At 38.3% G+C, this 72089-nt stretch overlaps 2 protein-coding genes across 5 annotated transcripts; one reads left to right on the top strand and one right to left on the bottom strand.

The window, feature by feature from the left end:
- Positions 1–22988: 22988 nt before the first annotated feature.
- On the top strand, positions 22989–41250 carry drd4b (dopamine receptor D4b). 2 transcript variants are annotated; one of them, XM_067448240.1, is made up of 4 exons: positions 22989–23546; positions 24624–24736; positions 27031–27590; positions 40133–41250. In XM_067448240.1, exons 1-4 carry the CDS (start codon positions 23304–23306, stop codon positions 40333–40335), a joined length of 1119 nt encoding a protein of 372 aa, XP_067304341.1. In that variant the 5' UTR covers positions 22989–23303; the 3' UTR covers positions 40336–41250. The 2 variants fall into 2 exon arrangements, with proteins under 2 accessions (XP_067304341.1, XP_067304332.1); XM_067448231.1 differs by having other exon boundaries at positions 26995–27590.
- Positions 41251–51691: 10441 nt separating this feature from the next.
- Positions 51692–66124, bottom strand: sirt3 (sirtuin 3). Of its 3 annotated transcripts, none has more exons than XM_067453189.1 (9): positions 65795–66124; positions 65414–65510; positions 65159–65332; positions 63718–63950; positions 63534–63634; positions 57865–58026; positions 55584–55796; positions 53972–54116; positions 51692–51823 (listed from the first exon to the last, which is right to left on the bottom strand). In XM_067453189.1, exons 1-8 carry the CDS (start codon positions 65886–65888, stop codon positions 54093–54095), a joined length of 1098 nt encoding a protein of 365 aa, XP_067309290.1. In that variant the 5' UTR covers positions 65889–66124; the 3' UTR covers positions 51692–51823; positions 53972–54092. The 3 variants fall into 3 exon arrangements, with proteins under 3 accessions (XP_067309290.1, XP_067309337.1, XP_067309398.1); XM_067453236.1 differs by having other exon boundaries at positions 65414–65530; positions 65795–66122; XM_067453297.1 differs by having other exon boundaries at positions 65902–65920.
- Between the last annotated feature and the right edge of the window lie 5965 nt (positions 66125–72089).

The raw sequence follows: 72089 nt of genomic DNA, 5'->3' as shown, positions 1-72089 counted from the left end.
AATGAAATTATGCTTGCTGATTTAATTGAGAAGCACACTCAAACATGTCATAATGGCAAAATTATAAACCAATAAATAATTTCAATAAATAAATCAAAAAATAAATTTCACCATGACGATAATATTCCCATTCCCAGTGCGTCTGTGTATGACGGCAAAGGTTTCTCATTGAAATGAATGGAGCACCCAGCGCGTCGAAAATTGACGATAAAGGTACGCCCAGCTCGTTGAAAAGTGACGACAAGGGGTCCTGGTCAAGCGTCCATATGTGACGAGTTGGGTGTGAGAATGTGTTGCAACGAGTGTCTGAGATGTAATTAATCATATTCTTTACTCTGAATAAAGTCATAAAATGCATGACTAATTACTAAAGTGTTACCTAGTCATTATGCTGGAGTTACTCTAGTGATCTGGACTATTATTTTAAAGAGGAAAATATGGTTTGTCACTTTAAAATAATGCTCCAGATCACCAGAAGTCCTTGAAGAGTGATTGGGTACTTGAGTTATTAGTTATGCATTTTATTACTTTATTCAGAGTAATAAAGGAGAATTTTTAAGAACTACTAGTGATCTAACAATGTTTTCCACTTTGAAATAATGCTCCAGATTGCCAGAAGTTCCTGCATCATGACTAGGTAACACTTTAGTAATCAGTGATGCATTTTATGACCACATTGAGAGGCAATTTCTCACATCTCAGACATGTTAATGTTGTGATTAGTAATTAATTAGTAATTCTTTATCATTTTTCTTGTTACCTATGAGTTATTAGTGATGCCAGTCTCATTCAGTAACTATTAATTACCTAATAAGGAACTATCTCCTAAATTCAATATTCCTTACTGATTAGTTCAGTTTGTTTCTATATTAGTTAATAGTAGTAGCTGAAGTGTTAATGTAGTGCTACGCATTAGTCCTGCATTCCTTCCTGCATAGTTATCTATTAATAACAGACCATTATTATAAAGTGTTACCGACTAAAGTTGCAATGAAAAGGAAGTAATTGCAGGTCGTTTCTTCCGTGTTGTGACGTACATCCGAGTTAATCGGTTCAATGTAATGACTGGATGATTGGATGTTGAGATGTGGGCGTTGCATTTAGAAGTGGAGGCATATGAATATGATCACTGTTATACGGTCTGGATAAGGAAGAAAACGAGGCAAAGCAAAATAGATATATTTTACAGCGTAACTTTATTAAGGCGAGACTCCACAGGCAAAAACAATAAAGTGTTTTTTCAGACTAGTTGAAAGAAAACACGCAAAATTTACTTTTAAGTTGATCTTCTATAGCAGTTTATCTATTTGCGTCTGTATTTTAATTACAGTACATATCTTTACAAGGCAGTTTTCTCAAAATTAGTTTTCAGAAATCTTCACATACGGTATCTGAAGGTTTTTGCCTGATTATATATAACATTTTATTCCTACACAAAATGTTGAAAATTGCACACGCACACGCACACGCACACGCACACACACACACACACACACATATACATGTAAAAGTTAAGAATTTTGAACCTGGCTTCATCCAGCGTTCAGATTTTTGGTCTAGAAATGTATGCAAATTAGTGAATATTTAATTAGAGAATGCCTCATTTGCATATATAAACACAACGTGTGTGAAAAAATATAAATATTCAACTAGGCTTTATCCAACATTCAGATATTGTTCTAGAAATGTATGCAAATTAGAGAACATTTAATTAGATAATGTCTCATTTGCATTTGAGATTTTTTGTTTTTACCCTATTCACCTGGGGTGTCTTGTCTTAAAACAAAAGATCCAACACAAGAAATAAACAAAACAATGTGCAGAATACACAACCAACACCAGACCATGAGCAAACTGAGCTGAAGGCAGTATATAGAGAACAACAAGGACCAGGTGCGTGAAATCAATGAAGCAATGAGAAAGCCACTGCTATAATGCCACTAGAGTAACCATGAGTATAATTGCCGATTCTGCTTTTTTTTGACATAGGAAAGGCCAGAAGTACATGCTCATATAATGTTGCATTCACGCCATGTTATAATTACTGTAAATACAAGATTTGAACCGGTAGAAAGAATGCACATTACAGCTTGTAAGATGGGAATTTTCTAAGATCTTCTAACATACCCATCATGGCAAGGTAGCCTATTTTTGAATTTGATTGAGAAAATAGTCAGATTCAAGAATTTACATGTACACTGCAAAAACTGCTCTACTTAATTTCTAGTTTCTAGTCAAAATATCTAAAAATTCTTACTTTTTTTTTTTTTACCATCTTTACCAGACAATTAAAAATGATTGTCTTGTTTTGGGAAAAATTACCCCATCTGCCAATAGGGTAAGCAAAATAATCTTGATTTCTGTTTGAATGAAGATTATTTTTCTTACCTCACTTGCAGATAATTTTATTTTAAGCAAAAACTCTCTTAATTTTGAGTATTTTCCCCTCAAAACAAGACAATTTCTTTTGCTTGTCTAGTAAATACTTCTTGTTTTAAGAATTGTTTGATGTTTGGACTAGAAACAAGACAAAAATACTAAGTAAGAAAAGCATTTTTGCAGTCTGTTTTTTCTGTAGATGGGGTTATTTCAGGTGTACACTACCCCTTTCAATACGATCAAAATTTCATTCAGATCAAGCTCAATGGACCATTTTCAAAGGCTGTGCTTAAGTGTTTCCAGCAGAAGTTTTTCAAGAGACATTCTCCCAGGAACTGATGGTGTGAAACATCTTTTTCAAGGGCATAGCAATTATTGTGATCTCAGCACCTCAGAAACGGTTTTAGAGTAACTTTTTCTTTGCGTTGAACCTGCAATCTTTGTGTTTGTTAGCAACCGAGAATTTAAAACATTAGGTTGCCAGTGGTAATTATTTAATGCAAGCACAACATAGATGCTGGACAGCCTGAATTTAAGGATTGTGGATTAATTAATTTCAGTCTGTTTTTCACACAATAGATGTAAATATAAAGCCCAATTTATTAAATGGTTCTTTTTGGAGCTTGACAGACGTAGTCACTATTTTGTAAGCGTGAAAAATCATTTCAGAATGACAGTATTTCTTTAATCCGCCTGTGTATTCTCCTAAACTGCACTGAGATGAAATGGAGGGCAAACAAAGAGCTTAGCTTAAGTTTCCAGCTTTGAGTCTAGAGTTTCATAAGAGATCACAAGTAAGAATTTTTATAGAGTCTATCTTACATATACATTTCAGGAAGTAGGAGATAAACTACATAAATCCATGCATAAATCTCCCCCATATCACAACAACATACAATAGGGGTGACTTCAGGGTGATCAAGACACTTTTGCCATTTAAATGACTGGGAAAAAATTTCCCGATCAACCTGAATTCACCCCTATTTGTTGCCATTAACCCAGTTAACCCAATCTCTAAGGATTGTCTTGGAAAAGCGCTTTGGAAAACTGCAGGGAGGTAAAAGCAACTCGCATGACGTCAAATAGTCATGCACTGTTTAGACAGCGAGCTCCACATTAGTGCCATACTCCCAGCTAAGCCTTTTTTAAACCTGCTTAATGTTCACTGGGGTTCGACCCACAATACACCCTGCAAAACCAGAGAGAGGTCAGAAAGGGTTTGAGATATTTCATGCACGCTAGACTTTAGAAACGCTGTGGTTCATGGTGGGTTTGTGGTGTTGCTCAGAGGCTGTTTATGAGGTACTGCCGTAGAAGTGTCTTATTTTAGGTCACCTGCCATTTTTAGAATGCATTTTTGACCTTAAATTTGCGTTAAGAGAATGTCTTGCCTCGCTGAACTGCTGGCATACTTTTTCGTCTTTCCTCATTTCAAATATAAAGAGAAGGACAAAGTGAGCCAAGACAAAAACTTCTTCAAGGAGTCTAAAGACACCTAAATAAAAACCATCCATGCATGTAAACAAATGTAGCATACAGTTGAGCTAAAGCACATTTAAAGCAGGTTAAAGTATATATCGTCGCTTTCGTATCTTTTTCATAAATCATTACTATTGGTGAACCTTTATGTCAGTCTGTTCAAGCCATTCTCACAGCAATGTGTACTTATTTAACGAGGTGGCTAATTTGTACGAATTTATACGACTTAAATTGGTAAGATGTTTTGCTAAATCGTACGTAACTGAGAAGTCCGTAATTGAGAAACCCCGCCCCTAAACCTACCCATCACTGCTGTATAGAAACATCGAGTGAGGTCGTACAAATTTGTACAAATTGGTCGTGAGACAGTGTTGGTCTGTTAGTTCTACCAGAGAGACTAGGGAGGCCAAATGAAGTATAATAAAGAAGTTTATTAACAGACTGCCAAGTATTATAATTAGAGATTCTTTGTCCGTAGCTCTCGTCTCGAAGGTAACAGACTCTGCATTTCCTGCCTGAAGATGAAGGCAGGGGCGCAGCCGATCCCCTGGGAGGTATTGGTGGGGACCATCCTGGTGGTGGGGAGGATGGAGGTAAATGCTGGTGTTACGAGTTTCAAAAATAGTGTAACTGCAGTAACAAATGATTTTGGTTGGGGTTCACTACTCTCAACTCCCTTAGTTGACTGCCTGGAAAACAGAATGGTATGATCAGAGAGTGAAAGAACGAACCGCCATCTTCATACACAAATCTCTGTATCTTTTATTACAAATGTATCAAATCATGGTATAAAACAATAACATTCCCTTAGTGTAAACATGTTTCAATGTCGGGGTCTATCCGTTAATTTCAATTTAAACTTGTCAATTTAGTTTTCTCTTTACTCTCCACATAACAATGTGACATATTTCACATTCACATTCACAAAGTAATCATGTCTTAGCAAAAATAAGCATCACTTTCTTTAAAGTGCAGTAATGTCACAAGGATAAATCATACTTTAAGCTATATAGATATATATTTATATATATATACTAGGGCTGGGCGATAAAACGATAACGATAATTATCACGATATAATTTTCCTCGATAAAACGATAACAACAGGTCGATAAATTCTCGATATAATGCTTACGCGCTATGCGTAATGCTGCGCATGCGTATTGCAGACCGGGCGTCTGCGTGCTGCACGCGGTAATGTTTACAGTCTGTGGCTGACCATATGGCTGACAGGCTTGGAGGATCGGAGATAAGTGGAGCGATAAAAATGAGCAATAGTGAAGAAAATTCAGCGCTCACGGCCAGCTCGGGGGACACAGATATCGTTGACAAGTTAGTTCGCTCAACTTGAGTGGTTTGGAGATATTTTAGCGATCCCATCCGACATATAGCAGAGCGACGTGCGTGGACTGCTTATCATAGGTTCACGTTCATCACATGAATTTAATTATTAAATGATCGTGTTTCTTCAAAGTCCTTCCATATAACATGCAGCCCAACACAGAATCTACATTAACTACATTCACACACCGGCTTATTACCTTGTTAGCTGTAGTGGGTGACTTATTTACAACAGGCTAACGTTACCAAACTATAATCACTAAAACATCGGACTTGTACATCGCTATCATAATTGTTTGTCTTTGGTGATGTATTAATGACTCCGCATCGCCTGTATCAAAAGAGAAATAATGTCATCTGGTGTTTAAAATTAATAAAATAGACTAGACAGCCCTTACTGGAGATCCACAAATACTGAACTTTTCTCTCTCCCGACCAGCCCACTGTCGGTGAGGTGTGTTTGTGTGTGTGTGTGTCGGTGAGATGCACGGTGGACCAATCCACTGTGAGGCAAGAGAAGGGGCCTCAAAATGTTTCTTAAAACGCTTTTTTTTTTTTTTGACCGTTTGCGTTTTTAGTGTTTACTTACACAATTAAATATATATGATGCAATATTGAGCGTTTTTGTTCTATTTAAGCTGCGAAAATCGTTCACAGCAGAACCGCAACGCGTCTCACAACAACCTGTGTAAATGAACGATTCATTGTTTGAATGAATCGTTTGAAAGGAACGACTCAATGACTCGTTTATTAAGACGGCCACCTGCTGCCACCTACTGGTGGTTTAATTTGATCTTTAAACATACTTTCCAACATGTCTTATTTGTCTATTCAAAACTACAAATCTCAAAACATTATTTAATGCTGTTGTAATTTTTCAGTGTAAATTATTTAATTTGAATGGTAACAGCCCTTATAGTGTTTTATTTTAATTAAATGTATTGATCAAAATTACAAATATAAAATGAAACATGAAGCTTAGCCTATATTTAATAAGATTAAGGGAAAATGCCCTTTATAAAAGGTGAAAATATCACATATTTCAAATGATGCAGATTTAAATATGTCAAAGCTGATTGAACACTGGTGAGAATATTGCTTCAGAATAAATTATATTTACAACAACACACAAACACACACACACACTTTTCCGGACAAGCTAATCTTTTACTTGGACAAGCTTGAACGATGTACTTGTTCGAAGGACAAGCACATGAACATGCTTAATGTCAAGCCCTGTATAATGATATATTATTGATATAAAGTGTTGAGTAAAAAAATGCTGACCACAGTTAAGATTTTAATAAATAAATCTACCTCAGTTTAAATAAATTGTTCATTTGTTTGGGAAGTGTTTATCATGTTTTGACAATAAAGGATAGTTTAAAACCACAGCTAACTGTTTGTTTTCTACATATTTCACTCAGGAGCAAAAATATGCCTTTAAACTTTAAAGAAATAAACATTTTACATTTATCGTGATATTTATCGATATCGACTGATATGCTAAATTATATCGTGATAATTTTTTTGGGCCATATCGCCCAGCCCTAATATATACACATGTCTATACACATCTGTTTACTTGTTAACTCACAAAATGCACTGTAATACTAATTTAGTAATGTAAATCATAAACCCTCTTTGGCATTAAATGAATATTTACATGACTTTAGAGTCACAACATGAATTACACACTTTGGGAAAACTGTTCAACTTATAACACTTTCATAATAAATTCCCCTTTATGTTTTAAACAACATACCCCTCTTCTCTTAACAGTTACTATAGTTTATAACCTGTCAGGATACCTTAAAAACACAAAATAACGTTAACAGGAAGTGAGACCACCAGTGTCACTCATTCAGCACAATACTCATGTTACACAGCCGCTCGCGGCATTGTTACCGAACCGTTTTCCCGCGATTATAAACGCGGCTCTTTAACTCGGCTTCATACATCGAAAATTTCATAACCAACTCATCACAGTTTCAATACACAACATACACTTCAGGGGGACACAGTTATTGTCATGTGTTAACAGAATACCAACCTGGAAAACAGAATGGTATGATCAGAGAGTGAAAGAACGAACCGCCATCTTCATACACAAATCTCTGTATGAGGGACTGGGGTGGCGTCCGTCACCTAGGTACCGCGATGCACCGATACCCGCACTTTGGTTCCGCTTTCTTTGGTTCCCCCCTAACATTAATATTGAACTACAAGATGCAAATTGCAATTATATTAAACACTACATTGCTCCACTTAAATGCATATCAAATAAACATTAAATTGTGGTATCACATAAGGGTGGTATCACACACTCCCCAACAAATAAAAGTGGCTCCTGACACAAGATATTCTGAACAACTTCCCTCAGAACACTCAAACTTTTTTTTTTCACATTCCAACTCTCCATTAGTGTACCCTATGACCTATATAGTGTGTGTGTGTCAGATCTCATCTGGTGAGTATAGAATGTATGCAAGTGTCTTTCATGGCATCTCATCCACAGTGGGCTGGGTACACAACAGGTAGGTAAGGACATTGAGCAAGGGACGGGGCTGGGAAGTGGTGGATGTATGGATTGGGGCACTGGTAAGTATACTGTAATGGCTGGATTCCAACTGCACTCACAGTGGGCCGTGGGTGATAAGCGGGTTGACCCAGGGATGGGTAATTAAACACATAACTAGGTCGTCTTTCTCTCGTGGACTGTCTCTGTGGGATCTGATCTTCATGTGGTGGTGTGGGTACATCATCCTCTTCATGGACAGCGTCCAGTTCCTCTTGAACGGTTGCAGGTTGCAGCTGCTCCATCCCCTGTTCATCCTCACTGGATAACCCCTGTTCCTCATCTCTAACACTCTCCCTGTCCTGTTCAGGTTCTGCATGGATTGTTTCTCCCGAGTTGGCCACATTCTGTTCAGATCTGCTTTGGAAGTCGGGAGTAACATGCGGCACAGGTAAGTAACTTCCAGCTTTTGGTTTCTCCATCGGTATTCGCAACCAGTAACGGGGCACACCCTCCTCTTCCTCAGAATCACTCATCTCTGGGTCCTGTGTCGTGTGTGTGGGTTTCTGGATCTCTGGAGCTCTCTTCTTTCTCTTTTGTGACTTTGCTGTGTCGGTATTCCGATTCTGAAGAGGCTCGACAGGTAGGTCATTGACTTGCAACAGGAGGTTCCGGTGTAAAGTGCGAACTGGTCGGCCTCCCGCCTCCGGGCTGACTTTGTAAACAGGATTATCTCCAACCTGTTCTCTCACAATGTAAATAAGCTGCTCCCAGTACGGTCTAAGCTTCCCGGGGCCCCCTCGTTCACTGAGATTGCGTACAAGGACCCTGTCCCCAGGCTGAAGAACTACACCTCTGCTCCGTTTGTCATAGTATTTCTTCCCTTTGGAGCTGGACTGTCGGCTGTTTGCGTCTGCTATTCGGTATGCCTCCATAATTTTTCCTGCCCATTTCTCAGCATATCCTTTTGGCCCATCAGTTTCAGCTCCCTCATCTGTTATGAGACCAAAGAGGATTTCCACTGGCAGACGAGGATGACGGCCATACAACAGATAGTATGGGGAGAAGCCGGTGGCCTCATGTCTTGTACAATTATATGCCTGGAGTACCTGGGGCAGGTGGTCTTTCCAACTCTCCTTCTCTTTCTCTCCCAAGGTGCGGAGCATCTGCAATAGCGTGCGGTTGAATCTTTCTGCAGGATTGCCCTGGGGGTGATACGGAGAGGTTCTTGAGTGGGCGACACCAGCTAATTGCCTGAGGGTTCGAAAGAGTTCATTCTCAAATTCTCGGCCCTGGTCGTGGTGTAGTTTGGCCGGGTATCTAAATCTGGGATGAAGTCATTGAAAAGCCTATCAGCTGCCGTCTTACCAGCCTTGTTCTTGGTGGGATAGGCTTGCGTGAACCTGGTAAAGTGATCAACCACTACCAGTATATACTCATATCCGCCTTTGCAGGCTTCCAGGTGAAGAAAATCAATGCACACCAACTCAAGGGGCGAATTTGATGTAATACTTCCCATTGGTGCTCTTTCATGTGTGGCTGGCTTCTTCTGTTTAATGCAAGAACACTTTCTGGTCACATACTCCTCTATCTCCCTTTTCATAAAAGGCCAGTAGAATCGCTCCCTTGCTAGGCTCAGAACTTTTTCAACACCAACATGACACATGTTGTTATGCAGCTGGGCAAGAACTGTTTGTTTGTAGGTGGCGGGCAGGACCAGTTGGTGTCGGCCTGCACTTTTCCTGTAGAGAAGGTCATTCTCTATGTGTAATCTGTTCCACTCTCTTAACAGCCTCCTTGCATGTGTGTCCATCCTCCCTTTGTCATCCTCTGTTAGTGTTGTGTCATTTTCCTTCAACGCCATCACCTTCCCAATAGCAGGGTCTCTTCTTTGTTCCCTCACAAGCTCATCGTGACTGACTTCTGGCAGAGGCTCAACATGAGGCTGGTGGTGGGATGTTAAGTTGAGGGCTGCCACCCAGGCCACATCTCCTTGTTGTGCTCTCCGGCTTCCTTCCCATACAGCACATACTGCCTCCTCCGATATCTCTTCCGAACACCCAGCCATAAAGGTGTCAATGTCCAAGGGGCAGCGTGATAAGGTGTCAGCATCGATGTTGGTTTTTCCTGGCCGGTATTTTGTCGAAATTGAAATTTCGGCCAGTTGCCCCACCCACCGGTGACCCACTGCGTTGAGTTTGGCAGTGCTCAGAATGTATGTGAGGGGATTATTGTCTGTGAAGACTGTGAAATGTGGGGCGTAGAATAAGTAGTCACGAAACTTTTCACATATCGCCCACTTCAACGCAAGAAACTCCAGCTTCCCGCTGTGTAGGTGATAATTTTGTTCTGCTGATGTTAGTGTGCGTGATCCATACCCAATCACCCTCATCTTCCCATCCTGGTTCTGATAAAGAACTGCACCTAGACCTTTTTGGGAGGCATCTGTGTGGAGGTTGAAGGGGCGGTCGAAATCGGGGTATGCCAGGACTGGGGGTTTGGTCAGACGGTCAACAAGCTGTTCAAGGATCTGTTGGTGTTGTATAGTCCATTCTACCGGAGTACGGGAGGACTGCTGATTGCCTTTTGTTTTTCCTTGTGGCGGTTTGGCCCGAGAGGTGCTGGGTTTTGACTGGAGCAGGTCGTACAAGGGCTTGGCTATACGTGAGAAATCTTGCACATATGTTCGATAATAGCTTAGGAACCCAAGCAACTGCCTGACATCCCCTACTGTCTGTGGCGTCTTGTCTTTCAGTGCCCGCACTGCTTCCAGGTCTTTGGGGTCCATTTTTACTCCTTCCGCCGACACCAAACGGCCGACATATCGAACTTCTTTGCGGAAGAGCTCACATTTCTCTGGCTTCAGCTTTACCCCGTGGTGTTGTAAGGCTTGTAGGACCTTGGGTAACACCTGCACATGCTCATCAAAGGACCTGGAGAAGCACAACACATCATCGAGGTAAGGGATGCAACATTCATCTCTCAGCGTGTCAAGCATACTTTCCATGCTCCTTTGAAAGGCCGCTGGGGCGTTCGATAGCCCAAAGGGTATTCGGACCCATTCGTAGAGCCCCCATGGGGTTATGAAAGCGGTTAGGTACCTTGACCCTTCTGCAATAAAACCTTGATGATAGGCTTTCCCCTGATCAAGGATCGAAAACCAGGCATAACCTCCCAGAGAGTCAGTGAGGTCCTGAATTCTGGGAAGTGGATGACGGTCCGGCACGGTTTTGTTGTTGAGGAGCCGGTAATCAACACATAGGCGCAAAGACCCATCTTTCTTTCTGACACAGATAACAGGAGCAGAATAGGGCGACTGGGACTTCACAATCCACCCTTTAACCAACAGCTCCTGGATATACTCCTTAACTTCCCTGTAGAGTGGTTTCGGGATCGATGTGTAGGCCCTCTGGACTGGGATGTCATCCTTAGTCCTGATCTCCATCTGTAGGGAGGGGATGCACCCTATGTCGACGCTGTCACGGGCGAATGCTCCACATTCCTTGTGGAGCACTTCCTTTACTGCCTGCTGTTGTTCAGGGTTGAGGTGACTGATATCAACAGGAGGAAGCCAGGACTCGGGTGGAGGGGTGCTGGGTGAAGTGACAGCCTTAACCTCGACTGATGTGATCTTTCTTGGTGTGGGATCAGCCTGAGATTGTTCTCGTGCATCAGTCTCAATGACCTTGATAACATGTTGGATGGTTCCCAGAGAGGTTCTCCTCGGCAGGGTGATATCATGCTTCGAGTGATTGGAGATGGGCACCTTAACATGGGGCCGTCGGGTGTTATTAATCTCCAAGAGGCCCTCACCTACACTCAACTGCCCTAAGGCAACACTCTCCTCTGTTGGTTCATATAAGACAATAGGGTTCGAGACATCAAAGTTTGGGGGCACCCTACACCATACATGGACTGTCCTGCCAGGGGGAATGATAGTATGGTCTTGGCCCACCCTTATAGTAACTGGATCACAGTAGGTCCTAGGAGGTACCTGGATGAAGTTCACAATGGCCTCCACATGTTCCTCTTCTATTCCAAAGGCACTGCAGAGAAGGCTGACCACCGTTGCAACTGCATCACCCGAGGATTCTTTCCTTCTGATGATCTCTTGGAGTACATTGGCTCCTAGAAGGGGCTGGGGCAGTGGCAGTGGGCTGACTAGGAAAGGAGCCTGTATGGTGAGATTTGGGTCTTCATTCCCTGCAAGATTAACAGTGAGCTCAACCCACCCACTGTAGGGGAAAGCATGACCTGTGACTCCAAAGACTCCAAGTTCTTCCTCTAAAGTTCTTCCTCTTCCTCTACGCCGGAGTATTTTCTGTCCGCTGCTCCATCAAAGAAGCCACCATGTGTGTCAGGGTCTCCACCTGAGAAGTGAGCAGTTTTATTGTCTGGAGATTTTCATCGCCTGATGGTATATCTCGTGACTTGTTATTGTTGTTACGATCTCCCGTCTCGACCTTGGCGCTGTGTGCTTGTGTTACCTTTTGTCGGGGAAGTTGGCCCAGTCTGCGCTGGTGCTCGTTCTCATCACTTATTATTTTCATGACCTGGCGAAGGATTTCCTCATCTGTGACTTGACTGTTTGAGATCAGAGGCCTCAGTCTCTGTCGGAGGTCAGCATGTTTTGTCCCCAAACCCTGATAGATAGTATGGAGGAACACCTCTTGGATGGTCTTGGGATCATAAGAAATGTCTCCACTGGCCTGTCGGGACTGGAAAAGGATTTTCTGCTTGAGCCCAATCATGCGGTAGAGAAACTGCTGTGGTGATTCTTGGTCTGATTGCCTGGCGCACATCAACTCCTGAAACATTTCAGTTGTTGCTTTCTCTCCGAGGTGGGACCTGAGGAAGCCTTTGAGCTCAGATACTGTTATTGAATCTTTGTTAACAAGCATATCTTTAAAAGCCCCTGGTTTAATGATCCTCAACACCCCTCTGACCACCTCTGCTTATGCAAAGCCCTCTTTCACTCCCTCGTCAATTTGTTTGCTGATATTGCTGTAATTTAAATCAGAGTTCTGGTCCCCAACTTTACCACCATGCACTTTGAAGTCTCTGCGCTGCAGGTAGGAGAGGTCCTTCAGCATTACTGGTCTCTCCGAGATCACCTGAGGCATACAGTGTAACTCTGACTCACCCTGGTGGTGGTAAATTGTGGGTGATGGGGCCTCTGTAAATGCATTTCGCCGCAGTTTCTCACCCAGCTCTTCATACGCCTGTCTCAGTTCTTCTAATGACTGTGCTGTTGTATCGGTATGAGTGTTAGAGTGAGGTTGTGTTTGCATAACTGTACTGTAAGGGTGAGAATGAGGTTGTGGTGCAGAATGTGTGATTGCAGTGGATGGACTGTGACTAGGTGTAATGTGTGTGCTACTATCACTCAATGTCCCCACAGGCAAATTAACAGGAGCACCAGCATCAATTATTTTACCTATCAAATCATTCAAAACCAACAACTGACCCATACCCTCATCCTCAAGTCCTAGTAAGGTGTCAGATTGCATGTAGGAGACTACATACTCCATGCAGCCTTCCTCATCATTCACATTCGGCTCTTCTTCATGTAGGTCATTGTTTGCAATGTCTTTTGCAACTTGATAAATGTCATTGCTTGAGAGTCTGAATAGTTGTTTCTTGATGCCCCATACTAGTTCTTTACGTGCTGTAGACATGGTGTTTAGTCCTGTTGTCACCTTGTGGTTTATGATTTCAATAAGTCAGTGGTGTAGTGATTTGGTAAGTGCTGTGCATGTGTATGTGTGTGTGTGCGTGTGACGACCTCACGATCCCAGATGAGATCCACTGATGCTGGTGTGCGTTGAACACAAGTTCAGTGTGTAGCCCTCTGGTAAGTAGCATGCGTTGGCCTCAGGATCAGCAGTGCGGCTCCTAGCGAGGTTGAGATCCCTTTTCTCTTTGGTCTTCCTCCTCGGACACCCACGGGTTGACTCCTGGCCGGTAGCAGCGTCTTGTCACCTTGGTCGCGTGGTCCAAGTATCTCTGGATCTACTCCCCCTAGTTATGATGAGGAGAGATCCCGGACGAGCCCCCACAGTTTGTTACGAGTTTCAAAAATAGTGTAACTGCAGTAACAAATGATTTTGGTTGGGGTTCACTACTCTCAACTCCCTTAGTTGACTGCCTGGAAAACAGAATGGTATGATCAGAGAGTGAAAGAACGAACCGCCATCTTCATACCCAAATCTCTGTATCTTTTATTACAAATGTATCAAATCATGGTATAAAACAATAACATTCCCTTAGTGTAAACATGTTTCAATGTCGGGGTCTATCCGTTAATTTCAATTTAAACTTGTCAATATAGTTTTCTCTTTACTCTCCACATAACAATGTGACACATTTCACATTCACATTCACAAAGTAATCATGTCTTAGCAAAAATAAGCATCACTTTCTTTAAAGTGCAGTAATGTCACAAGGATAAATCATACTTTAAGCTATGTAGATATATATTTATATATATATATATATATATATACACATGTCTATACACATCTGTTTACTTGTTAACTCACAAAATGCACTGTAATACTAATTTAGTAATGTAAATCATAAACCCTCTTTGGCATTAAATGAATATTTACATGACTTTAGAGTCACAACATGAATTACACACTTTGGGAAAACTGTTCAACTTATAACACTTTCATAATAAATTCCCCTTTATGTTTTAAACAACATACCCCTCTTCTCTTAACAGTTACTATAGTTTATAACCTGTCAGGATACCTTAAAAACACAAAATAACGTTAACAGGAAGTGAGACCACCAGTGTCACTCATTCAGCACAATACTCATGTTACACAGCCGCTCGCGGCATTGTTACCGAACCGTTTTCCCGCAATTATAAACGCGGCTCTTTAACTCGGCTTCATACATCGAAAATTTCATAACCAACTCATCACAGTTTCAATACACAACATACACTTCAGGGGGACACAGTTATTGTCATGTGTTAACAGAATACCAACCTGGAAAACAGAATGGTATGATCAGAGAGTGAAAGAACGAACCGCCATCTTCATACACAAATCTCTGTATGAGAGACTGGGGTGGCGTCCGTCACCTAGGTACCGCGATGCACCGATACCCGCACTTTGGTTCCGCTTTCTTTGGTTCCCCCCTAACATTAATATTGAACTACAAGATGCAAATTGCAATTATATTAAACACTACATTGCTCCACTTAAATGCATATCAAATAAACATTAAATTGTGGTATCACATAAGGGTGGTATCACACAGGCATCAGCATCCTCAAACTCAGACGTGTAAGTGACCATCTTTTATACTCTGGTTAGGTCTGAATGTGATGAGTGACATAACATTTAATCTTCCTGGCAGAACTTTATGCTATAGCTTTCATTTTTACAAATTTTTAATCAATGACAATTCCATTTAAAAAAAAGCTTGTGACAAATATTTTGCGCGCAAATAGTTTGTATCAAAGCCATTCACATCAGCCGCAACGTGAATTTGTGAAGTCTGTGCCAACATTCCAAAATGTTTCAGAGCTCCAACATTCCAAAACGTTTCAGAGCTTCAACATTCCAAAACGTTTCAGAGCTCCAACATTCCAAAATGTTTCAGAGCTCCAACATTCCAAAACGTTTCAGAGCTTCAACATTCCAAAACGTTTCAGAGCTCCAACATTTCAAAACGTTTCAGAGAGCTCCAACATTCCAAAACGTTTCAGAGCTCCAACATTTCAAAACGTTTTTAGAGCTCCAACATTTCAAAACGTTTCAGAGAGCTCCAACATTCCAAAACGTTTCAGAGCTCCAACATTCCAAAACGTTTCAGAGCTCCAACATTCCAAAACGTTTCAGAGCTCCAACATTCCAAAACGTTTCAGAGCTCCAACATTCCAAAACGTTTCAGAGCTCCAACATTCCAAAACGTTTCAGAGCTCCAACATTCCAAAACGTTTCAGAGCTCCAACATTCCAAAACGTTTCAGAGCTCCAACATTCCGAAACGTTTTAGAGCTCCAACATTCCAAAAAGTTTCAGAGCTCCAACATTCCAAAATGTTTCAGAGCTCCAACATTCCAAAACGTTTCAGAGCTCCAACATTCAAAACGTTTCAGAGCTCCAACATTTCAAAACGTTTCAGAGCTCCAACATTTCAAAACGTTTCAGAGCTCCAACATTTCAAAACGTTTCAGAGCTTCAACATTCTAAACCGTTTTAGAGCTCCAACATTCCAAAACGTTTCAGAGCTCCAACATTCCAAAACGTTTCAGAGCTCCAACATTCCAAAACGTTTCAGAGCTCCAACATTCCAAAACGTTTCAGAGCTCCAACATTCCAAAACATGTCAGAGAGCTCCAACATTCAAAAATGTTTTAGAGCTCCAACATTTCAAAACGTTTCAGAGAGCTCCAACATTTCAAAACGTTTCAGAGCTCCAACATTCAAAAACGTTTCAGAGCTCCAACATTCAAAAACGTTTCAGAGAGCTCCAACATTCAAAAACGTTTCAGAGCTCCACCATTTCAAAACGTTTCAGAGCTCCAACATTCAAAAACGTTTCAGAGCTCCAACATTCAAAAACGTTTCAGAGCTCCAACATTCCAAAACGTTTCAGAGCTCCAACATTCCAAAACGTTTCAGAGCTCCAACATTCCAAAATGTTTCAGAGCTCCAACATTCCAAAATGTTTCAGAGCTCCAACATTCCAAAACGTTTCAGAGCTCCAAAATTCCAAAACGTTTCAGAGCTCCAACATTCCAAAGCGTTTTAAAGAGCTCCAACATTCCAAAACGTTTCAGAGCTCCAACATTTCAAAACGTTTCAGAAAGCTCCAACATTCCAAAACATTTTTAGAGCTCCAACATTCCAAAACGTTTCTGAGCTCCAACATTTCAAAACGTTTCAGAGCTCCAACATTTCAAAACGTTTCAGAGCTCCAACATTCTAAACCGTTTTAGAGCTCCAACATTTCAAAACGTTTCAGAGAGCTCCAACATTCCAAAACGTTTCAGAGCTCCAACATTTCAAAACGTTTCAGAGCTTCAACATTCCAAAACGTTTTAGAGCTCCAACATTTCAAAATGTTTCAGAGCTCCAACATTCCAAAACGTTTAAGAGAGCTCCAACATTCCAAAAACGATTCAGAGCTCCAACATTCCCAAAAGTTTCAGAGCTCCAACATTCCTAAACGTTTCAGAGCTCCAACATTCATAAAAGTTTCAGAGCTCCAACATTCCTAAAAGTTTCAGAGTTCCTACATTCCAAAACGTTTCAGATCTCCAACATTCCTAAAAGGTTCAGAGCTCCTACATTCCTAAAAGGTTCAGAGCTCCAACGTTCCAAAACGTTTCAGATCTCCTACATTCCAAAACGTTTCAGAGCTCCAACATTCCTAAAAGGTTCAGAGCTCCAACATTCCTAAACGTTTCAGAGCTCCAACATTCCAAAATGTTTCAGAGCTCCAACATTCCTGAAAGTTTCAGTGCTCCAACATTCCAAAACGTTTCAGAGCTCCAACATTCTAAAACGTTTCAGATCATCCAGTGAAGACAAGCTTTTCATTTTCTTCAAAAGACCGAAAATACGTTTTTTGGTGCACCAAGTCTTAAAGAACAGAGAGTTTGAAGAGGAGTATGCTAAATTTGTACAGGAGCTAAAACTTTATTATTTCCGGTTCCGCACTTCTTTCAAATGTCCGTGGAACAATTTGAAGAGCTCCTCCAGAGACAGTAGCAGTGCATCTGACGAGACTAACACACACTTCAGGGAACCAATCGATCCAGAGCAGCTGTTTCCAGTTCAGTCACTATGCAAACATTTAAGTGCGACAGTCGTACTGATGGAAACACATTCACTTTCCATAGTCATGGACACAATTAGATTTAGAAAAAAAATCTATACGTTTTAAAAAAGGTTATGTTATCCCACAGGAGCCGCCGTCATCTAGGGAGAAATTAGATACCTGGCAAAGGTTAATGCTCATTGACAAATTTCTTCACCTTTGTTTCCTTGTATGTGATTGGCCTTTTCTGTCACCGTGAAAGTAAAAAAAAAAGTAAGTGAAAATCTATGGGGGTGTCCCTTGATGCTTATTGGAGGTACGGGACCCTCCAGCCCCCTGTCAATTCGAACAGTCTCAACTACAGTAGTGGTGTGTTTGTCTGATCCAGTTTCTATGGCCAGATAAATGAAATTTGTCCTGTTGTAAAACCCAGAAAAAGAAATCTCTAGAGTCAGCAGACGTGGATGGCTGTATATATATCTAACCTATTTAAAAATGATAACACTGCATTCATCTTAATACTATCTATAAATAAATACATATCTAGTGCTGTGTACAATTAAAGGGACCTTAACTTTGGGGATGTGCAATTCACTTTTTATCTGTAATTTTTAAGAAACTTAATATTTAAATCTGTGATCTTGTGAAATTGGTTCAAGCATGTTGTGACTATGATATTCTCAAAAGGCACAAAATCATCTTTAAGCCCTTGCAATAAAATCCAAGGTTGATCTTGTATATGTTTGCCATCTTGAGAAACCAGGTTTGTCTTTTAGCCTGGAAAAATTAACACAGTAATGATTTATTAAATTCTAAGCCAATAATATCATGAGAGGGACAGAAAACACAATGCAAGGTATGATATATAGAATAACACAATAACTTGCTGTTTTCAGAGACTCAAAAGTTACGCAATTGATTCATAGGGGACCGATGGATACAATTAAATAATGTATATCCAACACACTTTTTTTTCAGTGAATGAACCATCGAATTTTAACACACATATCTTCATCTGTGTCTGAAGATGAACGGAGGTCTGGTGTTCTTGATTTACCGCACAGAGCATGTTTTACCATGCCTAATATGATCTCGCTCACTGCAGTGTGAACAAGTGTCTCATTCACTCTAAAAAATGCTGGGTTAAAAACAACCCAAGTTGGGTTGAAAATGCACCGACCCAACAATTGGGTTGTTTTTACCCAATGGTTGAGTTGTTCTTACCCAGCAATTGAGTTGTCTTAAGCAACATTTAACCCAACCACTGGGTTAAAACAACTCAACCACTGGGTTAAAACAACTCAACCATTGGGTTAAAACAACTCAATTGTTGGGTTGGTGCATTTTCAACCCAACTTGGGTTGTTTTTAACCCAGCATTTTTTAGAGTGTAGTAGCGCTGAGCGAACACACAGAGTAGTATAATAACATCACTTTAACACACTCAAATGTGTGTAATATGATAAAACAATGTTGTGTTCCCACACATATGAAGAAGCAGAAGCGGCGACAGAATAAAAGCTCTGGAAAATCAAGTCCCCAAGATGCCTTTGTTTTGAATAATATAGCGGCGAAAAATTAAATGCTGTGGCTTTACTTCACCCCAAAAATTACAAAACTGTTATTATTTAGCCACCCTTATGTCATTTCAAACCTGTAAGATTTAGAGAAATGTAATTATGAGAGAAATTACATTTTTAAGGGTAAACTAGTCATTTAAAAATGTAGAGTTGTTAAAAAGGCCCTGTTTTCTCTCAGAGCCGAAACAGAGTATGGTGGCTAAACTAGTATGTACTTGTAGTTTGTAGTTTGACTTTTTTAAACCATCTGTTGAACTTTCTACACATTACAAAGTGGAAATTAGATTTATTAGAACCTCGAGGAAGACAGGGTTTCATCTTCAGGTTACCCACGAGTTAAATGAGACTTTATTTCCCTTTTGAATGAACTATGTGTGCCATAATTGTCCTCTACTTCATATCCCCCCACAATCTAACAGATTGCTATTCTCTCTTTTCACTTTAACCCTCTGTCGAGTGTATGGAGGTGAAAATATGAGAATAAGATTTATTCTTTACAGTCCCAGTATTCAGACAAAGAGTGGAGGCTATACGTGGTACAAAAGACTTATATTTCCCGCTAAAACCATCTTGTAGACCTTCATCTTTCACATGATTACAGTGGTCAACTCCTATTAATGTCTTATATATGCTCACGCAGGCAGTATGATCAGAGGAAACATATGCTACATACTGAAGTAACTTCAGGAGAACCTTAAATCTTCATGAATAATAGCACAGATATTGGTTTGAAAACCCTCTTAAAAGGGGTTAGCATGTTTTCAAGCCATAGGTTTACAAATGAACTCTTGAATTAAGTTCCTAATTCAGGTTTTACACTCTTCATACTTTACCCTGGGTTAGTAGATCTGTTTGGCACCAATATTTTGGCACTGTTTTGGAGCCGGACAGAGTTAAAAGTGGCCTGAACAAAGACATTAAACTAGAGATGCTACAGTAGTTCAGATTGTTGTTATCATTCACTCATCCTGATGCCTTTCTACCCTTCTTAGAAAAACTTCTTCTGTGAGACTTTAGTGTAAACGCCCACTGCTGTGATTGGCTGCTGTGAGACTTCAGTGCAGATTAACACTGTCTGAATCGTTCTCTTTTCCCTATATATAGTGCACTATGTGCCATTCGCCATGTAGAAAATAATGAAGTGAACAAGTGCCCGAATTCAGCCCCAGCTTCAGCGTCTATTCACAGTGTAGGGGGCGGGGCTTCAGATTCTAGAGAGCATTTGATTGGACAGAAAATCTGACGAGAAGCTGAAGTGAGTGATGTCATCTGTAAGATTTGAATGCTTATCTTATATATTTTAAATATGAATGTTGCTGTTGTTTTGGAGTACACTAGCTTAAGGCTCACGTATTCATAAAAAAAACTCACATTTTGATTTCATGGAGACTTTAAAGGATTAGTTCCATTGGTTGCCATTGAAGTGCATTATGTGGAGAAAAATCCTGGAGAAAATCCTGGAAAAAAAATATTTTCCCTAACAAAAAATAATTTATTTTTGACTAAAGAAAGAAATGAACAAAAAGTGTGTTGGATTTACATAATTTAATTGTGTACATCAGTCCTACAGTAATCAATTAAGTTAAACAAAAATGTGTTCATATCACATACACATCATGGAAAAAATACATTTTAAGGGACCCAATTAAGTAGTTTTAAAGTGAATTGTATATGGTTCCTTGACATGATTTAGGCATTCACAATCGTATATTCATTCATTCATTCACTTCAGCTTCATATATTTTAATGTTAAACAACTGAATTATAACCCTGCACTAACTAGTTGACAAACTTTTAGCTAACAATAACACACTTTAGCGTTTCAAATTCTAAGCCTAAGCAAATGCTCCACTCTTCTCCACAATGGTATCCCACAATAATTTAAATTGTTCTAATTCCAACCTAATTGTATATTAAATATTATTAAACACAATCAAGTCTCCCCCTTTCTCATCTTGCTCAAAAATACATAAAATAACACTTTTACATATAAAATAACAACATTTACTCTCTCTTGATTTAGCCATATGCAAAGAATGCTGGGAACTTACAAGCCCCGCCTAGTTTCAGTTAATGCAACACAAATCAACACAAATGGATTAAGTCTTTAAAAATTGACTTCAATTTGACTTATATTTAAGTGTACTGAACACAATCAAATTAAGTTAGAACAAAATGCATAGCAATTGTGTTGCTTTAGCTAGTTCTATCTAAGCAATTTTAACAAGCAATTAAAAAAAATGTTTTCAGTGTGGATGAGATGGGGTGAGTAAAGTATCAGGGCTGCATTTCCCGATAGTGTTGTCTCTTAGGGCACTACAAAGACTCTAAAGGTATAACTTAACTATGTGTGTTCCCCGAACTACTTAGGAGGTCGCTTAAGGTAAACCTTCTTAAGTGCGACGTTAGCAGGGGCTGTTCGTGGAGGCGGTGCTGAATCGGCTTATATCGATGGCTCAAGAATCGATTATTTACTCTATGCAGGGGCTGTTTCACTGTGTTATGCGAAAAAAATGATGTTCTTTATAAAAGAAGCACTTCAAAAATAGTTGAAATCCCATTTATCATACAAAGTTGCAACTAAATTTTACATAATTCTGAAATAAGTGCACAAACCAGCAATCTCATGATCAACTAGCCTGACAAGTCAGACCCACATCAAGATGTTTGGTCTGGAAACTCACCATAGACAGGGCTCAATCCGAGGGGCGGATAAACGGTTGTCTTTCAAACTCCCTCTGCACGCGATAGGATAGCGCTACACCAACCAGAGCAACGAAGGTGAAGGGGAGCTCGCTGACTGATTAAACATTCGCTGTATCCAGTCGGCTAAACTCCGAACACATCTTACCTTTTTAAGAATGACTTCAGTGCCGCTCTTTGTTCTTTTCCCAGAGGAAAGCAGACTTCCAAGTCTTCCGGAGGCGCGGGCAGAGCTGATTCGAAAGACTGGGACGTGGAAGGCAAAATTTATTTTGAATAGCAGCTTCTGACATGGTAGCCAGGGGACTAAAGTTTTCACGAAATAGTGCCCATACACTAAATGGCTCCGCGGACGGCGCCGTCTTTGATTTGGCACAACTATTCGCTGCCTCGCTGCCATAGTTTGACCAAACTCCCCATCACAATCATTCCCTTTAAATATGCTCCTCTCCTGTCTAATGGTTTGCCAGCTGATGTACCTTTGGATAATATAATTAAAAAGCTAACAACCATTAGTGTAATGACAATTTTTTAATGGCAATTTTAATCCTTGCATAAAAAATAAATATAAAAAAAATATATATATAAATCGAGTCCAGACTGAACTGCCCGAACTAAAAATGTTGTGGGCGGGGCTAAGTTTGGCTGGCATCCAGGCTAGGCCACTAGTGGAATGACCTGTCAATAGTGATAAGGTTATAGCTAAGAGTGGTCAAGACCAACCTTACGGAAGTATGACTTACAGAAGGTATTCTTAACTACAATCGTTTCGGGAAACACATATTAACGTTAAGATTAATATGTGATAAATATTACCTTAAGGTATAACTTTAGTTAATTTAAACCTTTATAACTAAGGTTTCGGGAAATCCAGCCCAGGACATTTTAATTTTGAAGTGAAATATATTTAATGTTCCCATTTGCTAAAATAGCAAAATAAAAACTCCACAATAATGTTTTCACAATGTTCAAAAAGATAAGAGATATAGAGAGAGATTAATAACGGCAGAAGAGAGAAAGACGTCAATTTTACAGACCGCATAACACAGCCGCTGTATTAAAAACAACGGCGTTATTTGTTTATTTTTAAATGCAAAGGTAATATAATACAAAGTATAGTTATAAATGTACATACATAAAAAAATGAAAATATAAAACAAACTTTGCAGGATTTGATGACCGTTAAAACGGTTAACACGCGTCATCACAGACTGTGAAAGGGGATTAGGCGGTTGGAGTGGAGCAACGTCTTTTAATTTCAAGCTTCTAAAACTTTCATTTTGACAGCAGCTCCCATCAAATGAAATGCAGCTATTGATTTTCCCAGATTATCTCCTATTTCAGGACAGACAGCAGACTGACCGACCTCAATGTAGCCTACTGTATGACGCGGTGCTGCTGATTATATGGCTCGTCTTCTGACTAACACAAGATGAACAGAGATGGACCAAAGCGGACTGGACAACATGAGACATCTATGAAAAGTTTCCCAGAAGACGCTGTTCTCGCTCGGATCAAGCACAATGTCTGTGAATATCTCGAGCTTGAACTGCACACTTCAGCCCGCGCTCTTTACTTACAATGTTCCCGCGCTCATATTCGGGGTTTCGCTCATTATTGTGATTATTTGTGGAAATGCGCTCGTGTGCCTTAGCGTTTACAAGGAAAAAGCCCTGAAGACAACGACAAACTATTTCATTGTGAGTTTGGCTGTGGCAGATCTGCTGCTGGCAGTTTTGGTTTTACCCCTGTTTGTCTATGCTGAGGTAAGTGATGGGTTTATATGACGAGAAGTTCATTTTATAATAGGCTACGCTTTGTTTGAAGTCCACGAAAATAAAAAGTGCAGAAACATGGTAGTTTTTGGTAGGCTCCTGTTTTAGTCCAACCATTTACCAGTAGCATTTTTGTAAGGGCTATGTATTTCAATATCTAGTCTATACTGTAGGTCTATGTATCAGTATTATATATTATATATAGTCTCTCTCTCTCTCTCTCTCTCTCTCTCTCTCTCTCTCTCTCTCTCTCTCTCTCTCTCTCATACATACATATATATATATATATATATATATATATATATATATATATATATATATATATATATATATATATATATATATATATAATGTACACACACATTCAAAACAAAATGTATTCAGACACCTTCAACATTTTCTCACATCATCACAGTTTATTTGCTAGTTTATAAAATGTTCTTAAAATATGACTATGAAATAAGAATTCAGAAAACGGTCGAAAAAATAATAATAATCTTGATTATGTCAGATAACTGAAAGGTAGATAATAGAAAGGTATGTAATGGATTACAATCAACCAATCAGCTGTTAAATTTACTACATAATTAGATAATTTAGTAGTTGTTTTTTTTAAATCCACTATTTTTTATAGAATTGTTCTTTGTCTACTACAGTCTTTAATGCAATAATATCAGAAGTAACTTCAATTACAGCAATCCCTTACTTTACTTTTTTAAGGAGAAAGTAATTCAATTACCAGAATGACTTAGTAATGCATTACACCCAATATATATATGAAAAGAGTTAGTGCACAGGCTTCTGGATAACTCCCTCTTTGAATCTTTTTTTCTTTTAGGCCACTTATCTTGTTATCCTTAAGTTGCCGCCACGTTAAATCGGTCAAGTTGTTGCTTCGTTAGGCTCATTAGATTAGTTTGACTCATTTAGAGAATCAAGGGCAGTCTGAATCTCATTTGTAGCTTGCTCGTTTCAAATGAATTGTAGTTATGAAGATGTAAGGAAGTGTGCAGTTTCTTCTTTTTATGCTAAAAGCTCTTTTTGACATACTTAAATCTCTCTTTTCAGTTTCAAGGTGGTGTCTGGTCATTGGATATGGCTCTATGCGATGGACTAATGACCATGGATGTAATGCTCTGTACAGCATCTATATTCAACCTCTGTGCAATCAGTGTGGACAGGTTTGAATTTCTCATAATATTGATATTGCATAGCATTGCTTTTCCAGAGGAAAGAGAAAAGTTGCTTTGAGAGCCCTGAGGCATTTTCTCAAGAAAGAATGCGAACTGCATAATCAGTTTTTGGCATATTATTTTGACCTAATCAGGGTTGCAAAAAAAGGTCATGCTGGTTTTAAAGCTCATTCTTATAGTGCGCAAGACCACGTTCCAGCAAATCAGTGTCAAATTTCTTTGAGTGACTTTATTAATGAAAGTTGAGATTGGCAATATTCCCTAAACCAGTGGTTGTCAACTGGTGAGTCGTGTCCCAAAAACGGACCACAGGTTTGATCTGATAGCATATAGTAATAACAATGCTAAATTCAAATAATAAAATGTATCTAACATCAGATAACAGAACAAATTGGCTTAACATCTTTTGTTGTTGATGTCAATAGCAGTCAGCACAAATTCATCAGCTACTTACTTAGAAGCCAAACCAAATTAGGCTGATGCCAAACCAGGATCGGCTGTGTGACATACCCTTATCAAGCTCATGAACAAAACTATGCAAAAAGTGAAAGAAAATATGACCCAGACTAATTTAAATATGGGTTCAGCTGCACTGAGAAATAACATGATTTCTGGCGACCACAATATGCTTTGTGAAGTGAATTATTGGCTATCGAGCAATCATCAAATTTCAGTAAACGAACACTCCAACCATAAAAACAATGTGAAACTAAAACTGTAGATTTTCCTTTTCAGCATGTCATGTTACTAATTTTGCATATTGTTGGGTCAATAAAGCTTATGGTGACATTAATAAATTGTTATCACTCTAAAAGGTAATTCAGTGGACCTGTTACCACAACTTAAATAAATGTTAAACCTTTTAAGTTGCAAACATTATTTTGTAACATGATAATGTTGATCATTACATTAAATAATAATATTCTGTGCAATTTGAACTGAAACTGAAGTGCTAATTGGTTTGAAGTTGTAGTAACTTGATGAAATTGTCTTGATTATTGGAAAGTGGGCAGTGGATTTCTAGTTTCCAGCATGCTTTGCATACGTCTACTTGTTTGGTGCACACCAGGGCCTAAAACTAACTTTTTGCCACACCTGCCAATAGCCGGTGACTTGTGTATGTGTATTAATTAAAATGTATATTATTTTACCGGCCATGAAACAGGCGGTAATGACACCAAAAGTTTAGTTACTAGTGAAAATTCACAATTCTGAATTCCAATTTGGAGACCACAGCTAAAAGTAGCAGCTTAATATACATTTAAAACATTATTAAAGATAAGTAATCAAATAGGAAAAAATAATCAAATTACAAGCTAAAATAAATATGTAAAAAACAAAGAAATATAATAAAGTGCTTTTCAAGTTTTCAGTTCTGATTGTAGATTTCAGGTACAGAAATATAATAAAGTAATCAAATGTAAAATAACACTGCATAGTCTTCACTGTAAAAATGAAACATCCTTATTAAGTAATCCTTATTACAATTACATTCAAGAGCAGTGAGTGATTTTTTAAAAATTAACAATAAAAACACAGACAGCAGCAGGAATATAAGGCTACTGTCACTTTAAGAGCAAATGCAAGGGTCCAATACACTGATACACAAGTGTTTACTGTCTAATCTTTTTACATTCACTTAAGACAAGTCTTCTTCTTTTGCGTCTTCTTGTCAAGGCTTAAACTTCTGTGATGATGAAGCACTGGTCTGTCAACTGTCCTAAGCATCGTTCACGTTTCTTCACGTTCATTGCAGTTAGAATTCATAAAAATGTTACTGGCCAACTGGCGAGTTTTTATGGAAGCCCATTTCTGCAACTAAATAAAAAATTAAAAGAGTAATTGTGACTTTTAGCTCACAATTCTAACTTTTTTTCTCACAATTTCGAGTTATAAAGTCAGAATTGTGACTTTATATCACGCAATTGCGACTTCATATCTCAGAATTGTGACTTTAAAACTCGCAATTGTGAGGAAAAAAAGTCAGAATTCTGAGATAAAAAGTCGGAATTACTCTTTTAATTTTTTTATTTAGTGGCGGAAACGGGCTTCCATAGTTTTTATATATACACTCACTTGACGAGTGTTAATTTTAGGCCCCGGGTTTGTTTTAATCCAACCAAACCTTCCAAGTGTGATCACAAAACCAGTTGAGAGCCACTGTCTACAACGATTGGCTTTGTTGGCACTAAGTCTTTATTTCTGTGTATCTAGATGGTAAAGTTGAATATGCATCCTGTTAACAGGTTTATAGCAGTGTCCATTCCCCTTAACTACAACAGAAAGCATGTTGACCATCGGCAAATGATCTTACTCTCTGCAACGTGGCTGTTGGCGCTTGCTGTGGCTTCTCCGGTCATCTTCGGAATAAACAACGTTCCACAAAGAGACCCCAGAGAATGCAAACTGGAAGACAACAATTACGTGGTATATTCATCCGTCTGCTCATTTTTTATCCCGTGCCCCATCATGCTTCTACTGTACTTTGGGATGTTCCATGGATTGCGAAAATGGGAAGAAGCACGCAAAGCCAAACTGAGGAACAGTATTCAGGCTTGTCGTAGTTTACAGCACGCGGCTGTGGCTGCCGCCCTCCCGCCACTGGGGGCTCTGCCTGCATCTCTGCCCCGGGTCATTGAGAGGGATTTGGCCCAGTCCAGTCTTGAGGAGCTTGATGACTTTAAACGGCCCATCTGCCCCTTTCCACCAGAGTATAAAAACAGCTCCATTCAAACTGTGGCCTACAACGACATAAAATACAGCCAGCCAACTCAGCGAAAGAAGAGGGCTAAGATCAATGGAAGGGAGAGAAAAGCCATGAGGGTTTTACCTGTTGTTGTGGGTAAGTTGTTGAAATAACTAAAGCTGGTGAATATTTGTTTTGTCTTGTTGGAGTTGAAGTACCTACTATATAATGCATGTAATGTGAGTAGACTTTAAAATAGAACTTAATAAATTCTCCGAAGCTTTTATCAGCAACCTGGCCTAATAAGCATGTGGATGGTAGTTATAAACGTCTAAACTTTGCATGAAATTGCCACAGAAGTTGAATTTCCCTGAACCGCACAGATAAAACTAACTGCAGGCAAATCCCTCTATCCAATTATGAGGTCATGGTTCACCTGGTGCCTTAACCTCATTTCTGGGACACCATTCATTAACACAGAGACATACAGCAAAGACTAGAATTGTGCTTTACAAATCTGTCATTATTATTATAGTTGTTGATGGTCACTACATTTTGTATTTAAAATATAGTTTACATTAGTGCCATCCACCTTTTCAGCTCGGTTGGTTTTGGACGACTAACATGTTTGGCTTGATTTTTTTTCTCAGAATTGTGTGATATAAAGTCAGAGTTGTGTGATATAAAGTCAGAATTGCGAGATATAAAGTTGGAAAATGAGTGATATAACATTTCACAATCAGGTAGACTACAAGGAAGGGAGACGACGGCTGTAACGTTAGGTAGGCTGAGACAAAGTTTTTTTCGCAGATTGTTTATTATCTTGTTAAGAGCAGTTTATAGTGGAATATGAGATAGTCGAGTCCAGTCTGGTCTGTGTCTTCCCGCCGGGTTCGGTTCCAGCAATCAAATAATAGTTGGGTCCATGTCGGTTCCGGGTACTATATTTTTTGGCATTTCTCGGATCTGCACGGGTCCGGGTCCAGTTTTTGAAATAATAGACTGGTCCTGTGTAGATGGTTCTCTGTAGTACCCGTGAAGACCTCTAGTTACCATACGTAACCGAGACGTTCCCTTTCAGTCGGTCACGTTGGACGTACGTAGGATGTCAACAAAAATTTGGGATCCCTTTGGAAAATGCCACAGTTACTACCACTTCCAGCGCCCCGCGAGAGCCCCACGAGAGCACTTCAGACCCCGTCTGTTATTGTTAGATCTAACGTTACCTCGAACTAAAGCGGCGTCTCTTCGGAGCTGTCATTTTCTTAAATCAGCCGCGGCAATGTTTCAAATGAGCTTCTAACGCTAGACAAATGCCTTGTACCCAAACCATTTCGAAACTAAGGAGCCATTGTCCTCAGATTACAAACAAGCTCCTCGGTGGCGCGTTTGCGGGACTCCTCGGTGGCGCGTTTCGCGCTGTGGGGGATTTAAAAAAAGTGACGTGAGTGGAAGGGAGGCGGCAGCGCTAGGACAGTGATTGTGTGTGTGTGTGTGTGTGTGTGTGTGTGTGTGTGTGTGTGTGTGTGTGTGTGTGTGTGTGAGAGAGAGGGAGAGGGAGCGCGGCTCGCGGCTGTTATTTCAAATAGCGCAGCATATTTTAAACTAATCGGTTAACCGGTTTCAACCGGCTAATGAGGCTCGGTGGTCGGTCAAGAAAATGTTTAGTTTTCGCCATCCCTACACCTGCCATTAAAATATTTCAATATATGGCTATATGGTGTGCCACGCGTAAAAGCCCGTTGCAGCGTCTGTGTCTGAAGTTTGTTTTGAGCGCTTATGCCACCACTCTGGCATAATTACTCTGAGAATTACCCTGGTCTGAAACGCGTCTACTACCGTCTTCCTCCATGTTTGTTTATGTATTGCAGCATGCATGGGCATGCCGTGGCGTGAGGTGCATCTTGACGTAAAATTCTGCCGTAAACGCCTTATCGTGGCATAAGCGATAGAGCCTTATATAAAACGATAGACATTTTCTATCGTCCAGACGATATATTTCGTCATATCGCCCAGCCCTACAGCAGACTATTGGATAATGCTCACCGGAAAAGACATGGGCTCACCATAGGGAGCCGCACCGTGAAAGAATACACAAATGGGACCACTGTGGGGGTCACAACATATGGAACCCAGCCTAACACAAGTTCCACCAATGCATACGAGTGTTAGACCTGGCTTCGGACGCTCCGCCACGTCTGACTGCCGTGGGTTGCAGAGGACTTGACAGGGTTCGCCATTCTGGGGAACTCGACTGGAGCATATAGGCACACATACCCGTTCCATGAGGAAGGGAGTGGCGCAGCAAGCCGACACTTAGAACAGGTACTTCGGTGTTACCGACTATGGAAAGTGACCACACGTGAAGATACCGGCTCTACACGGAGGCTATAAAATCTAGCGAACGTGTTAGGTATCGCCTAGCCACAGCTCTACAATATCTGTCAGTGATGCGCCATGAGCCAAAGCCCAGGAAGAGGCCACACCCCAAGTTAAGTGGGCTCTAACCCAGAGCGGGCTGGGCATGTCTTGGGATTCGCACACCAAGACGATGGCCTCCATTATCCAGTGGGCCATCCTCTGCTTGGAGACAGCCTTTCCCTTCAAAGAGCTGCTGAGCTCCTGAAGCTTTGCGTTCTGTCCACGTAAGTCCAAAGGGCGCGAACGAGACAGAGAAAAGCTAGGGCTGGGTCTACCCCCTCCAAAAGCAGTGCTTGAAGGTTCACCACCTGGTCCTGGAAGGGAGTGGTGGGAACCTTGGGCACAAAGAGGTCCCAAGAGGGTATAGAGGGAGGACAAAGCGGATTTAGTCTCCTCGCCCCCCTCAGGAACCTGATGATCCGATAGTGCTTCCCTAAGGAGTTTCCACCTACCAAATCATGATTAGCCGCAGTAATGGCAACATAAACTTTGAGGGTGGAGGGAGACAGCCTGAACTCGAACCTGTCTTGTAGAAAGAAAGCACAGAACTGATCGAACACCTTCAGGGGTCTTCTTGGTGAGAAGAACACCAATCGACGAACAGGTAGAGGAAGAGGAAGCTCTAGCGGAAGTGATGGTGTCTACCACAGCCTGTGACAACAGTGCGTTGCAAACGCTTCCGCGTTGGGGGGCGGAGCACAATATGCAAATCTCGCACGCCAATAGTCATTGCCCCGTTCTCTATATCTCGAAGCTGATAGGGGCTCCCTGAAGTGATCCCAATTCGTCTGTGACATCCGGTGTACGTTAAACGTGACTGACTGAAAGGGAATCTCAGTTAACAACCTTATAGCTCACAGTAAGGCTGTCTTTATTAATTGTTAAACATTTATTTGCCCATGGAGAAAATGAATGGAGTTTTACTTCCGGAGCACAAATGTTGCACTCTGTATTAAACCCCAGCTGATTCCTATCATGGGACAAGTATATTTCTATAATATTTCTATAATCCCATATATTATATAGGCTTTCTTTGTTCATAACAGACATCCTAGAAATATAATTTTACATAGTTTTACCTAATTTTTACTTGCTTAGAAGACAATTTAGAGTTATAGTTTACTCAGAAATGAAAATTCTGTCACGATTTACTCACTATGTTGCTCTAAACCCATATGACTGTTTTTCTGTTCTGCAGAACATATTTTGATGAATTTTAGTCAACCTTAAACCTTTTGTGTTCCACTGAAGTAAGAAAGTCAAACAAGTTTGCAATTACATAAACGTGAGTACATAACGATGGAATTATTGATTATGGGTGAACTATCTCTATAAGTAAAAAGTGGCTCAGCTTACCCCACTATATTATTATACATCTTAATTGACAGCTTGATTAACAGTCAAAGGCATTTTTAATATTGAATATGGCCTGCACTGCAAACAAAACAAAAAAAATGCTTTTCTTACTTAGTAATTTTGTCTTGTTTCTAATCCAAACATCTAAAAATCCTAAAACAAGAAGTATTTACTAGACAAGCAAAAGTAATTGTCTTGTTTTGGGGAAAAATAACACAAAGTTAAGAGAGTTTTTGCTTAAGCAACATAATCTGCCAATGGGGTAAGCAAAGTCTTAAAACAACATTATTTTACGTACCCCATTGGCAGATTATATTGCTTATTTTAAACAAAAACTCTCTTAATTTTGAGTTATTTTCCCCCAAAACAAGACAATAATTTTTACTTGTCTAGTAAATATTTCTTAATGTAAGATTTTTTAGATATTTTGACTAGAAATAAGACAAAAATACTAAGTAAGCAATGCATTTTTTTTTTTTTTTTTTTTTTTTTTTTGCAGTGTGATTACTCCTTGAAGTAACAAGACATTTTCCGTACTTATATCTGTGTACGATAGGAAAAAAAATGCACTGAACACGAAAACCCCTTTTTCACCTCCTCATGAGGATTCAAAGTTTGGGGATAGGGATCACTTTTCCAAAGATGTAAACATTTCTTGCGTCACAGAAACATCTTGTTGAAGTTATGCAGATGATTATTCTAACTCCATTACTGTGTATTTTTAGAAATACCATTACTATACTTCAATAATTCAGCAGAGCAGAGACCACTGGAGGAGCACATTAATATCTATAATATACATGAGCTTGATTTATATGTGTGGCTTTGTCTCGCGTTCCTCACAACATTTGATTCGACATAGTTTGCTCGCTTTCGCAAGAGGTTCTTATGTCAGCGTTGTGTAATGCAGAATTAATGAGTGTGATTGTGCAGGTTTCTAGGTTATCCTAAGCTTTCCAGAGCTCTTAAAGTCACTCTTAAATATATTTTGAGCCTCGGCTGCTCGTTTGTCTTGCTTTATCAGAACAGAAGCAGGACTCTGACCGCAGCGCTCATTATGGCATGCTGTCGTCTAACACAAAAAATCATTTTGAATTCCTTCAGGCTTGTAAACACAAACAAAAACCCCATTTACAGTAATGCATTCCAGTGGAGTTTTATTAAAAGCACTTATATGAAATTGTCTGTACACTAATGGGTCAGACTTTATATTAGGAGTCTTAATCACTATGTATAATACAATGCATGTATTGAGTATGTTTTTACATTTTACTTGTATTTAAAAAAAAATACTAGCATAGCTAAATAATTTCTGTATTTACATCTACAAGAACACTGGAATTATTTTAATAAAAAAAAACAAGCTAATTAGTGTTGATTAACTGTGTAATGCATGTAAGTACTGAGTAATAATATTGAATATATAATATAATACTTACTATAGGGTTAGGCATTTTTGGTTTAGGATTAACTATTAAACAATTTTCACTAAATTTTCATTAATAATTACAAAGAAGCAGCTAGAAACGCTTTTAAAAAAATACACATACAATTTTGGAGCAAAAAGACTGAAATAGTATTTTCATGTGAAACACTCCAATAATCTTTGTTTTATTCATGACTTAGACATTTTTTTTACAACGTATAGTAACTACAAGTAACATGTAAAATAAAGTGTTACCGTTTTAAACATATTTTATTGTAGTATGTTAGTAAGTTTCAGAAAATGCACCAAATGTCTTGTGCCCTAATTTGACTGATGATAAATGTTAGTTTAATGAAATAGCTTGTATTTTTAGTTGTATTTTAGTTTTTGTTCATTTCATTATGTGCTTTTTGGCATTGAAGCTATTCATTTTTCTTTTTATTCAAATTTTAATTTGAGTTATTTTAGTGCTTCAACTTAAACGTGTTTTATCTTTTTGCCAAGGCAGCATTTCTAATTTATTTAGTTTAGTTTAACCTGTCACTAGCGGGACACATGGAACTCATTACATTTTTTCCCCATCACAATAAAAGCCATTTGAAATCGGGTTAATTGGAAACAGTACTTTAAATTTCATAGGAGCATACATTTTTGTGATATCAACTTCGAATTTGGAACACAATTTGGTTTGACGTGTGACTTTAATTTTATAGAAATATAATGGGGGAAAAAAGCATCAAAATAATGTTACCCAGGAGCTATTTTTGGTACAGCGCCTAAACAAAATCTCATAGGAGCTTCCATTTTTTTGATTAACTTCAAATTTGTCACACAATTTGGTTAGACGTGAAGCTGTAATTTCATGCTGACTGTTTTGTAATAGATGTTATGTTATGACAGAAATGTATTAATTTGTGACAGGAAAATGCATCAAAAGAATGTGTCCCCCGGTGGCTATTTATGATACTACGCCTAAAAATCACAAATGAGCATGCTTTTTGTGAGATCAACTTTGGTCCAAAACTTTTTTTTTGTTTGTTTGTCTAAATGTTTACATTCCAATGTTCTGCATTATTGAGTCAGTTTTTTTACAATACAGCCAAGCTGTTAAGTTTTAACATGTCTGTTTTTTAATGTTAAAAGTAATTTTAATTCCTACAATTTATGTTTTAAGTGCATAGTGGAATTGGCAGACGTTGCCTTGGACATCAAGTGCCGTGATAGAGAGTAAAAGGGTCCTCGATTATAAATATGCAGCTATAATGCATCTTTACAATGGTTGATGGTACAATGGGATATACAATGGTTACATACTTAAAGGGGTACTTCAGCGCTGGGAAGATGAATCTGTGTTTAAACTGGGTCATCAATGTAGTAGAAATGTGAACTTATTTTAGAATTTGATGCCTTCTAGACTGAGAAAAGACAGAAAATGTATTTTGTCTCATGGGGATGAAAGACTACAATTCCCAGAATGCTTCGCTGCCCTGTGAGGCCATTCCCAAAGCCACCAACTTGATTACAGTGACTGAGTTGAAGACACTACAATTAAAAACTGAATGTGTCTGTTCAATATAATGAGTGAGTCGCCGCGCGAGTGTCACAGCACTGAGCACTAACTGCAGGAGTCAGATAAATGAGCTGATGAGCTCTCGTGATGAGAGCTGAGGTAATCGCGACTACACTCGCGGCATACATTCACAACGCAAGTTCAGTCTGGCTCGTTTCAGTTCATGCCTTTGCAAGCTTAACTTTCATAGAAATTAATTTGAGAAGTTAAAAGACTTACATTGCTCACCATAGCTCCGTTTAAATGAGTGCCTGTAGCTGCGAGCTGAGCTCTGAGTGTGATCTCCATTCCCCATGCGCAGGTTCAAAACATGTAGAAATGGCTCCCTCTGCTGGCTGTAGTCTTTGGCCTTATTCCAAACATTCCTCCTATGATGCAAATATCATCAATTTCCATCATAGGAGGAATTTTTCCAGAAATAAAATGCATGTCTCAGGGGGATGTGAGGGGGAGCACGATCATTTGAATATACTCCAGGATTTTTACTGATACAAAGCCATATGCTAATCGCTGAAGTAACCCTTTAACTGATCATAGTGTTTATATCTTTGTAAGACTGTGTGACATGTTTTTGTTGTGTTGTGGCTTGTTTCCGTTGTGTTGTAGGTTGATTTTGTTGTGTTGTGGCTTGTTTCCATTGTGTTGTAGCTTGTTTCCGTTGTGTTGTGGCTTGTTTCCGCTGTGTTGTAGCTTGATTTCGTTGTGTTGTAGCTTGATTTCGTTGTGTTGTGGCTTGTTTCTGTTGTGTTGTAGCTTGATTTCGTTGTGTTGTAGCTTGATTTCGTTGTGTTGTGGCTTGTTTCCGCTGTGTTGTGGCTTGATTTTGTTGTGTTGTGGCTTGTTTCCATTGTGCTGTAGCTTGTTTCCGTTGTGTTGTAGCTTGTTTCCGTTGTGTTGTGGCTTGATTTCGTTGTGTTGTAGCTTCTTTCCGTTGTGTTGTGGCTTGTTTCCGTTGTGTTGTGGCTTGTTTCCGTTGTGTTGTAGCTTGTATTCGTTGTGTTGTGGCTTGTTTCCGTTGTGTTGTAGCTTGATTTCGTTGTGTTGTAGCTTGTTTCCGTTGTGTTGTGGCTTGTTTCCGTTGTGTTGTGGCTTGTTTCCGTTGTGTTGTAGCTTGTTTCCGTTGTGTTGTGGCTTGTTTCCGTTGTTTTGTAGCTTGTTTCCGTTGTGTTGTGGCTTAATTTTGTGGTGTTGTAGCTTGTATTCGTTGTGTCGTGGCTTGTTTCCGTTGTGTTGTAGCTTGTTTCCGTTGTGTTGTGGCTTGTTTCCGTTGTGTTGTGGCTTGTTTCCGTTGTGTTGTAGCTTGTTTCCGTTGTGTTGTGGCTTGTTTCCGTTGTGTTGTAGCTTGATTTCGTTGTGTAGTAGCTTGTAGGGCTGGGCGATAAATCGATTTTATGAATTAATTCGAGTTTTTAGTTTACGACGATTTTTGTGAATGAAAATCGTTTTTCTCTTTCAAATCCGCCGACGCTCCCCTCTGGGCTCCCGTAATGGCTCAGCCCTCCCCGCGCGCGTTTGCCACAGAGGTACACAAACAACAAGGATCGCGTCTAACAACATACCGTGTCATTCGTAATTGGTTCAGTTTTTCACAGAACAATTAACAATACCCCGCTGCAAAGTGTGTTTGAAGTCTGAACGGAACCGCGGTAGGCGCTATACTCATTTAAAGCTGCGCTGACACGAACGCAGCGCGAGCTCACACACGGGCCAATCTCGTGACAGACACGATACACAGCGCTGGTGATCCAGTGAGAGACCGTTTAAATCAACACACCATTGCTACTGTGATCTAGTGGAAGCGGTCGGCGCGCACAATTCTGTTATAAACCACAGATATCAGATCAAACAGAGCTGAGCGAAGGTCAGGGGTTTCAGTCACAAAACACCAACATTCACCATGATTTACTGTAGTAAAACCACATGGATTTAATGTTGTTGTTGTCATTATTTATCTCAGGATTCGTACAACCTTTTGAGATTGAAATTCAAGCACTTTCCAATGGTTTTCAAGAGCTTCACACTTATTTCCAGCACTTCAAAGCTCTAGATATCCGATTGTAATGTTATTTTTAATGTGATGGTTTGTAAAACTAAAAGTTTAAAGGGGTCTTGTGAAAGAAATAGTCAAATGTTTTTTTTAGTTTATTTTTTTTAAATGTGTAATCCATTTTGTAGCATTTTTATTTAAAAAAAAGATATGAAATGCCCACCACTATAACCAGCAGAAGAGCACTTATTGATTTATTAGCCATTTCCACTCCCTAATGTATGGAAAGTACGAAGTCACAGTCTCAGGAAAAACTAAACTTTTCTTCAAATTGTGACTAAATTACAGTAAAGTAAAGAGCTCCTTTAATAATCACTGAAGCTGTCGATCAGTTCAGTGTGAGACTATTGAAGAACAATGCTAATCTATATTTAATAAGAGCATTAGGCTACATTTAAATTTTCCCTATACTTTTTTTGCACATTACTGTTGTTAATAAAAGTTAATTTTATCTGCATATCAATTCATAAACCTTTGATATGTATACTGTATATTGCAAAAGATATGGTGCCCATTTATACTGTGGAATAGTCGGGGGTTATTCACATGCGGAAAGTTTTGCACCCCAGGTGGCACTTCTACCAAGCTGCAAATATTTAATTTTACCTAAACAAAATAAAGTTAAAACTTGTTTTGAACAATTTCTTTGCCATCTGCAGACTGATTTTAAGTAGGAGGGGGAAAAAATCGTTTTAAATCGTAAATCGAATTTTTGGTGAAAAAATCGGGGATTTTTTTTTTGGGCCATATCGCCCAGCCCTAGTAGCTTGTATTCGTTGTGTTGTGGCTTGTTTCCGTTGTGTTGATTTCGTTGTGTTGTAGCTTGTTTCCGTTGTGTTGTGGCTTGTTTCTGTTGTGTTGTAGCTTGACTTCATTGTGTTGTGGCTTGTTTCCGTTGTGTTGTAGCTTGTTTCCGTTGTGTTGTAGCTTGTTTCCGTTGTGTTGTAGCTTGATTTCGTTGTGTTGTAGCTTGATTTCGTTGTGTTGTAGCTTGATTTCGTTGTGTTGTAGCTTGTTTCCGTTGTGTTGTAGCTTGATTTCGTTGTGTTGTAGCTTGTTTCCGTTGTGCTGTAGCTTGATTTTGTGGTGTTGTAGCTTGTTTCCGTTGTGTTGTGGCTTGATTTCGTTGTGTTGTAGCTTGTTTCCGTTGTGCTGTAGCTTGATTTTGTTGTGTTGTAGCTTGTTTCCGTTGTGTTGTGGCTTGATTTCGTTGTGTTGTAGCTTGTTTCCGTTGTGTTGTGGCTTGTTTCCGTTGTGTTGTGGCTTGATTTCGTTGTGTTGTAGCTTGTTTCCGTTGTGTTGTGGCTTGATTTCGTTGTGTTGTAGCTTGTTTCCGTTGTGTTGTGGCTTGATTTCGTTGTGTTGTGGCTTGTTTCCGTTGTGTTGTGGCTTGATTTCGTTGTGTTGTGGCTTGATTTCGTTGTGTTGTAGCTTGATTTCGTTGTGTTGTAGCTTGTTTCCGTTGTGTTGTGGCTTGATTTCGTTGTGTTGTAGCTTGTTTCCGATGTGTTGTGGCTTGATTTCGTTGTGTTGTAGCTTGTTTCCGTTGTGTTGTGGCTTGATTTCGTTGTGTTGTAGCTTGTTTCCGTTGTGTTGTAGCTTGATTTCGTTGTGTTGTAGCTTGTTTCCGTTGTGCTTTAGCTTGATTTCGTTGTGTTGTAGCTTGTTTCCGTTGTGTTGTAGCTTGATTTCGTTGTGTTGTAGCTTGTTTCCGTTGTGTTGTGGCTTGATTTCGTTGTGTTGTAGCTTGTTTCCGTTGTGTTGTAGCTTGTTTCCGTTGTGCTTTAGCTTGATTTCATTGTGTTGTAGCTTGTTTCCGTTGTGTTGTGGCTTGTTTCCGTTGTGTTGTGGCTTGTTTCCGTTGTGTTGTGGCTTGTTTCTGTTGTGTTGTAGCTTGATTTTGTTGTGTTGTGGCTTGTTTCCGTTGTGTTGTAGCTTGATTTTGTTGTGTTGTAGCTTGTTTCCGTTGTGTTGTAGCTTGATTTCGTTGTGTTGTAGCTTGTTTCCGTTGTGTTGTAGCTTGATTTCGTTGTGTTGTAGCTTGTTTCCGTTGTGCTGTAGCTTGATTTCGTTGTGTTGTAGCTTGATTTCGTTGTGTTGTAGCTTGTTTCCGTTGTGTTGTAGCTTGATTTCGTTGTGTTGTAGCTTGTTTCCGTTGTGCTGTAGCTTGATTTCGTTGTGTTGTAGCTTGTTTCCGTTGTGTTGTGGCTTGATTTCGTTGTGTTGTAGCTTGTTTCCGTTGTGCTGTAGCTTGATTTTGTTGTGTTGTAGCTTGTTTCCGTTGTGTTGTGGCTTGATTTCGTTGTGTTATAGCTTGTTTCCGTTGTGTTGTGGCTTGTTTCCATTGTGCTGTAGCTTGATTTCGTTGTGTTGTAGCTTGTTTCCGTTGTGTTGTGGCTTGATTTCGTTGTGTTGTAGCTTGTTTCTGTTGTGTTGTGGCTTGATTTCGTTGTGTTGTAGCTTGTTTCCGTTGTGTTGTAGCTTGATTTCGTTGTGTTGTAGCTTGTTTCCATTGTGCTGTAGCTTGATTTCGTTGTGTTGTAGCTTGTTTCCGTTGTGTTGTAGCTTGATTTCGTTGTGTTGTGGCTTGTGTCCGTTGTGTTGTGGCTTGATTTCGTTGTGTTGTAGCTTGTTTCCGTTGTGTTGTAGCTTGTTTCCGTTGTGCTGTAGCTTGATTTCATTGTGTTGTAGCTTGTATTTGTTGTGTTGTAGCTTGTTTCCGTTGTGTTGTGGCTTGTTTCTGTTGTGTTGTAGCTTGATTTCGTTGTGTTGTGGCTTGTTTCCGTTGTGTTGTAGCTTGATTTCGTTGTGTTGTAGCTTGTTTCCGTTGTATTGTAGCTTGATTTCGTTGTGTTGTGGCTTGTTTCCGTTGTGTTGTAGCTTGATTTCATTGTGTTGTAGCTTGTATTTGTTGTGTTGTAGCTTGTTTCCGTTGTGTTGTGGCTTGTTTCTGTTGTGTTGTAGCTTGATTTCGTTGTGTTGTGGCTTGTTTCCGTTGTGTTGTAGCTTGATTTCGTTGTGTTGTAGCTTGTTTCCGTTGTATTGTAGCTTGATTTCGTTGTGTTGTGGCTTGTTTCCGTTGTGTTGTAGCTTGATTTCGTTGTGTTGTGGCTTGTTTCTGTTGTGTTGTAGCTTGATTTTGTTGTGTTGTAGCTTGTTTTCGTTGTGTTGTGGCTTGTTTCCGTTGTGTTGTAGCTTGATTTCGTTGTGTTGTGGCTTGTTTCTGTTGTGTTGTAGCTTGATTTCGTTGTGTTGTAGCTTGATTTCGTTGTGTTGTGGCTTGTTTCTGTTGTGTTGTAGCTTGATTTCGTTGTGTTGTAGCTTGTTTCCGTTGTGTTGTGGCTTGTTTCCGTTGTGTTGTGGCTTGATTTTGTGGTGTTGTGGCTTGATTTCGTTGTGTTGTGGGGATTTTGTTGCGTAGTAGTTTAATTTAGTACGGCTGCACTACTGGGCCACCGTAGGAAAGCGCATCAAAAGAATCTGTCACCTGATGGCTATTTTTGGTATTATACCTTAACAAAATCTCAAAGGAGCTTCAACTTTGATATCACCTTTAAATTTGGAACACCATTTGGTTAGACGGGTCGTGTGGCTTTTCATAATAACATTTGTTTAATAAAATATAAATTTTGTATAAAAATGTTTAGTATGGTGCATTTGCTTTACATTAAATTCAAACTTCATTTCACTTGCTCAAGAAAGCATTCATGAACTACAACCATTAAAGTTGGATTTTCACATCTATGCTCACAAAGGGGGGGTGAGAGTAGACAGGTTTGCATTTTATTTTATTTCAGCTTTGTGTCAATTACAAGAAATGTTTTAATAGTTAATGATAAAAATCCTTATGTGATGTGATTTGTGATTTTTATCTGCAGGAGTCTTCCTCTTCTGTTGGACGCCTTTCTTTGTTGTTCACACGACTCGAGCCCTGTGTGAGTCCTGTCACGTTTCTTCAAAGTTGATGAGCACAGTAACATGGCTGGGTTACGTCAACAGTGCTCTCAACCCAATCATCTACACCGTCTTCAACACCGAATTCAGGAAGTTCTTCCGAGGATTTCTACCCCGCTGCTGCTGAGCGCTCCATGAGACATGATAATGCCATCATTTATGCTAAAGACATTTGTTTTTGTAAAATGTTGTGTTTTGTGTTAATCTTGCCAGTACTTTCTTTGTGCCTACCACTACATCCATATTTTATATATATCAGACTTATTTTCAGTACAACAAATGGTGCCTGGGACATTTGTGCATCATTTTAAAATGTGCCATGCTCTGTTAAAATATGCCTACGCTAAGATTAATGATGCAAAATACTACAATGCATTGCATATTTTAGATCCGTTAGGTGTTATTGCCCACAAGACAGACTTTAAATTAAAAGACCAAAATGTACGAGCCCTCGTTTGGCAATGCAAATTTTTGGATTTGTGAAGTCGTTCAAATATTCTATAGTAGCCGTAGAGCTTTGAGTTTGGGTTTCACTCTTCTTTACATGGCGCTATAAACAGAAATGTGTGATTAAACCGTAGACTGAGGGTTAAGACGGGTTAAAGCTTCGCTGTGCAGGTTCCAAAACATCTCGAGATAGTGTCTAATGAAGTTCCAGAAAAGCCCTGAGGATTTGACCATACTACCCTTACTCTTTGAGCACATCATCTGTGAGCAGTGAGGGGGAAAAAAAGGATCAGACACCTGGGCAGAATTCCCACGTCTCTTTTTTTCCCACTCTTATTGAATTATAAATAAAATGCCTGCATGATCAAGTGCAGCTTCTCCAGTATGCCTGACACTGGCATTTCTTAGAGAATTAACAATAACCAAGACTATTCCAACTATCATTGCAACCATCCAGCCCCGGAGACCTGTATCTTGCAAAAATGTTACTTTTAATGAGTAAAGCCCTATTCGTACAGTGATTGTTTCTCACGTGGACATCTGTAAAAATAAATGTGCAGCCACCTCAGTGATAAACTCCTGCATTGGGATGGTGATTAATTCATACGGTGAAGGAGCGAGTTTTGTGATCCTGCTCACATGCTCAATAACGTCATATGGTATAATAACTGCATATTTAATGTAATAATAGAAAAATAATATCCTAATTATTATTTAATGATTTAAATCTGTTTAAAAATAAGATATATGTGTGCATTATAGTTAAACTTTTTCTGTCTTGTATTTTATCTAAAAATAAAGGATGTAATTTTATCCCAAATGGAAATGATCCAATAAGATAGGTTAAGATATATTTAATTGTCCCCGAAGGGAAATTTGTTTTGGGCTCCATTCAGCAGTTTTTGCACACAAAAAAAAATACAAAGAATAAACGTCACATCCTCTCACAAAACATATTATCATATACATTAGACAGTATATAGTAGGCACATTAACACCTTTCATTTTCTGTTAAAAAACAAACAAAAAAACACATGGGGGGGGGGGGGTGAAATGCTGTTTCATGCATACTGAGCTTTTTACACTGTTAAAGACTTTGATTCCCATCCTAAACATAGACAAAGTTTCAAAAACTAATGTTGGACGTTTGATCGAGTATTTCTGTGTTAAAAATACTCCTTCCGAGGTTTTTTTCGAGTATGGGTCGGCTTGACGTCGATAGAGCGGAAGGTCCTTGTATGGGCCGGACGGGCTCTTCTCCCGGTAGGGCGCGCGCGACTAGAGCGAGAGAGGAAATGCACGCCCATAAACACTTCTGTCTCGCCACGCTTCACTTTATTCCTATCCCATTCCTATTCCTATTCCTATGCGGCTTCAACGCTTCAGCACAGCATTCCGGGAAGGCAGCGCTGCATTTGAACCGATTTGAACTTAGAAATGACGAGAAGCGTCACAACATCACGCTTTAAATGTGTCGCAAAAGTGGATCACCGCGGTCACTGCTGTCACAGGACTTCACGAAATCAACAGTTACCAAAGAAGTGTGTTTTTGGAGTGGTGACGATAAAGGTTCGGTCCTGCTTTGGAAGCAGGCGGTGAGTAAAACTGCTTCAAATGTCTGTTGTTGGCTATCGTCGCGTGAGTAAACATCAGTAAAAGTGTATAACGTTAGTTAATTTATCAATGGAGCATGCGATGTATGGTGTGTGTTTAAATACATTTGTTTAGCTGACCACTATAAGTGTCAGTTTGTTTATTGTAAACCACCCAAACATAAACCTAGCGTTCTCACAAAGCGTGCTTCGTCATTCAAATGCGCTAACGGACTCCATTGTTGTTCTCTGTATAACGTTACACTAGTCTGACGTGCAAAACCGTTTTGCTTGCTGCGCTAAGGTCTAGTCGCATACAATATTCCATAAACCGAATCATGTCCTCATAAACTGCGAGTAAAGACACACAAATGTTGACAGGCCACTAAATACAGTCCATACCACAGAGACGGACGTCCTGATGTTGCTGTTTCTCCTGTTCAATTTATTTCAGCCTTCGGATCTGATTCTGGATCATATCTGTATTAGTTGAATCTGATCGATAGCCGTTTTCTTCTCCACGCTTGAGGACGTCACCGCTTTGTGCTCGTCATTCTTTAGCTCCGCCCACACGATACACCTCCAGCTGCTCGTTTTTTTCCGGAAAGACTCGGTACAGCCCATATTTCTTTTATAAATCTAATAAAACTAAAGACTTTTCGGGGATATGAAGGATGCAATAGTCCTCTATAGGTACTCAAGATTGACATGAGATTGACTGAAACTGAGTGTTTCACCCCCCCCCCCCCTTTAATTACAGCTCCCGAATTGCACAGCCCCACAAAAGACCTACAGATTACACAACTGACATTGCACATCACAGTAGCCTACCAATTGCAAATAAGCCATTACAGCCTCTTATTTACACGAGTAAGCAATGTTGTGGTTTTAGTAACATAGCATATAATTACAGCTGTAATAGCGGCCCATTTCAAATATTTAAATGATTTTCTTCTTTTTATTTTTTTGAGGGGTGATGAAACAAATTGCTCTTGTAAATACTTGCCAGTATATAAAGGCCTATATCTTTAAAATGCATCCAAATTACAGCGAAGCGCATTCGTACGGGGCTCCACAGGGGTCAAAAATGACATAAACAGTGAATTTTAAAGTGATATATTCTTGAAAACTCAGACATGTGGATTCAGACAGCAATTAAATTACCACACGACCTTTGTGTTTGTCAAAAAACAGTAGGTGAATCGGAAAAACAATGACATTCTGGATTCAAACGGCAGTAAACTCACTGACTAGCCCCTGTCAATGATGAAAATACCTTACGACCCCACGAGAAACAATTACCGTTCGAATAGGGCTTTAATGTGCATGAATTAACTTGCGATTAGCTGAGTGTCTATCCGTCACTTCTATAGCTCAATCAGAACAAGATGGACAACGCTCCTTCCCAACCAAAACTAGTTGATGGTCACCCTGCACTTTGAAAAATAAAAAAGGGTCTTAAAGGGATATTTCACCAAAAAAAAAAGAAAAATCTGTCATTAATTCCTCACCCTCATGACGTTCCACTGTGTTTACGACGTGAACAGAGCCAGAGAGTGAAATAGTTGAATAAAGTCATAATTTTGTTGTTGTTTTTCCACAAAAAGTATTCTTGTCACTTCATAAGATTAAGGTTGAACCACTGGAATCACATGGACTATTTTAACGATCTCTTTCCTACATTTCTGGGCCTTGAAAAGTGGCAATTACATTGCAGGAGGGGTCAGTCAGAGAGCTCTCGGATGTCATCAAAAATATCTTCATTTGTGTTCCGAAGATGAACGAAGGTCTTATGGTATGAGGGTGAGTAAATAATGATATAAATGTTATTTTTGGGTATACTAACCCTTTAAAGCATAAAGCCAAATGAGAACCTTTCTAAGTTCCTTAATGTGCTATGATGCCATTGTACACTAAAAAATACTGGGTTAAAAATAACCCAAGTTGGGTTGAAAATGGACAAACCCAGAAATTGGGCTGTTTGAACTTAGTGCCCAAGTTCTGGGTTTGTCCATTTTCAACCAAACTTGGGTTGTTTTTAACCCAGCATTTTCAGAGTGTAGAATCTTTTCTATACGGTTCTTGTTGCCTCGCTGAGCGTAAACAAACCACAACAACTGCAGGCGACTGCCAACTAGCATGTGTGTGTGAGGAAATAACTATCAGCAGATATCAATAGTCATCTTTTAAGCGGGGAAACCGAAACTAGGACTGCAGATGTACATACTGTAAGCAAAGCAGCGCTTGCTCACCATTTTGATTATGTTGATCACTTTCTCCAGGTCAGTCAGCTCATGTTATATAAATGTTAATGCATTTGAATGCTCATCTAAGATGAGGTAAAATTATAACTAATATTATGATAGATAACTTCTGTCTGTGGCGTCTTGACTGCTTTGCTCGCTGGCATCACTTTTGCTTTAATTCTCATGCACCGACTCGTTCGCGAAACTCAACAGCCAATCAGAGCGATCTCTCACCGAAGGCAATTTAAAATGACAAATTGGCTGAACTGTCACCGACGGAGCCCAACTAGAGCCGACCATAGAGCGTAAGAAAATATGGACGACCTGTCTTCAGTACCACTGAAAAAAGGTAAAGCAAGACATCTTGCACCGATTTGGGACTGGAGTCTGCGCAGTAGAGAGCAGGAAGTAGAGGTGCGATATCAAAAGTCCGCCCACACTCTCGCAGATGCAGATCAATTCATTATGTTGGTGTGAAATAAACAGTTGTGGAAATGTAGCAATTAAAGCTAAAGCACCGATCTCCTCCCAAAAAAAGTCTGTTAGTGCCTCAGTGACTTCACTCAGAGAAGCCGTCAATCTCAGCTGTCAATCATGACGTCACATCCCCCGTTTTTATAGCATCAAATAACTAACTAAAACTAAACTTATTTTTTAAAAAGAACGAACACTTGAAATGAAATCGGCGTGATAAAAACTGCATAAAAGATCTTACAATCATTTATTTGAAGTGTAATTTGATTGTTTAGTTGTCTCGAGTCCATTAGAAAACACGGAGGGGCGGGGCTTATGAGCTATACTGGGGCCAGCCACGATCGAGACGCTTTGGCTTTAGTTTTCATTTGCCGGATGGCAAACTGTCAGCTTGGTGTGTCAGCCCTTAAGGCCCCAATAAAATCACAGTGAAGTTTTCGTTCTCTCTTCACACTGGAGAAAAGTTTGAAATAGCTACCTGACCAGTGGTTTAGATTTAGTGAACTTCCCAATACCAGATACTCAGCTGAGAGCGGCATTTAGATATGCATGTACAAAATAAACACAACTAAGTGACTGCGGTGAAAAAACAGCAGTTAAGAAAGCATCTGGATACGTTTGGACAAGCTCTGCGATTCAGCTCTCCAGTAACGTCAGTCACATTTATTTATGAATCATACTCTAAATAATATCATAATATAATATCATACTCTCATGATGTATTGCTCTAAAGCAGCATCTTTACAGTATTAAACATGATAAAACTGTGTCAGAGTCTCTTCCAGTCAGAATTACAGCTTCAGTTTCTACTCCAAAGTGTCTCTCCAGTGTGTTCATGTTTTTACTTGAGTCTGATCTCGACGGAAGGAAGCTTTCCATGTCAAAGGCGGAGCTTCAGAGCCACACAGACCAAAGGTAGTTCGCAGAAGTTTACCAAATGGAGCGAACTTTTCTGAAAAGTTTGGCAAGTTCTGAACTAACTCCATTTTTCCAGTTGATTTCAGCACTTTACTCTAAGGCTACGTCTACAATAATCCGGATAGATTTGAAAATTTGGAAACGTTTCTCATCCACACTGAAACGTCAGTAAACGCCAAATTCATCTCACTGCGCATGTGTAAAAGCTCACTGAGATGATACAGACATCATTAAGTTATCACAATTCTTCTGGCAGGATCATTTTATTTAGCACAATATCTCACCATCACTGATGCGTCCAGATCGCACTCGTTATTATGTTTGGTCTAAAACGCAACTCCACTCGTGTTTCGCCACAGGTCAGCAAATGCAAGTACATTTTCTGTCATCTTGCAGGACTGTGATATGAAGTGAGCAATGAACATATTTGAGCAACTGTGTGAAAGTCAATAGCACATAACTGGCTCAATAGCGGTATAAAGATACATATCTATTGGTACAATATGCGTCACATGACTAAACATGCGTCATTGTTTTCAAGTACCTCCGTCTACACAGTCCGCACTACGACGCGAGGATGGCTTTTCAGATGTGTCCGCTTTTAAAAATGCTATTTTTTTCGTTGCTTTAAAACGCTGTCTCACTGTGAACGGAAGGCCAAAACGGAGAGAAAAACATGCGTTTTCAAATGAAACCGTATTAGTGTGGACATGGCCTGAGAATATTGGGGCCTTTCGAAAGCCATCTGTGTATGTGCACTTCAGGAGGGATATAAACCAATAGATGTGATGTGAAAAACGTTTTTCATCTCCAATGAACAACTCAAGGTCACTATAAAGTTTGTGTGGGGGACAATCATGTTTTGGAGCACATTATGACAATTGTCATTCTGACCCTACTGCTTCACTCTCAGTGTCATCTGGAAAATAGCCTAATTTTCCATAATTCAATTCTTCAACAACAGCTATTAAGCTTTTTTTTGTTCAGGCCAGAGTAATGACAGCCGACCTGCATTTGATGTGCCCCCATGAGTGCATCCAAAACACTAATGCTTGACTTTTTTTGACACTTTAACCCTCTTGTCTATTGTACGCAATATGATACCAATGAGGAAAAAAACATTTGTGGTGTTTTTCTGCTTAAAATTGGACACTAACAAAACCAATAAAAAATGACATTTTATAAATATCCATTTGTTGCCTCAAGGCAACATTGTACCACAATGGGTAAATTAAAAGATTTGACATTTGCATGTAGAAAAAATAAACATATTTATTGAAAACATCCATTTCCAGAGACTTGAACAAACACATTTATCGTTTGTTATAATGTATTATATGTTATAATGTATTGCCAATTTCATATTTAATAAAAAGTAACATTTCAAATTCAGCTGTTGCTCTCAGGCCACATTGTATAATTGTGGAACACAAGTATTACCAAACCTATTATATCAAGTTTTCATCTTCATCTTCGATCTCTCCCTGCCAGATTATCACTTTAACCTCATCTTCCTCATCCTCACACTCATCAACGGCCAGTTGTGTTTTATACCATGTCTTAACCCTCTATGGTACGCAATATGATTTAAATGAGAAAAAAATTATTTGTGGTGTTTTTCCTGCTTAAAATAGGACACTTTAACAAAAGCAATAAAAAAATTCATAATTTTTATTTTTATTTATTTTTTAAAAGTTTGTTGCCTCAAGGCAACATTGTACCACAACGGACAAATTTAAACTTTTTACGTTTTCATGTAGAAAAAAATGAATAAATGTATTGAAAAAATCAATTTCTTTAACCAGAGACCTGAACAAACACATTTATCCAGTTTATAATGTATTACAAATTTCATATTTAATAAAAAGCAACATTTCAAATTCAGGTGTTGCTCTCAGGCAACATTGTACCATCGTGGAACATGTATTACCAAACCGTTACATCAAGCCATCACATCAAGTTATTACATCAAGTTATTATATCATATCATAACCATCTTCATCCTCATCTCCATCTTCGATCTCACCCTCACTCTCTCCCTACCGGATTGTCACTATGGCCTGATCTTCCTCATCACGACACCTCATCCTCATCCTCATCAGTGGTGTTTTATACCTTTTTTGAGTGCTATAGAAAATGTGCAGATCATAATAAATGCAGTTATAGTATGTGTATTACTATTTTTATACATGCATTACAATATTGTGCAAAAATGCAGATATATTTAGATAATTCTAACTCTTTTCCTTACAAATATGCTGTATTTGTATCCAACCTAGTGTGTCTGCTATGGCCTTACACGATTCCATTATGGTACAATGTTGCCTTGAGGCAACACACAGTTTTTTGTTATTTACTTTAAAACATTTGATGATATATATTGTAAAGTTCTTGAAAATACTTCTTTACTAACCAGTGAAGGTGACTCATATTTTTGTGGGTGATTATCTGGACAGGAAATTAGTGAAAAATGCCATTTTCATTGGAGAAAATATGGAGTCATGTGACCTGTGCACATGACTGAAACAGGACACAAAATGGACCCCTGTGGGTCATGTGACCCATTTTTTTACACTTTCATTGGTTAGTTTTTGAGTTCTTCTTCCCAGGGATAGGTTTGAACAATACATTGGTGTTTCATTTGATTAAGAATAATCTAAAATAGACTATGTTGCCTGGAGGCAACACCGTACCATAGAGGGTTAAGTGCTATAGATCATAATATGTGCAGTTATAGTATGTGAATTACTATTCTCATAAAATGCAAATATGGTTAATTCTAACTCTTTTCTTTACACATAATATGTTTGTATCCCACACAGTTTTTTAAAAAAAACATTTGATGATATAATGTACAGTTCTTGATACTTCTTTAAGGTGATTCATATTTCTGTGGGTGATTAACAGGACGCAAATGAGTGAAAAATGCACTTTTCATTGGAGAAAATGTGGAGCCATGTGACCTGACATTGACTCCTGTGGGTCATGTGAACACTTTTTTGCACTTTCATTGACTAGTGTTTGAGTTCTTCTCCCATGAGATAGGTTTGACCAATAAATTGGTGTTTCATTTTAAATAAACTAAAATAGTCAATGTTGCCTGGAGGCAACACTGCAACATCTAGATCAGTGGTTTTCAAAAATCTTTAAGAGTGACCCTCTTTTTAATTGTTTTATTGTCGCGACACGTAAATAGGCCTACAACCATTCAAACAAGTCAGGCCAAGCATAAAAATATTTATATAAAGGCAATTTGACTGTATATTCTCCATTAAACCACGAATGGTGCACAAATTCAGCTCAACACTTTTCCACAACCGCTTTCGATCCTTGACGCGTTCGCAAATGTTTTAGAGAGAAAAAAGAGAGGGAAAAAAAACATGTAAGTAGTTGCATTTTATTGCATTCAGAAATAATACCAGTAAATAAAGGGAAATGTTAGCCCAAAATGTAGCCGACTACAAATACAGCTATAGGCTATTTTAGTTCCCCTCACTCCACAACAAATCCTTTCAATTTAGCGGTATACAGAACAGGACAAGAATGAACTCATTTATTGAGAAACTTAAAAGTCTCATTTAAATCCAGATGTTTCCATATTCGTGATGTATTTGGATGCCAAACCATTATTTATTATAGGCTTTGTACTTCACTCGCGTCCCAATACTAATGGAAAAAAATCCTCTTCACGCAAAACTGAGCTTGGAAAAGCCACAGCGGAGAGGCGGTGCTCGTGCGGAATGACACCAATTGTAGCCTATTTAAACTATTGACTCTAAACTAAAACAGACTATTTTATTTTTCTATGTTAGGTTGACTATTTCATGTTGATAATGAACAGGCTGCGATGTCGTTTGCAGTGCTGGAATATGTTGAGTGTGTGTGTGTGTGTGTGTGTGTGTGTGTGTGTGTGTGTGTGTGTGTGTGTGTGTGTGGCGCCGGCGCGATTGAGCAGAGGAAACATAAAACACTCCGTCATTTTGCTCATACAGATGATAAGAGGAGGACATAATTGCAAATTGCAAAGTGTTTACTTACATCGTGTTACTGTTCAATAAAGAAATCAAGATGTGCTTTCTGTCATCTGAGTCTTTCCATGAACTTGTTTGAGGTGCGCCACCTCACAAAAATGAACCAAACTCAGCAGCAACTGTTCATTATTAAAGTCAAATATATTTGCATATTTATTCCTTTTTATATAGGCATATAGACAGATTTTTTGAAAACAAATATTTGTTTTTCATTTTTAATCTAACTCCAGCATTCCCCTTAGGCTTAGATCACCCTGGAGACCCATTTTTTTAAGTCTGAAAACCCCTGCTCTAGAGGTCTTGTCGTCATTCTGCTCCGGTCTCTTCACTGCCAGCTGTTCCATCATATCAGACGATGTGCTTCTCCAAACATGGGTCTTTGTTTCTTGCATTATACATCTCGAATCGTTGGATAATTGAGGGCATTGGTTTGCTATTGTTTTATATCCAGCAGGCCGAACTGAATTAGTGTTTGTCACTTGCGTGGCATGCTCAGACACTGACACAATGAACTGAGCTTTCACCTTCCCAACAGACAAACAATGAGTCCTCAGCTTCTGGAAAAGTCATTATCAGCATGCAGCCATTTTCCTCATTGTGTGTCAATTTATGGCCGTTTATGAATGTGACAAGCACAGAGCTTTTCTTTTTCTTTCAATCCATCATTGTCAAAATTGCCATGCAAGGCGTAACACCAAGCCAGACAGTGCATTGATTTTTTTTTTTTTTTTTTTACTGTAGAAATGACATCTAAATGTGGGCAGGGCCAGTGACTTGAGATGTCATATTAAGATAAAGTGAATCAACATCCAGAATGGTTACAATACTGGTAAATGCACAGGCTGGATGTTTAGAAAATGAAAGTACATTGAATAGTATTTGGCCACTTAAATGTATGAATGACAACACATTAGACAAGTGTGTCTTTAATTCAATGACGATAGAGCCATTGTTGGAGTTACAAACTGGCATCAAATTGTTTTTTAGTGGATGTTTTGAGACTATATCCAAAATCACCCCTATGGGCCTGCAGAGTTTAACACAAACCCTGATCAAACTCGCCTGGAGCTTTCTAGTAATCCTGAAGACCTTGGTTAGCTTGTTCAGGTGAGTTCGATCAGGGTTGGGGCTTAACTTTGCAGGAAAGTTGATCTTAAGGGCAAGATATAAATGTCTCATTCATTTATTCATTCAAGAGATTCCCAGCCATGCCCTATACACAGTACAGCTGAAGCCACAAGTCTTTAAGGCAAGGGAGTTAACCCTTTAAAGTCCTGATGAAATCAAAATCGACCCTATTTACTTTATTAGCACATTATACAGGTCTTAGGGTGAACAATTAATCCGTGCACGTTAATACCATGTTCCCTCTCAGATGACGGCTTAGGTTTGAAAATGCTTAACCACTCCCCTCAAACCGTTAGTCTGCTATGAGCGCGAGATGGAGAGGAGCAGCGCTGAAGTAAAACTCTGCCCTCTATTTAATAATCCGCTTCAACTGGAACTACGTCACATCACGGAGGAAAACTCATTTGCTACTTCCGGTTGACTGGGACTTTAGACCCATTCTTCAGGTCTTTATTGACCCAGGATGCCATTTACTACTCTCCTAAAGTTGGATATCGATCTTCTAAGTATTTCTCAATCAATGCTTTATAAAATTATACAAGAAAAAAAATGTCTGTTTGCTAATTTTTTTGTATAGGGTCACTAATGACCCAGGTATGTAATAGTCCAAGTATATTTATTGTGCAACAATAATTTGACTCAAAAAGTGCAATTCACCTTTATTCCTCAAGGTGGCAATGTCTGACACAATGATGAGCCAGATGCTGAATGTCAGATACACATATCATGCAGATTCATGAATCATTCACACATTTACGGTTGAATTAGTACACCTTGTCCTATGGAGGGATTTTTCAGTCAGATTATAAACTAAAAGTCTAAAACTAAAAGTCTTAAACCAAAACTTAAAATCTAAATTTGAAACTTAAAGTCCAAGTCGAAAATGAATTTGGTATTTAGGATTGGGCATTTGGTATTTAGGATAGGGCATTTTCTATTTAGGATTGGGCATTTTCTATTTAGGGTTGGGCATTTGGTCATTTAGCCATTTAGGATTGAGGATTGGGGATTTGGGGATATAGGATTGGGAATTTGGTATTTAGGATTGGGCATTTAATCATTTAGCCATTTAGGATTGAGGATTGGGGATTTAGGATTGGGCATTTGAGGATTGAGGATTGGGGAGTGTATGCAAATTAGGAGGCGTGGCCCAAATACTGGAGGCTGGGTTTGAAATGGCTGGTGCGCAGATGCACCTTATGGACAGCAGAGGGAGCTCCCAGTGCTAAGGAGGAGCACACTTTAATGAAACCAAACGGAGCGAGTGAGCGGCTTGAGCGAGGACTGTGCGATAACTTCAACTTAATGACAGCTTTGTAACATTTGTGGCCTCAAACACAAAGTCACCAGTGAAAGGAGTGCTATCGGTCTGACGACGAGAAAGCAGCAGACAGTGCAGCAGGTAAGATGCTAACATTAGCTACTAGTTATATAAGCTGATATTGCTAATATGCTTTAGTAGGGAATTATTATATTGGGACATGCTGCCTTGTTTTTTAAACTGCGGTTAACCCCTCTGACATTAGTAGATACACTCCTTTCCCATTGCCACTAGATGGTCTTGTTTATGTTTTTTTCTTTTTTGCTATATAGCCTATATACATTTTATTAAGATTGTGAGAGAAAAGAAATTAGGCTTGTTCGACTTGAACGCTGCACACTGCAAGACCTATCGGTTTATGACATCAAAGTACTGCGATGCAAAAGCATAAGGACTCCTCTCTTTGATGTCATATGTTGTGTGTGTATGTATGTATATGTATGTATGTGTGTGTGTATATATATATATATATATATATATATATATATATATATATATATATATATAAACAAGGTTAGGAAAGCAATCATGAAGGCCAGTGACGATGTAACAGCAGGGTTTTTGTGCAGTGTAAAAAGGACCGCAATATATTGCTATATTATGCTCTGACTGACATCGTCTTAACGTATACATACATACATACACACACAACATGACATCAAAGAGAGTAGCATAAGCATAAGACATCCTTATGCTTTTGCATCGCAGTACTTTGATGTCATAAACCGATAGGTCTTGCAGTGTGCAGCGTTCAAGTCGAACAAGCCTAATTTCTTTTCTCTCACAATCTTAATAAAATGTATATAGGCTATATAGCAAAAAAGAAAAAAACATAAACAAGACCATCTAGTGGCAATGGGAAAGGAGTGTATCTACTAATGTCAGAGGGGTTAACCGCAGTTTAAAAAACAAGGCAGCATGTCCCAATATAATAATTCCCTACTAAAGCATATTAGCAATATCAGCTTATATAACTAGTAGCTAATGTTAGCATCTTACCTGCTGCACTGTCTGCTGCTTTCTCGTCGTCAGACCGATAGCACTCCTTTCACTGGTGACTTTGTGTTTGAGGCCACAAATGTTACAAAGCTGTCATTAAGTTGAAGTTATCGCACAGTCCTCGCTCAAGCCGCTCACTCGCTCCGTTTGGTTTCATTAAAGTGTGCTCCTCCTTAGCACTGGGAGCTCCCTCTGCTGTCCATAAGGTGCATCTGCGCACCAGCCATTTCAAACCCAGCCTCCAGTATTTGGGCCACGCCTCCTAATTTGCATACACTCCCCAATCCTCAATCCTCAAATGCCCAATCCTAAATCCCCAATCCTCAATCCTAAATGGCTAAATGATTAAATGCCCAATCCTAAATACCAAATTCCCAATCCTAAATCCCCAAATCCCCAATCCTCAATCCTAAATGGCTAAATGACCAAATGCCCAACCCTAAATAGAAAATGCCCAATCCTAAATAGAAAATGCCCAATCCTAAATACCAAATTCATTTTCGACTTGGACTTTAAGTTTCAAATTTAGATTTTAAGTTTTGGTTTAAGACTTTTAGTTTTAGACTTTTAGTTTATAATCTGACTGAAAAATCCCTCCATACTTGTCAACAAATGCAACTCACTCCCACTGCATGCTCACTACTGAGAAAGAGCTCAATGATGGGGCCAACCAACAATCAATCCCATTCTGGGTCTCCAGATCCCATGTCAAGATGAAATTTGGTAGTTCACTCTTCCTTGTTTATTGAAGCCTGTCGAGAAGAACAGAAACATTTTTAGATGCCTCTAGTTGTTTGGGGCTTTGAAGTAGGGATGCACCGATATGACCATTTTGGCCAAAACAATAATTCTTTATATCTGATAACCGATATATATGCAAATAAATCTAAATTAGAGATGCACCAATATGAAAATTTTGGCCGATAATGAGAACCGATAATTCTTTATATTTGATCATCTATATATTGGCCGATAAATATAAATTAGGGATGCACCGATTTTAAAGTTTTGGCCGATACCGTCAACCGACAATTCTTTATATTTGATAACCGATATATAGGCCGATAAATCTAAATTGGGGATGCACCAATATGAAATTTTTTGCCAATATTGGTAACAGATAATTCTTTGTATTTGATAGCCGATATATTGGCGAATAAATCAAAATTAGGGATGCACTGATATGACATATTTTGCCGATACCGTTAACCGACAATTCTTTATATTTGATCACTGATATATAGGCCGATAAATCGAAATTAGGGATGCACCAATATGAAATTTTTGCCGATATTGGTAACAGATAATTCTTTATATTTAATAACCGATATATTGGCCGATAAATTAAAATTAGGGATGCACTGATATGAAATATTTTGCTTATACCGTTAACCGACAATTCTTTATATTTGATAACCGATATATAGGCCGATAAATTGAAATTAGGGATGCACCAATATGAAAATTTTGGCCGATATTGATAACCAATAATTCTTTATATTTGTTAACCGATATATTGGCCAATAAATATAAATTAGGTATGCACGATATGGAAATTTTGGCTGATTTTAATTCTTTGTATTTGATAACCAATATATTGGTCAATGAATCTAAATTAGGGATGCACCGATAGGAAAATTTGGGCCGATGTTGATAACCGATAATTCTTTGATAACCTATATACTGGCTGCTAAATCTAAATTAGTGATCCATCGATATGACAATTTTGCCTGATATCGATAACCAATAATTATTTATATTTCAAAGCCGATATTTAGGCCAATAAATCTAAATCAATTAAAAGGCATTTCCCAAGCATATAATTATTATGTTCTTATGTTTAATATATCAGCCAAATCAGGCTGATAACGATAACATTAAAAATAAACATATATCGGCCGATACCAAAATGGAGGCTGGAATATCATGCATCCCACAAGTGATTGACTGTTTCCTAACAAAGAAATAAACAGTTCAAGCTGTTTTGTAAATCGGACTAGTCTTTAAAATGAAGGTCATGAAGAACATTCTTACTAAATTATATATATGAAAGCTGATGGATGCTTCTGCGAGAGGAGCATAAAAAATGTATTTCTCCATAACTCTTATAGAATACAAAATTTCATGAATGGTCCGCTGAGCAGACCACAGCAGACTAATCTGCATGCATGTACTGATATGATTTATATATGTAAGAACAGAGATTGATTGTAACACACCTCGTCTCCGCCGGCATTCATTAGGGCTTCTAATTCCTGCTTCCATCCCAGGAGGTCCACCAGCTTTTTTACCCCACTAACTACATCACCCAGCTCGGCCACGTCGTTGTGACGTTGGGACCCCCAAGCAAACGGCCCCACAAGATCTCGATTTATTAAAAGCCGTGACACAGAGCCGCGCACCGCACTGGCCAGGCTGGCAAAGGGCTCCACCTGAAAATTCACATAAAAAGGCATCTGTATAAGCATTGACCAGATGACTCCACAGTGACATCTGCTGGTCATATGGTTACATAAAACAAGGAATATTTCTGAAAATGCTCTCTCTGCATGCTTGGTTTATACATCTAATACAATCGTTTACATGAATGACCTCATATTAATTGTTAGCCAATTACAGTATCTAAAATATACACTTTCATTTTTATATACATAAAAAAACATAAAACCTTGGTTTTTATAGGTTAGCCAGGGCAGCAACTATCAATTATTTTGGTAGTGGATGTTGTCCTCCAAACAATGTTACATTTGTAACACCATGAAAACAAATATAGTGAATGTATCTATTGTTATGTATGTAACCTCACATTTTATCATCTAAGACATGATGATATTAAAAGTAAAAATTATGACTTAAAAAGTAGAAATTATGATATACTAAGTCATAATTATGAGATGAAAAATCAAAGTAATGACTAATAATGAGAATTATGATATTAAAAAGTCAAAATTACTAAATTAAAATTAATGAGTTAAAATTATGACAAAAAAATCTAAATGAGCACAACAACAAAAAAAAGAGTCTAAATAATGATACATCAAATTATATATTAGGTCAATTATGAGACGAAAAGTATGATATGAAATATGATTTAAAAAGTCAAAATTACCAGATTAAAAAGCTAAAATGATGACAAAAGTCTAAATTATGATAAATAAATAAAAAAGGTACATTATGAGATGAAAAGTAGAAACTATGATTTAAAAAGTCAAAATTATGACTTAAAACATAATTATGAGATGCAAGAAATTATGAAAGTCAAAATTATATTAAACAAAATCTAAATTATGAATTAAAAAGTCTACATTATGATAAATCAAAATTATAAGATTATATAATTACAAGATTTGAAATTATAATTATGAGATGAAAAGTTGAAACGGTGACATACTAAGTCAATTATGAGATGAAATCATAAATCAAAATTATCATTCATTTATTAAATAAATTGTTGAAAAAATATAAAAGCTCAATTATGACATGAAAAGTAGAAAATATGATTTAAAAGGTAAAAATGTGAGCTATTCATAATTACGAGATGAGTCTTTTATGAGATTAAAAATAAAATGAAATAATGTCGATCATCTGTCCGTCATCGGCTAAAGCCTGCCCTGATGATCTCATTGGTCAGTTTCTGTTGATCATCTGTCCGTCATCGGCTAAAGCCCGCCCTGATGATCTCATTGGTCAGTTTCTGTTTATCATCTGTCCGTCATTGGCTAAAGCCCACCCTGATGATCTCATTGGTCAGTTTCTGTTGATCATCTGTCCGTCATCGGCTAAAGCCCGCCCTGATGATCTCATTGGTCAGTTTCTGTTGATCATCTGTCCGTCATCGGCTAAAGCCCGCCCTGATGATCTCATTGGTCAGTTTCTGTTGATCTTCTGTCCATCATCAGCTAAAGCCCGCCCTGATGATCTCATTGGTCAGTTTCTGTTGATCATCTATCCGTCATCGGCTAAAGCCCATCCTGATGATCTCATTGGTCAGTTTCTGTTGATCATCTGTCCGTCATCGGCTAAAGCCCGCCCTGATGATCTCATTGGTCAGTTTCTGTTGATCATCTGTCCGTCATCGGCTAAAGCCCGCCCTGATGATCTCATTGGTCAGTTACTGTTGATCATCTGTCCGTCATCGGCTAAAGCCCGCCCTGATGATCTCATTGGTCAGTTACTGTTGATCATCTGTCCGTCATCGGCTAAAGCCCGCCCTGATGATCTCATTGGTCAGTTTCTGTTCCGGCATAATTATGGATTAAGTCCAGACCAAACTGCCCGAGCTCAAATGTTGTGGGCGGGGCTGAGTTCGTTTGCCATCCAGGCTAATATTTTTGACTAAGTATGTCATAATTTTGACTTTTTATGCCATTATGACTTATCAGAGCAAGATTTTGGAAATGGGCTTCATGTGAACCAGACATGGCCCCCACACACACACACAAATACAGTGAGTTTAGGTGTAAAATATGGTCTTGGTCTCGCACTACGATTGGTCCTCACCTCTAGAGAGGTCCCCAGGACGATGAGTAAGTCTGCGATGGGGAAATCCTTCAGGTAGCTGAAGAACCGCTGAGGAAGCTCCTCGCCGAAAAACACGATGTCAGGCTTGATGATTCCTTTACACGCAGGGCATCTGGGTATTTCTCCTTCCATGATATCACTCTATTGGGAGACAAACATAAGGCACTCATTCACAGCCATAATCAAAAATACATTAGCAAATCACAGCCAAATATTTCGGTTGTGACCAGTGTTGGTCAAGTTACTTCAAAAAAGTAATTAGTTATAGTTACTAGCTACTTCTCACAAATAGTAACGCAATAAGTAACTGAGTTACGTCATTAAAAAAGTAACTAATTACCAGGAAAAGTAACTACTGTGTTACACTTTTTTTAAATGTTCAAATGTGTCAAATAACTTGGAGGCCCCAAATATTAAAATGTTAAATGAATGAAATGGACACTAAATAGAATAAATTATTATTATAAAACATTGTACACTTATCTACACTATTTTAATGTTGCTGTGGGACAATGTGAGAGACACCTATCAAATTCAATACATTATTGTAAATATCAGTAATATAGTAACGAGGAATAAGACGTGCATACTTCCAGTTTGCGAAAGCTACGTTTGAAGTCATTGGACATGCCATCACTCTGACTCCTTCTGGTCGTTAGTGTGTGTGACAGCGTGTGTGTGTGTGTGTGTGTGTGTGTGTGTGTGTGTGTGTGTGTGTGTGTGTGTGTGTGTGTGTGTGTGTGTGTGTGTGTGAGAGAGTGTGTGTGTGTGAGTGTGTGTGAGTGTGTGTGTGAGTCTACCTAAGCCAATCATGAATCATCACCAGTTGTGGTTGTCTCCAACCCACCTATTATAATCAGTTATGTGTACAACACCCACGCCCCAACACGCGCACACACATGCACGCAAACACACACACACACACGCAAACAGACACACACACACACACACGCAAACACACACACACACAAGCAAACACACACACACACACACAGGTTGCAGATCCGCTGACAGAGCGCGCGCCTGTTCAGATGAAAACCGCTTCAGTGAGCTCAATTATAGTAACGCCGCATTCTATTCATAGTAGCAGTAACGCCGTTGTATTGGGGGAAACAGTAGTTTGATTACTCGTTACTGAAACAATTAACGCCGTTAGTAACGCTGTTTATCTATAACGCCTTTATTCCCATCACTGATTGTGACAAAGGTTTGTAATCGAGTTGGTTAATCTGTTAATCCAATGTTAGAAACATCTAGCAATGTGCTAAGTCATGCTAGCAATGTGCTAAGTCAAGCTAGCAATGTGCTAAAGCATATTAGCAATGTGCTAAATTATGTTACCAACATGCTAGCAGTGGGTCAAATAATGCTAACAACAAGTTAAAACGTGATAGCAATGTGCTAAATAATGTTTTTTTTTTTTTAATGGTAAATAATGGTAAAACATGCTAACAATGTGCTAATTATGCTGTAAACATGGTAGCGAATGGGTTAAATCATGCTAAAACATGTTAACTTGCTTAAACACAATAGCAATGTGTTATATCATGTTAGAAACATGGTAGCAAACATGCTAAAACAAATTTGCAAGGAGCTAAATCATGGTAGAAACATGCTAACGACTGTGCTAAATCATGTTAACAACTTGTTATAAAAATTTACAATGTGTTAAAATATATTTACTGAGTTTCAGTAAAATCATAAAATTTAAAAGTTTCTACCTGCAACAGCAGTGTAAATAACTCAATAATAAATAAATAAGTTATGTCAAACTTTTAGACAAGGCTTTGACACACAAACATCAAAGTCAGTCATCGAACTGCAGGGCTTGACATTAATGTTTGTCCGCTTTTCTGGGAAAAGTGGATTTTTTGAAGGGACAAGTGAAAGAGATTTTTACTTGCCCGACAGGACAAGAGCCTGATTAAAACGTCAAAAACAAAAAAATATCTAGCGAATCACCAAAATGCAAGAATGATTCTGCATTCACTTAGTGTAAGTGGCGATCGATAGTGGATAATAATATATAACGTAGTAAGGGGTCCCCAGAAAATGTTCAGATAATTAGCCCTTAAATGCATACGTCATTCTCTACCCTGCTTCTCATTCATTTTTTAAAGTTAGACATCAACCTTCTTAGTATTCCTCAATCAATCCATTTTAAACAATATAACAAGAAAAAAATAATTGAATTATAATTGAATGCCTTGAATGCCTGCAAAATTGTATAGGGTCGCTAACGACCCGAGGTGTGTAGGATTGTACGTTTATTTTTTTGCACAATGATAAATTAATCTATAATGATGAAACAGGGTGCAATTCACCTTTATTCCACAAGGTGGCAATGTCTGATACCCAATGATGAAGTGACGTTTCACTCATAGTTACCTCTGACAGAAAACGAAACAATAATTATAATCTGCAAAACTTGAAATGGGTTAGTGATTTACTTCAGAAAGCAAGTACTAAACACAATCATATGTTAGTGTCACTGTCTCTTGATGATGGATGTGGTCAAGAAGCTGTCAGTGATCAAAATATTGATTTTGAAGATGTTGAAAATGAGTGGAGAATATGCTGGAGATCGCGAATATGAGGCAGATGCCGAATGCACTGGTAAACGAACTCTGACGAGGAGAGATGATGATGGTATTAAACATCTGCTCAAACTGAATTCTTCCAAGCTACAAAAGGTAACGAAATAGGTTTAATTTCATTCTTCTGTAAGTGTTACTCTAACATCAGGAGGTTTATATATTATCGCGACAGGTACAGGTCTGTCCATGTGAAATATAGATCCGGGTCGCTAACGACCCGAATATGTAAGAATGTTTGGCGAAACAGTCATGCATTTAAGGGTTAAAAGTCAAAGCAAAAATGGATAAAGTCTACCGAACCATCTAACTTTTTAATTTCTGAACGTTTCTCTTCTTGTTTGCCATATACATACTTTTCAGAATTGTATATGTTTGCTTTGTATCTTGCTAGTGAGTTTTTCTCACTATAGTCCCCTTTATCATGCTCATTGGGTTTGTAGAGCAGTATTCTTAATGTGCTACATAAGCTGCTTAACTACATTTATTGTGAAAGTTGCTTATATAAGTCATTTTTAATTGAACATGTTCTTCTTCAGGTTTATGTTAAACATTAAGTAAAGCCAATTTAAATTCGTAAACAATGTTTTATTTAAATTATAGTGTCTTATTTTAATTGAATGTATTTATCAAATTTAACAATATAAAATTAAACCTGAAGCATAGCCTATATTTAACAAGATTAGGGGGAAATGCCCTTCATAAAAGGTAAAAATATCACACATTTGAAATTATATATATATCACAAATATGCAGATTTAAATATGTCAAAGCTGACTGAACATTGGTAAGAATATTGCTTCAGAATAAATTATATTTACAACACACACACACACAAGCAAATTTTTTACTCGGACAAGTGAATAAACGATTAACTTGAACATGAACATGCTTAATGTCAAGCCCTGTTATAACATTATTCAATGCAGTGGTAATTGTTCAGTGTAAATTATTTAATTTGATTGGTAACAGCCCTATAGTGTCTTATTCTAGTTTAATTTATAGATCAAATTTAAGAATCGAAAATTCAAGCTGAGGCATAGCCTATATTTAAACGTGCAGTATGCAACTTTTGGCCACTAGGGGTCACTCATTCAAAATAATAACAACAGACGTACTTTGATGACGACGGGAAAGTGCGTGGGCTCATGGGAGTTGTTGTCATTATTGCCACTGTCAACCAGCGAATCTGGCATCTCCAGCAGAAAACATGTTCACTGACAAGGTAATTGTTATATTACATCTCTATTATTGTTAAGTTTAGTTACGGCTTTTCACGTTATGTAATGTCAATCTAATGAAATAGCAGCGAGCTACCGTTACTTAACAAACTTATGAGTAACGTTAGCTAATGTGCGAGACAGAATGTTGTGCGGGCGGTCGCTATGTCAACATACCTATAATTTGTTAGGCTATGTTGACATATTAACCGTGCATCATAATTTGAGTTACTCAAATTATAGATATGTTGACATGGCATCCGCGATTGTCGAACATTCTGTATATCAACTGTTCAATAAGGAAATACATTTCAATTTAGTTTATCATTACCAACATAAAACATAGTAAATAAGAGAACCAGCACCAGCAATACGTTGTTCATTGGAACACGCGCTGTGTCGCTCCCCACATTCATCAATCATTCTAATAAACATTTATTTTGGAACTCAGAGATATATGAATAAGTAGATCATTATTAAATCAATATTATATGTAGCTAGTATTAACATATGATAAAAGTGACGGTCACCTTATATTAATTGACCAAGATAGTGGCATATTGTTACCTTATGAAGCTAACGTTACTTTCTCCAGCTACATATAAAACCAATAATAGCTAGTCCATCTGCGTTTTACACATGACATCATCGTGTCACCAAATATACGGATAGAAATATACTTTTGAATCAGTTTTAAAAAGTCTCAGTTTCAGTCTCCAAAAACACAGAATCCGCCTGTTTGAAAAGCCGATGCAATACAAAATGTAACGTTATACGTATTCAGCTAAACGCGTCTCAATGTGGTCAAGATCGCTATGCAATATGCAAACATACAGCATGTTATGATTATATGATTATTATGTTAGCTGAATGGTTACTTAAATGACCTGTTTATTAAAACGCAAGCTAGATCAGCATATCTCTCTGCAGTCCGAGCTTGTCACAAAGATTTCGCCATCTTTCAAAGGCTTCTCCAAGGTTTGCACGTCTCTTGCTTCTTCTACTGTCCCAAAATCTTCTCGGGTCATTTTTTTCACCCGTACGTTTGCGCTTTGTTGAGCTGGCAAATCGTACAGGCAAAGAGTAGTCATGATCCATTATCATACAGACTTTTTTATACGGGTGTTCCCCTTATACTGTCAGTGTTCCTCTTTGAGTTTGGCGGTTCCGCCGAGTTCCGCAGGAAGCAAGACGGAAACGTGGATATGACGTGAAAGACGGGCGACATAACGGAAATAAAGACACGGTCCGTGTCTTCGAATTAAAATATTAATTTCTCTGGATTTAGAAGTTAATTGGAACTGTCGGGATAATGTAAACACACAACTTTAAAAAATATATAACATAGATATAGTGATCTTTTATATTTTTAATGCTGAAACATTACATATTGTGCCTTTAATAAGATAAGGGGGAAAATGCCCTTTATAAAAGGTAAAAATATCACAAATATGCAGATTTAAAATATGGCACAGCTGATTGAACACTGGTGAGAATATCGCTTCAGAATAAATTATATTTACAATACACACACAAAAAAACATTTCAGGACAAGCTAATTTTTTACTCGGACAAGTGAATGACAGATTAACTTGTCCGAAAGGACAAGCACGTGAACAGGCTTAATGTCGAGCCCTAAAATTGTATAGCACAGTTTATCGATCTTGCATCAATACCATAGTTTAATGTGGATGGACATTTTTTTATCTTCAATTTGGCAGGTCTTATATCAACCTGAAGAGGTTTTCTCTGCATAACAATCTGCTGACTGTACACTGTCACCCCCTTTTAATAACTCCGGAAGCTCTGCCATAATTTAGCGACACACCCTTACCCGAAGTTCCTCTCCCTTGTAATCCCTTCGGCAAACTGTGCATGTGGCCGTGGCAAACGTCCCATGTGCCTCCACCAACATCTCTGGAGGAACGCCAGCCACTGAAATCAATGAACAGTGAATGACATTTATAAATGATTTACACAAGTGTACATGTGGATGGTGTCGTCTGAAGTACACTCACCTCGTTCTAGTCCGTCAATGTTTTGCGTGTACATCCTGAGTAGTTGCCCCTTATCATGAAGCAGGCGAACGAAGTAGTGTGTCAAATTGGGTTGGTAATTACCAGGGTAAAGCTCTTTGGCTAGCGCAAAAAAAGGGTTTGGATTGTGATGGAAGTAATTTATTTCAAATATGGCCTCAGCATAGGGCAGATTGTACTGTTGAAGGTTGTCATAAAGGCCGCTGCCAGGCGATCTGTGGGAGAAATTCGATCAGAGAAAAGACATCTCAGTGGTCTATTAGGGGTGTAACGGTACACAGAATCATGGTTCGGTACGCACCTCAGTTTTAGGGTCACGGTTCGATATGAGTTCAATAAATTTGTCACATAAATAGAGTGGTATTTACCATTATTTCACAAAAGAAACACACGTACTTATTCAGTTGTGTGTGTTTTTGTTTATTTGTAGTCACAGGACAGTTTTTAAGTCATTTAGAAATTAATGATAATTTCTAAAAAATAAATAAAAAATATAAAAAATTCCACCAAAAATACGACCTGAGGAGCTTTAGCTCTCTCTCCAGTGACTGCTACAAGCCGTTCAATTTTGCTAAAACTCTAATATATCGCAATTTTTTTTTACATTCGCATGAGTTGGATTTTCAGGCAATTCGAAAAAGGAAATTTTCGCAAAACGGAAATGGAAAAAGTTTTTCCGCATTTATATCAACTGTACAAGTCTATTTTTCTTTAAAGATGACGTTCTTTATTAAACTCATAAAATAATTACAGGAATACTGGATTCTAATGCCACATTATCATGAAGACCCTGAAGTAGATATGAGGGAGAAACACACACACACACACCTCATACGAGACGCTCAGGTATAAGGGGCTTTCCTTGCCATTAATGCTTGGATAACATGTCTCCATTTAAAAATAATGGCAATTGCGGAGGATGGGATATACATAAACCTACCAACATATGTGGCATAATTTTTGGAATGGCTTATCGCGAGAGGGGGAAAAAAGTTTTAGTCGCATAACATCGGAACAGAAACCAATGTTTTTTTTATCGACATTTAGAAAATATCGCAAAAGTTTGGCCTAACTCTGTAATGGAAACCCAGCTACAGTTACATCTTCAGTCAGAGAAACAGAGGAAGCTCCCGAAAACTGGAGTTGCTTTATTTTATGACATATGCAGTAATATGGATATCAGACAGTCTGAAGAGACGAGACATACAGATAAAATAAATACTCGATTGTGATGAGTTGTCTGAGAGTTTGTATTTACCATGTTTACGTCGCATATAAATATTTCTGGCTTATATGGTGATGAGAATCCACATCGGATCTGTGACACATGTGACTGTATTTGTCGTCTGACTGTATGCACAAAACTGGCACGAATACATGTACCTTACACCCCTAATTAAGGGTCTTTTGAGAGCTACTTTACCTGAAGTCTGGGATTCCACTGGGCGTGCTGATGCCTGCTCCTGCCATCACCACAATTCTTTTGAACTTGCGTTCTCTGATACTTTCTGCAATATCCTCCAGCGTCTGCCGGTGAACACCGCCATGGCTTCCTCCAAACAGCCCTCTTGTTCCACAACATCTTATGAATGCAGCTCTATCAGGTCAAAATGTTTCAGGACATTCACTTTCACTGAGAAAATTCTGGCAAGTAAGTAAGAAAGAAAACAATACTTACGGACAACAAATTAATTGTGAAAGAAATGCTGCATTCGTCTGTGCATGAGGGAAATGTGACAAAATCTGTTGACCGGAAAGGTTTGACCTTGACAGATCTGAGGAAAAGCATAAAGCTCTGGGTAAAAAAAAAAAAAAACAGCATTACAGACAAACCACATAAAATGCTGTGCACACTTTCTGTGCACACAGTTTTGCTGCTTCCCTGGTAATTGGTCTCGTTTTAAGGATGTTTTTACTTTAAGACACTACTTTAAGAGCGCAAAACCCGTCATTAGCAATCACAATATATTCTAAAAATGTGCATAAAGTCACTGACATTGCTATCTGAAACATGATTGTACAGCAGAAGCATAATTACTGTTTCAATAACAAGAAATACTTTGTGTAGTAGACAGTCCTCTTCTCCACAAGAATGTCTCTGTAAAACAGCGTCTGCACACATTTAAAAGGGAGGGTTTAAACAAGTACAGCATAATTGACTCGTACTTTGTCAAAAGGCGTACATTATTTCGGCGAATTTGTAGTAGTAAATATAAACATGCAGGAATGGGCAGCGTCACGCAGGGTTGCCAGGTCAGCACAACAACACCGGCACATATGCTAATCAAAACTAGCACAATCGCGGATAAAACTAGCCTAATCGCCGATAAAACTAGCCTAATCGCTGATAAAAACTAGCCCACTCGCGTTCAGGTAAAAAACCTCGGACTACTACAAAAACTACCTGCAATAACAGTGTAAAACTAGCCCAGTTCCGGTGGGGAAACAGAGGACTTTTATTTTATTTTATTTTATTTTATTTTATTTTATTTATTTTAAGACATTTATTTTTTATTAGACATTAAGGCAAGGCACCCCAGGTGAATCGGATAAAAAAATGTATTTTTTAAATGCACTGTAAAGGAATACGCTTCATGTTTAATAAACATTTAATAATAATAATAATAATAATAATAATAATAATAATAATAATAATAATGTTTAAAAATACTGTAGGCCTATGGCGTGTTTTTGGGGAGTGTATAATGTATTTTTTTCTCACATTGTAAATTTTTTTATTACATTATGAGCTATTATGAATTATTACATATTTATAATAATAATAATAATAACAATAATAATGTAATTCTTATTAGATGATGTGCATATATTACATTATGAGTTGCTACAACATTCAAACAAAGTTTGGAATTATTTCTTTTACTTTTATTAAAATTAGATGTATTAAATAAAATCTTAAGATTTATCATAAGATTAACAGATGCATTGTTAACATCTTTTGGAGGTTATTTCCCAATTATAGACAGATTTCTGTTGAACATGCATATACATCTTCCCAGATTTTTTGGCAATGGTAACACAATGAATATTTCTCTAGGCTTAAATTATCTCTTTTTATTAAAGACATTTCTATCAAGTCTGATTTAGGTCAACGATGTCTTAGCCATTTAACTTTAAAATTATAATTTAAAACCGAGTACTTGGCAACACCGAGCGTAAGGCTGATGACGCACTTATTACCGTAAGAGACATATCGCGATCCATCAAATTATGTGTCGGTCGAATAACGCAAAATTTCCGTTCATTTACATTTATGTACGCCCTAAAATAAATAATATTAATAAAACGCGGTTATTTTAGGGCTACTGCAAGCATTTAAATAAGCCTAATGTTTGACTATTTTAAGTCAAGATTTAAACTTCGTAATTACTGCAATGCTTACTACTGGAAGCCGTCAAATGCAGAGTCTCTTTTATGGCAAGATTAATAATAATAATAATAATAATTATTATTATTATTATTATTATTATTATTATTATTATTATTATTATTATTATTTGTTGATGTGATATTACAACCCTGATAAATTATATACAAACAAACATTTACATAGATGAGCTGTCAATTTATATATTTTTTTAAATAAATAAAATGTTTTTAATTTTTCATTGTTTATGTAAATATTGATGTAGGCCAGCATGCGTTTTTTAGCCAGTAGTTGTAGGTCACGGGCCATATTAGAATATTTAAATATTTGAGATAATTTTTTCTTATCTATTTTTTGGGATTAGCTGAGTAAAAGCCGGACTTTTAGTGTGCTTTTTGTACGGTGACGTCACTACGGATGCTCAGTGAGGACGGTTGTTGGTTCATAATCATAAGTCTGAGGAAGTGAGTGAGGTGAGTTTATGTAGTTTATTAGTGTTTTCAGGTGCAAAAAATCGATAGAAAACTTTTAAACGTGGCTTAAACTTTTTACAAATGTGCTCCAGCAACATGGCAATATTAATTAAGTTGTTTTGCGTTGGTAATATGTGTGAAATGTGTAAGTTAAATTGTATTGCTATATGTGCTTATATTTGTTCTTCTTTTTTTTTCTTTTTTTTTAAAGATCAAACATTGATATTATAGTAAAGCACAGTCATGCATAAGGGATATATATATATATATATATATATATATATATATATATATATATATATATACATACATACATACATACATACATATATAATACATACATACATATATATATATATATATATATATATATATATATATATATATATATATATATATATATATATATATATATATATATATATATATATTATATTGCATTTTTAAATAATTGTGTTGTATATTTATCAAAAAAGAAATAATGTTGTGACTTTATTAAATTGTTAACATTATTTGTATTATTATAGTTTGGAGACATTGATAAGGTATTGCCCCAATTGTCCAATAGGGGGTGCAACAGCGATCAAAAACATGAAGCCTCTCTCTCTCTCTCTCTCTCTCTCTCTCTCTCTCTCTCTCTCTCTCTCTCTCTCTCTCTCTCTATATATATATATATATATATATATATATATATATATATATATATATATATATATATATATTATTATTATTATTATTATTATTATTAGGGGTGTCCCCGACTAAGGTTTTAGACATTAGAAAGATTTGACAATTCTGATTCGATAGTTGAATCATCTCTGTGTGTGTGTGTGTGTGTGTGTGTGTGTGTGTGTGTGTGTGTGTGTGTGTGTGTGTGTGTGTGTGTGTGTGTGTGTGTGTGTGTGTGTGTGTGTGTGTGTGTGTGTGTGTGTGTGTGTGTGTGTGTGTGTGAATTCCAGAAGACTTACAGAATACTCTTAATGCTGTTGTTAAAGCATACAGCAGGATGGGAATGATCTAGTTGTGAATATCAACAAAACGGAAGTCCTTTGTCATTGGTCATCGGATCTTCCACAAAAGCCACCAGTATTCACTGTTCATGATTCCACACTTACTATCCACCTTATTTTTAACGGAAATACGTACAAGGCCATTTGACAGTTTTTTTGTGCGAGACTTCCGGTCTGGCACTTCCGGTCTGGCATTTCCTAGCGAAACAACTTTTCAAGTGTTCGTTCGTAACAACTAACTCGTCGTTATGGCTTCGAGGAAGACCGGGATTGTTTGTGCAGTTAGAGGGTGTCATAATAACTGGTACAAAAGAAAGATTTACTTGGAGCAGGAGTGTTTTGTTCATCAAACGCGTACGAGAGCTGAATGTGGATGCGAGGCGCCCTACGACCTTTACCCCCCGCCGAAGAATGAGGAATCCCTTCGCCTGTGGTTAAAAGCTTTAAATTTGAAAATCAGGTCATCGATGTTGTTATTGATTAACACCTTGCCAACTTTTCCACTGTGGAGGTATTGATACGCCTCAGTACTTTTGTAATTGCGCATTGTAGACCCATCCGCACCAAGTGACAACACAAAATAATTAAATATGTCCTCGTACGTTATATGAGGCCACTTCTTCATGTCATCCTCCCACTCGTGAATAGTTTGAGGGTGAGGCACTGACCTGCCATTTCGATTATGCAGCGATTTTTGGAAATGTTCCCACGACATAGTCACCTAATTTAGTTCGGATAACGTTAGTTAGCGCAGGGAAGCGAGGGAACGGAAGTTCCGCACAAAAACCGGAAGTTGGACCCATGTTTACTTCCGCGTTCGAAAATAAGGCGGATAGTGCCACACTTTAAATATCTTGGCAGTTATCTATCAAATGACTGTAGCATAGATCAAGATATTCAACATAGGATCAAACAGGCTGCATCTTTATTTGGAAGGTTGAGGAAAAGAGTGTTCAGCAACACAAATTTAAATCTTTACACAAAGATTGCTGTTTATCAGGCAATCTGCCTCACCGCCCTTCTGTATGGTTCTGAGACATGGACTATCTATGCTCGACATCTGAAAATGTTGGAGTCTTTCCACATTAGATGCCTGCAGTGTATCCTCAAGGTGACATGGCAAGATCGAGTGCCACATGTTAATATCCTGAAAAAAGCTAACTGTTGGAGCATAGAGGCAACCCTAATGCTATACCAACTTAGATGGCTTGGTCATGTGGTGAGAATGCCATCAAGTCGCTTTCCACGTAAGGTATTGTACGGGCAATTACATCTTGGATGTCGTTCTTCAGGAGGTCAAAAAAGAGACTGAAAGACCAACTAAAAGCCCTTCTTAAAAAGTGTGGGATGAACCCCTTATCCCTGGAAAGTAGTGCCGCAAACCGTACACTCTGACGGCAACTATGTCAGAATGGAGCACGAAGCTATGAAGCCAGGAGAATTGAACTTCGCCTGTCTAAAAGAGATCAGAGAAAACAGGCAATGCTTGTTCCCGCACCCCTAAGACAATCCGGAGACATTTTTATATGCCCTGTCTGTAAAAGACAGTGTGCTTTCTGGATCGGACTTCACAGTCATCAAAGAACACACAAGTCATAGAAGAAGTCATCATCGGACATCGATGGACTACCAGAGAGAGAGAGAGAGAGAGTGTGTGTGTGTGTGTGAATGGGTTGCGAGGGGGACAACACTAGTCAGCAGGAGGGTAAAACTATTTTTATTTTCCTTTACACACTGCACATAGCAAAAACTTTAAAAAAAAGTGACCAAACTGCCTGGCATCTGACAGACGAACTGACAATGGCTTTCTTATTTAGGTTTAAATAAAAGGTAAAGTGGTGGATAAACATTCGTAAAACATTCTCTCATTACATTTTAAAACAGAACTATACAGAATATATATACATGGGCGTAGGTTTAGGGGGGGACGCTAGGTACTAGTCCCAATCAACATTTTAAGACGGCAAAATTGTCCCCTCCAATATTTTAGCAAACTCCTTCGTGCTGCTATATATGGTCCCGTATTTACAAGCAAAACGACGCGTCACGCCGTATCAAACCGGGACGCGATGCACAAGATTGGGTTTTAGCGGCTTTGCTGCTGCCATAGCGACGGAGTCTCGAGAACATGCGCTGTAAACTTGTGCGTTTTTTAAAAAAACATGTCGAGCTTGCGTCCAACGTTTAAACGCAAGAGGATTTCCAGATATAGGGCTGAATAGAAAAAAAAGGTATCAGTGGGTCTGTCCCCTTTGCAGAGAAGCATTTCAGTGTCTCAGACTGTCTGACTGAAAGCAGCAGCGATGACGGACACATCCGTGCTTCTAGGTAGGCCATTTAATGGATAATATATTAATATAATATTCCATAAATTATCAAAGCTTGGCAGACTTATTTTTCTAGACATTAGACCGGTTAATTAATAGATTATAGCCTAATTAATGTTATTAATTTTTATCATTTAGCTATAGGCTATATTAATAATAAATAATCCTTTCATATAAAGTTTGACATTAAAAAAAATATTTAGATAAAAATGGGACAAATAATAGCATAATAATATAGTCATAATAGTAAATTATTAAAGAACATTTAATTTAATTTTTGAATTTCAGAACATTTTTGTCAGTAAAGTGGTTACTGGTTCAAAATGACTGCTTAAAGAGACAGTGCACCAAAAAACTAAAAATCTGTCAATTTCCTCACCCTCAAGTTGTTCCAAACCTCTATGCATTTCTGTTATGTTGAATTCCTACCATTGAAGTAAATGGTGCCCCCAAAGCAGCCTGGTTACAAAATTTCTTCAAAATATCTTCTTTTGTGTTCAGCAGAACAAAGAAACTCATACAGGTTTGGAACATCATGAGGGCGAGTAAATGATGACAGAATTTTTATTTTTGGGTGAGCCATCCCTTTAAAGTGCACCAATATAGGCTACTAAAGAGTTCTTTAGAAATAAATAAAATAATCAAATGTAAAATAATATAAAATGTGTTCTGTTGCAGCTTACAGGCCTACTTGATTCCATGTTTATTGTTGAGCTGTTGTCATTGTTTAATTGTCACTCTTATCACTACTATCACTCTTTAAATGCCAAGTTCATAAATGATTTTCAAAAACTGATTCAAAGCTGACTTGGAAAAAAAAAACTTACACACAAAATAACTTATTTTCAATATAAAAAGTGATTGTGTATGATTATGTAGCATTATGGCTTTACAATCAAAAATTGTGGTTATAATGGAAGTCAATGGGGCAAAAACAGCCACGAACAGTAAATGAGGGAAAAACAAAAACTGATCCTGTACAAAAACTAACAATGCATCAAATCTAAAGTTGTTACTAATCTTTGACATGCTCAATAATGTGATAAGAGGTAAAACAAATATCCAGTTCACAGTCATTTTTTATATTGAAAATAAGTAATTTTGTGTGCATGTTGTGTTTTTTTCCAAATCAGTTTTGAAAATCATTTAAGAACTT

This window comes from Pseudorasbora parva, chromosome 1, assembly GCF_024679245.1.
Source record: "Pseudorasbora parva isolate DD20220531a chromosome 1, ASM2467924v1, whole genome shotgun sequence".
NCBI lineage: Eukaryota > Metazoa > Chordata > Actinopteri > Cypriniformes > Gobionidae > Pseudorasbora > Pseudorasbora parva.
This window is presented reverse-complemented; position numbering and strand designations above follow the sequence as displayed.

Coding starts and splice junctions, on each gene's coding strand:
- sirt3 (XM_067453189.1), bottom strand. CDS start 65,888: ATGCTGTACTTGTTTAAACCCTCCCTTTTAAATGTGTGCAGACGCTGT. Junction 63,635..63,717: donor CATTGACGGACTAGAACGAG/GTGAGTGTACTT, acceptor CATTGATTTCAG/TGGCTGGCGTTCCTCCAGAG. Junction 55,797..57,864: donor TCCTGGGGACCTCTCTAGAG/GTGAGGACCAAT, acceptor GTGAATTTTCAG/GTGGAGCCCTTTGCCAGCCT.
- drd4b (XM_067448231.1), top strand. CDS start 23,304: ATGTCTGTGAATATCTCGAGCTTGAACTGCACACTTCAGCCCGCGCTC. Junction 23,547..24,623: donor CCCTGTTTGTCTATGCTGAG/GTAAGTGATGGG, acceptor CTCTCTTTTCAG/TTTCAAGGTGGTGTCTGGTC. Junction 24,737..26,994: donor TGTGCAATCAGTGTGGACAG/GTTTGAATTTCT, acceptor TCCTGTTAACAG/GTTTATAGCAGTGTCCATTC.